The sequence below is a fragment of the Arachis hypogaea genome, chromosome 4 (assembly GCF_003086295.3).
Source record: "Arachis hypogaea cultivar Tifrunner chromosome 4, arahy.Tifrunner.gnm2.J5K5, whole genome shotgun sequence".
Lineage (NCBI taxonomy): Eukaryota > Viridiplantae > Streptophyta > Magnoliopsida > Fabales > Fabaceae > Arachis > Arachis hypogaea.
The window spans coordinates 109,219,501-109,291,589 of record NC_092039.1 but is presented as its reverse complement, the minus strand read 5'-3'; the positions used below and the strand labels follow the sequence as shown (position 1 = coordinate 109,291,589).

The following is a 72,089-nucleotide window of genomic DNA, read 5'->3' as shown; positions in this document are numbered from 1 at the left end:
GTTCGACTCTGGTAGTGCTTATGACCAAGGGTTCAACGCCTTAGCCTTCTGTGAAGAGCGCATCCTTCCTTATAGCTTCATAAGTATGAATGATGTCTCCATAAAAAAGTATTTACAAGCTCTGAGCTGAGGTCGTATTTGGACAACTAGGGTGTGCTCAGCTTTGCTCAAAGAACTCGAAGAGGCTCCTATCGGTGCTACCTAGCGGGAGTTGGCCAATCTTTGAGACGAGGTGGCTTCTTTGTGGGAGGCTAAGAAGGAGTTCTCTTGGTCGATGTTTCAAAGCTTCGGGAGAAGGTGAAACAGTCCAAAGCAGCTTGTATCATGGTGGAGGGTTTGAAGAAGAAGGCTAAAGAGAGTTACACTCGTGTATTTGTGGAGAAATTGGACCTGAATGAGGAGTCTGCTAAGTTGAACAGGATGTCTGCCGAGGCCCCTTGATCTACCAGAGTTCTATAGAGATTTGTATTGGTATGTATCATTCTGATCACAACAGGGTCATCATGTCCAGGTAATACCCCTTGGGCGTCTTCTTTTGTGAAGGTGATGATAGGGAGGTTGGACGTCTCAGCATCCTCACCGACCTGGTAGACTTCTTTTAAGTGTCTCTTACGGAAGGATTTTGTTATTCCTTCTCCTGCGAATCCTCCAGCAATCATATGGATGTGCCTCTCAGAAATTCGTGGTAGTTCGTCCTGGTGAGCCCCGTCTTCTTCATCTCTTTTCCTTTTACCATGATCCTCCGTTCTGTTTGCTAGATACCTACCTAATTGATCTTCCCTAGCCATTTTATCAATCACATTTTTAAGTTATAGCAATCATTGGTGGAATCTCTGTAGATTTTGTGGTATTCACAGTATTCGAACCGACTTCCTCCTTTTTTATTTTTGTTCAGCGTGGGGGTGTAATCTTCTCTGTGTGGCAAATATCCCCATAGACATCATCAAGGGACACTCGTAACGAGGTGTAGTTGTGATATCTTCGAGTTTTGTATAAGTTGTATCCTTCTTTTTTATTTGATTTCTTCTCTTTGTCTCGAGTTGGATATTGATTGTGTTATCTCAGAGAAGGGTCTCTCAACTCAGCAGAATGCACTTTTCGGCTCGCTCTTGTACCTTGTATAAAGAGGTCGGGTGCCTCCTTGATATGGATTGGAAAAACGGTCCTTCACTAAGGCCGTTGACTAATCCCATGATGACTACTTCGGTAGGTAGGTTCTAAATCTCCAAACATGCTTTGTTGAATTTTTTCATATAAACCTGTAGAGATTTTCTGACTTCTTGTTTCACTCCTAAGAGACTTGGTGCATGCTTGACCTTATCCTTTTGGATAAAAAATTGGGTAAGGAATCTTCTTGCCAAATCGTCGAAGCACCTGACCGATCTAGGTGATAAACTATCAAACCATTTCATGGCCGCTTAGTTAACGTAGTCGGGAAGGCTTTGCAATGGGTTGCATCTGATGCGTCTGCCAAGTAGATGCGGTTTTTAAAATTTCTCAAATGATGCCTTGGATCGGTGGTTCTATCATAAAGATCCATGTCCGGCTCTTAAAGTTTTTAGGAACTTTAGCTCGTATGATTTCTTCTATGAATGGATCTTCGCTTGTCAGAGGTGTTTCTTCTCGGTCAATTCGGGTTCTCCTACCCTTAAAGTTGGACTCTAGTTTCAAGAGCTTTACTTCTAGTTCCCTTTGTCGTCGAACTTTCCTTCTCAAGACTCTTTCATATTTTTACTATCGCTCTAGCTCCTGCTTGAGTTGTTCCAGCCAACCTCAATGCCCGTGGACAAGTCCCGTGATCTCTGTGGAATCTCTTGACTCGGATGTTTCAGATCAGTGTATTTTCGAGTTGTTCCTGTGTCCTTTTGGGTTTGATGTGTGGGTAGATTTGGTCGTACCTCACCCCCTATCGGCTTGGTGAGGTATGGCTAACGCTTGTTCGTCATTGTGTTGTTCTTCCTCTCGGGCTTCTGAATCGAAAGCTGTGTGTCTATCTTTTGGGATGTCGTCTGCCATCGCATGGTCTTGATTTCCAGATCTCTGGCAACGGCATTAATGTTTCAAGGGTTATCTGAAATAGATGGATTGGGCCTAAACGTGAGGTTCAAAAGCCTTCTAGTGAAAGGTTCGACGTCTTCACCTATAGGGATGAAGCCTTCCAAATTTCTCGTGAGGAGGTGGGGGATGGTACCTATAAGATTGCGTTTGTTATACTAGCTAGTTTAAGGTCAATCCTCGCATGCTACTCATTTTTCCATTTTGAACACGTCAATTATTAAGTTATGCAAGTAAAAAATGTCTAAAAAATAAGATGTCTACATATATACCTGATGAATACTCCAATCGTAGAAAAAAAATGTTTCTAATGAAAATAATTTTTAAAAAAAAATTAGAGCGCTAAATATAATTATTTTTAATCTTAATTGTCATCGAATAATCTTGAAATATAACTCTAATTATATGCACACTTGCACACCATTAATTACTTCATACTTTGTATCTTATGTTACATTATTATATTGATACATTGTTTATGGCTAAGTTGGAGACTTTACTAACAAAATCAAACTCATGCAACAAACAAACCAATCCCAATGAAGCTAAGAACACTGTGACAGGACCAAGCATCCACAGCATCAAAGGAACACTAACACAAAAAAATCTACTCCCAATTAGAGCGAATGTGAACCCTCTTTCTAGAATTGTTTGTGTGTAATTCCAAGACAAAAATTCTCCATGAGTGTTCATAAGAAAATTTGCATCAATTAAGAACCCTATGGCCATTGAGCTGAATAAGAAGCTAAGAACAAGGCATAGTGATGCTGAGCCATATTTTAGTGTTATGATATTGTCTGATTTTGAACCAAAGAATTTGCTGGTGAAGACTGAGTGCCTTGCACTATAGGCATTGTTGCTTAGAGCTGCCAAAGCCATGTTTATTAGAATGGTTATGGAAGCTATGAATATGGCTTCCATCAGAGTGTTTCTCATGCTTTGCACTGTTAGCATGTTCTTCTTATCATCACCCTGTACCAATTAATAACATCACAATTATTATCCCAATCTAATAATCAAAATTTTATTATTATTAGGAATTCAACTCAACTAACTATGTTTATTTCTTCTAACAAGAAATTTATTTATCTCTAATATTCAAATTTAAAGGTATTAAATGTAAAGACACAAGTAATTTCTCTAAAAATAACTAATGATCAAGTAATTAGTTCTTTTGTTCACTTAAACAAATGTTAAAAATTCAAATTTCATCTTATTCATGTGCAGCTATTCATTAGCTCGTGACAAATTCTAAATTGAACTAAGATTCGCAACAAATTAGTCCTTAACTTGTTGGATTGGAGGTTATCGTGAATAAAAAAATTTATCCAAAAAATTTTACTAAAAAAAAAAACTTTTCCAAAATATTATTCGGACATTTAGTCCTTAAAAAAATATCAACCACTAGTTTTGAAATAGACATGAATTAAGTCATTCAATTCAATGTTTATTTGACCAATTAATTTAGTTTTAATCATGGATGGTTATTTTATATTAGGAAAAACCAAATTAATGCGAGAAAAATTTGTGATCAACTAAAATGATGTTCATTCTATATCTACTAATTAAAATCCAAATTAAATTAAGTATGGATTCATTTCTATATATATCTCTAACCAAATATACTCTACACATACATCCAATAATAATAATTATTGACTCACAAATTAATAATAATACCTGGTTTAAGTTGAGACCCCAAGAAGTCCTCCTCAGCTTATTGAGTCCAAAAGTTGTACGAGAAGGTTTGTTCTTGATGCTATGGCAGAGATAGGCATGGTACCCTATTGTTATGAAGAGGCTCAAAGGAACCAATATGGTGTCCAAATAAACACCTATTCTCATCATCTTTCACTCTCATGAACCATGAAATTCAAAATGCATTCTTATAATAATGGGGATTTAGTGGGAATATCAATATCCCAACAATGCACCACACTTCCGTAAATAATGCCATAAATGAAAAAGCATGATCAATATATATAATGGGAGTAAATATCATAATGTGTGATCATTGTTCTATTTAACTATTGTTAGTGCTATTTAAGTATTTATTGTTCATAACACTAGTGGAAATAGTAGTAATGGACACCAAACTTGACATGGAGGGTGAGTCACACTTTCTTTTATATATACGTAGTCAAGATATAAAATATTAGTATTAGAGTCTTATCCACTAACTAAGTCGGTTCGATCAATGAAAAATTTATGTCAGTAATAATTTTCTAATTTTTAAATAAGTATAAAAATGATTTTTAATTAATTAATATTAACTAAGTTTTTATTATAAAAATATTTTTGATTAACACTTATCATTTTTAAATATTTAGGATTCAAAAATTTAAAATAAAAATAAGTTTAAAAAAATAATTACCTAATTTTTTTATATTTTAAAGATCTCTAATTAGATTAAAGTATCTATACCACAATCAATTTATCATTCGTCACAAGTATATATGTCACACTTGATTGGTAACTGAATGGATGTATGATATATATTATATAATACAGCACAAAGTCTAATCTTCTTTTTTTTTTGGTTTGTGCTGATTTGAATAAATAATTTAATTAAATTCTTTTGAAAAAAAATTAAAATATAAAAACGTATATTAAAAATATATTTTTTAAAATTATAAATTAATTTTAAAAATTATGCTAAATATTAATGTTATAACTTTTTATAATTTAAAAATAAAAAAAATATTTATAGACCATTAAAAGCTCATGGAATTAGCCATCTAATTAATAAATATTGCTCACTCCAGCAGTGGCTTCATTAATATAAAAGCAATTAATTAGAAGAAATGATAAGTGGAATTACGTGGAGGATCAGATGCGCCAACTGAAGAAGGGGAACAGATTATATAAGCAGGACAAAAAATGTTAACAAAATAAAATAAAAATCAATTTAAAATAGTTTAAAATTATTTTATTTTATATGCTTTAATTACTGTTAGAATAATTGAATAATATTACATTTAATAAATATATAATTTTAGATGCATAAAATTATAAAAAATAAATTAAATAAAATAATTTTAAATTATAGTCTCTCTATATTATCCAATCAGAATAAAGATTTTAATTTTTTGGTAATTTTTCATAACACTATATATGTATCCACTATCCTGCATCCACACGCACAGTCTATTATTAGTTAGGTCAAGACTTCGCACAGTCTATATATATATATATGGTTCGGTTTGTTTTGCGAACAGTAATTAAATAAATAAAAATTAAGAAAAAAATGAAGAAATACAGTAATAACTAAATAAATAAAAATTTAGCTAATTTAAATTTTAAAGACCATAAAATTATAAATAAAAAATTATTAAAAATAAAAAATAAATCTAAGTTTTAATATATTTGTTTATAGGACAATTCACCTAAATAAATTGTTTCACCTTTAAAATTACGCAAATGCATTGTTTTCAAAACGAAGACATAAATGCATTGTTTCACATATCTATGTAGGTGGATGTTACAATACTCCCTTGATGTTTAGAGTTTTAAAATTCCATATATTTTTAACAAAAAAAACACTATTAAAATTTAAAATTTAATTTACTTTGCGTTGATTTAGATTAACATTTAATGCATACTGATGAAATCAATAAACAATTAATACTTTTTTGAAAAACTACAAACATATTAATTACAACTTATAAAATATATTTTTAATAAATGATAATTATAATTATTATAAGAAATTTAATATGCTTTATTAGTATATAAGTTATTTAATTAGTTAATAAAATCTAATTAATTAATAATTTTATATTTTATTTATTTTAATTATTTATTTAAAATGATAATTTATTTCATAAAGTTTAGTTAATATATTATCTTCTTTTGTTCATTGAAAATAATGAATTTGTTCATCGACAAATTTATTCCTATTTCTGTACAATTTGAATCGTATTCGTATATTTTTATTTTTTTATTAATCTAATTTTATTCACATATTTGAATTTTAAATTTTTAAAATTTTTTATTTAAAATTTAGATAGATATAATTTAAATTAATAATTTAATTTAATAAAAATAAACGTATTCGTATTATTTTTATTATCCTAAGCAAAAAATATCTCTAACTATATTTTCTAGGTAAGATTTATTAATCTTTTCAGATATTATGTACTTATATATACACTCTAATATTATTAATTTGAAAGATTACATATATCTATCTTTTTTGTTGAGATATTTAAAAACCATGTTTAACCGCTTTAAAAAAATAATACGAGAACATTTATTTAAAATAAGATGAATATATTTATTTAAAATTTAAAAATTTTAAATAAATTTATTCGTATTAATTTTAAAATAATATGAATATGTTTGTTTAAATAAAAAAATTTTAAAATAATAAGAGTATTATATCTTTTTAATTCTTTTTAATTTTTATTTTTATCATAATTTTATAATAATTTAATATCAATTTAAAAATGAAATAAATTTAAATTAAAACAAAAAATTTAATCCAAATAGAATTTAATGTTAATTCTTTTCTCTTTCCTTAATAATTAAATGATGATTATTCTCTCTCTTCTTAATTAAGGAGTACTAAAACTCCAAATACGTTAACTTTTGTTTAACTCTTTAAAAAGAGTTTTAATACTCCAAACCTTCCAGGAGTATTGAATCAGGCGCCATCTATGTAAACCGCTACTAAGTTTTAATATATTTGTTTATAGGACAATTTACCTAAATAAATTGTTTCACCTTTAAAATTAAGCAAATGCATTATTTTCAAAACGAAAACGTAAATGAATTATTTCACATATCTATGGAAACCGCTACTGGCAGTGGCGGTAGCATAAAAACCGCTGTTGCCTGCCGCAGTTTCTGCGTGATTATGATTGGTCATAAACCGCTGCTACCAGTAGCGGTTTATGTATCGCTAGAAGCAGTAACGATTTACGTTGAGTATAAAAACAAATAATAAAACTAATCTTTATTTAACAAATAATTACAAAACAAATAATTAATGGTATATACTATTTAAATAATACCATAAATAAAAAAATTTAATTTATCATTTCACAATATAATTTAAAAAATATAAATATACATGTAATAAATTTTTTATTTGTATTTATTATTAAAAGTGAGACTAAATTACAAAAAATACAATACTAAATAGAGTGAGTATTAACAGAGTACTAAAATATATAAACTAAGACTAATTTTTTTTATATATTCATCCCTTCTAAAACTCATGAATGATAAAATAATTTATTTTTAGTAAAAATTAGTAAATTTTTTCACAAAAATAGCAAATCAAATAAAAAAATTCACTATTTTTAATTAAAAAAAAAATATTTTATCATTTATGAATTTTAGAAGGGATGAAGATAAAAAAAATTAGTCTTAGTTTATAATATTATATATTTTAGTACTCTGTGAATACTCCCTCTTTGATTTGCTATTTAGTCTCATTTTAATAATAAATACAAATAAAAAATTATTACATGCATATTTATATTTTTTATTTTATTCATCGAAATTATGATGCTATCACTATTATTTATCCAATCAATCAACTATAAAATACAAATAGTTTTTATTTTTTGGCATAAAACAACAAAGTTGCACAAATAAAAAAAATCGTTTAGCTAGAACCTCAAATGCAAATCAGCAGCAAAGAACACAACCCATGTTCCAAACTCTCCGAATTTTTTTGTATGGTTGATATAAATAAAAGATATGGTTGATATAAATAAAAGAGAATGAAGTGATTTTTAAAGAGAAAAATATATGATTTAGTGAACTTTTGGCTAAAAATAAATTATTTTATTATTTATAAATTTTAAAAGAGATGAGAATAAAAAATAGTCTTGATTTATATAATTTAATACTTTGAGTATTGTATTTTTTTATTTGTAATTTAGTCTCACTTTTAATAACAAATACAAATAAAAAATTTATTACATGCATATTTATATTTTTTAAATTATATTGTGAAATGATAAATTAATTTTTTTTATTTATGATATTATTTAAATAGTATATATCATTAATTATTTGTTTTGTAATTATTTTTTAGATAAAGATTAGTTTTACTATTTGTTTTCGTACTCAACGTAAACCGCTACATACGTAAACCAATGCACATAAACCGCTAAACCCTAAACACAATCATAATGATGGAGAAACTGCGGCAACAGCGGTTTCCATGCTACCACAACTCAACGTAATCCACGACTGATAGCAGTGGATTCTGTGTTTGTGTAAACCGCCAGTAGCGATTTTTATAGATATGTGAAACAATGTATTTGTGTCTTTATTTTGGAAACAATACATTTACATAATTTTAAATGTGAAATAATTTATTTAAGTGAATTGTCCTTGTTTATATTTATTAAAAAATATTTAAATTTTTTATTAACAGTAGTTTTATCATATGCGTTAAGCAGATGTATTAGCTAAATTCAATAAATAATAAAGGGATTATTTTTGGTCATTGAGTTATAATTTAAATCAGTGACGGATCTAAAAAAATTTGACAGTGGAAGAAAAATATATATAATATAATAATAATTTTTATAATAAAAATATTATATATACATAAAAATCAACTATCAAAATATTTATTAATTATTATATATTCGTATATAAATATATATTATTTAATTTATTTTTAATGTGTATTTTTTATTTCAATATATATATATATATATATATATATATATATATATAGGTGATTATTTTTTATGTACATATAATATGATTAATCTTTAAAATATCTAATTTACAAATTAAAATACTAAAATAATAATTTAAATTATAACATATAATTTAGAATTTTATTATTTAGGTTTTTTATTTTAAAAAAATTGAGTAATCTTTTTCTTAACAATATAATCAAAATATCTCTCTTTTTATATAGAATAATACTACGTATTCTAGTTTTTTTTGTTAACTAAGTCCAACCAAATTAATCTAAGATAACAAAAATCAATTATAACTAGCATTATTCTAAATCTTATTGTTTAACTTGGTTTGACATAATTTATAAAAAGACTTGAATGTGTAGTATATATATATATATATATATATATATATATATATATATATATATATATATATATATATATATATATATATATATATGTATATGTATATATAAGTAAATGCTTATTTAAAAATTTACTTCTTATACAATAAAAAATAATACTCTTTTAAGTCGATTTTTAAAAAACATAAATTTCATTTAAATTAATAATTGATCATTCTAATGACATCTAATATGAAATTTTTAAATTGATTATGAAGTATCAAAAATTGAATAAAAAATTATTATAGGGTCAAATTTAATAATTTAGTGGGGGCAAATAAATATTATTATCATATACTACTAAAAAAAACTTCAAATTGTAATGGGGCGGTTGCCCCCACAACTAAATACATAGATCCGTTCCTGATTCAAATGACATAATCTTTCTATATTCATTTAGAGGTTGCGGGTTTGACTACTTATCTCTGGCCAATAAGTTATAACTCAAATGAGATAGTATTTTCATACTCATCTAAAATATTACGAATTCAATTTTTTTTTATTTTTAGTAAAAAAAAAAGGGATTGTTTCTGTGAAGAGACGGCGAAAAATAAGTTAAAATCTTCAAATGATTGATGCTTAATTTTAGGGGTGTGCATGGGTCGGGTGAAACCGGGTTTGATGTGACTTAGACCCGACCCGAAATATGCACCGGGCCCATTTTTGAGACCCGAATCCGATCTTAGACCCGATGAAATCTATACCCTTTCGGGCCACAACTATACCGGGTGAAAATCGGGCCGTTAATAATATATTACCTTGATACCTTCTTCTAAGTTAGCATGTAAAAATATCCAAATTTCCAAGGCTCCAACCATTATTTGACATTGTAAAATTTACTTAGAAAAATATAACAAGAACCAACTCTTCTCTAAAATTAAAGCATAACCATAATCAATACTAATATTACCTAATAACACTAAATATTTAAATCAATACAAATAACACAATATTATGCATTAGTCTAAAGTCTTATGCATTTTAAATATAAAACATTAACTTATAGTCTTATATATAATGACTAATAACACAAAATATTAAGGTTTACAATACTTAAATTCCACATAATAATAGCCATCATCCATCACTACTAATACAAAATATTTATTGTGTATGGTGACCGGGCCACCGGACCGATTTCGGATGACCCGAGCTATGGCCCGGATTCGACCCGAAATAATGACCGGACCTATTTTTGAGACCCTTATCCGACTCTAAACCCGATGAAATCACACCAAATTAGCCTCTAAAATGTTCGAGACCGAACCGAATCTTCAGACTGGACCGAGCCATACTCCCCTTACTTAATTTGAAGTATATATTATGTAGGGGTAGAAAAGAAGTATAATGTGCACAAATAATAAAACAGCGTTTGCGGGATTTAGTGTGCATGGATGATGTTGTACTTTACTCACTAGCAGATTTTTGAATCATAAGAATAGAATTGATATTTTGATAATACCTCTCTTTTTTTTATAAATTTATGCAAATATATATATAAAATGTGACTTGGAGAAAGGATTTGTTGTTGAAAAAAGTGCAGATAGAAGAGAATCGCCGCTTGTTTGAAAAAAGCGCAGATGGAACTGCCGCTATTTGAAGGAAGTGCAGACGGAACTGTAAAAAAAATCCGGACGGAACTGTCACAAGAAAACACAGACGAAACGCAGACATAACTGTCACGAAAAAACGCAGACGGAACTGTCACGAGAGAACACAAATGGAACTACTAGAGAACGCAGACGAAACTGTCATGAGAGAACGCAGACGAAACTGCTACAAGAGAATGTAGACGAAACTGCCACGAGAGAACGCAAACGGAATTACCGAAAGAGAGCGAAAACTATATGATTTTTTCATAAGAATAGGTAAACAGCGGATGACAATGGTATTTGATCATTCGACTCGAAAAAAAACACAAGACAGAGAAAATATACTAGTCTGTGAGGTGAAAAAGCATCAAAGGAGTGACAAAAGAAAAAGAAGAATAGCATAGAAAAAAAATGCAAAAACTACGTTGATTTCACCACAAAGAAAACAACCTATCATCTTCAAGGAGGATACCATGGCTCTGATGCCATATTAGAAACAAGAAATTAAACTGGATAAAGAATTTGTTATTGAGTATGTTCAAGTTGTCTGTTCAAGTTGTCTGGAATTATACAATATAAAAAGGTATTTATATGTACTAAGAGAATCGTAGTAATAAAGACGTAATCTCCTATAATAAATATTCAGATATGCTAAATAATACTAATTGATACTAATTGATCCTAATTATATTCTAACAGTGATCTATTCTATTATATAAAAATCGGATGTCTGCACTTAATGATAGAGCTGACGTGGCATGCTCTGGAGAGTGTTTCCCGATTTAATTATTTTAACTCATTCAATACAATTTATTACCATAACTTAATTATATCAGCTAATTGATTTGATTAGATATTTAAATATTAATATAATTTATTATAATATATATTACTTAATTAATTTTACTACATTAATTATAATTTGTTATATTAGTTAATTAATTTATTCATTTATAAAGTCTGAATAAAATAAATAATTTACTGTTTATTCTAATTGAATTCATTAAATTTAATTATACATTATATATGAATTAATAATAATTTATAAATCACTTTACATTATATATGTATTAACAAAATATTATATATGTCTTAATGTGTTAATTAAATATTATATACGCATAGAAAAATAAATACAAAGATGATTTATATAATATTAATAATATTATATTAGCACGGTAATTTTTTTTGTGTTGATATCATATAGTATTAATAATGATAATATTATTATATAGTATTATATAAATTTTCTAATATTAGTATAGAAAATTGGAAAATTATTCTTTATGGCAATCATTCTTAGTAGAATAGTGTGTCCTTTATATAATATTGATAATTGTTGCTTAATTTAAAGTAATTGTATGTTAGTATCTTAAATTTATTTTCAATAATGACCTAAATAGATAAATCTAATTGAATTGAATGATTATATAAAATATTTTATATTATTAATATACTAAAATTAAATTCATTTTTTGGTATAGAATTTTATAGGTAAATTTTATACAAGATTAAGTAATTTTTTATTTGTTTTATCTATGTTACTTTATTTAATTTTAAGTAGCATCATATTTACAATTACTGCCAGTATGATATTTTATAAAATATGAAAATCAATTTTTTTATAATTTAAATATCAATGTTTGAAAAGAAAAACTTAACAGACTCACAATGAGAGAGAGAGGGAAATTTACCTAGAGAAAAGAAAATCGGCATGAGAATGGTGGCGACGGGCTCAACAACGACGGTAACGGAATGAGCAGCGATGATGACATAAGCTGTGAACAGTAACAAACCCAGAAAAATTTAGTAAAGGGGACAAAAATATAATAAAATATAGGTATAGATATTTTTTTTTGCTTCCCACGATATTCAACAAGTTAAGGACTAATCTGTCATAAATTTGAATTCTATTTAAGAATCTACAATTGGCCGGCAACGAGTTGCTATACATACAAGACAGAATTTGGACCCTCAATATTTATTTAAGCGGACGACTAAGTTGATCACTTGATCAGTCTAAATTAGTTTAGATATATTCAAAATTTAAAATTAGAACTATCTAATACATATTGATAAGAACTAGAAATATACACAATCATTATTATAATATTTAAAATAATAAAATATAATTTCATACACATAGTATAATATTTAAAATAACAAAAAAATATTTATAAGGGCTTTTTTTATTTTTAACATGATTAAATATTATTTTTTATATATTTTTAAATAATTATTTTACTTAATTGTCAAATCTACTTATTATAATTTTTATAGCATAAATAAATTTTTTAACCAAAATAATTATAGTATATTAATACATAGATAATATATTTTTTATCTTAAACAATTTTAAAAAAACACTAATAATTTAAGTTGTATTTAATTAGAAAACTAAGTTTTAATTTAATTATTAATTAATTAACTAATATAATATAATTAATTATCACTAATTTTTTAGTGTATTTATTTATTTTTAATACTAAATTAAATTTAGAAATATAATTATTATTATGTTTTAAGTTTAACAAAATATTTTTTTAACATAAAATACAAAAGAACTATTTATATTTTATTTTGAGACAAATTTATTTATCTATTCTATTATATAAAAATTATATATATGCACTTAAATTTATTTTCAATAATGACCTAAAGAGATAAATCTAATTGAATTGAATGATTATATAAAATATTTTATATTATTAATATACTAAAATTAAATTCATTTTTTGGTATAGAATTTTATAGGTAAATTTTATACAAGATTAAGTAATTTTTTATTTTTTTATTTGTTTTATCTATGTTACTTTATTTAATTTTAAGTAGCGTCATATTTACAATTATCGCCAGTATGATATTTTATAAAATATGACAATCAATTTTTTTATAATTTAAATATCAATGTTTGAATAGAAGAACTTAACAGACTCACAATGAGAGAGAGAGAGGAAAATTTACCTAGAGAAAAGAAACTCGGCATGAGAATGGTGGCGACGGACTCAACAACGACGGTAACGGAATGAGCAGCGATAATGACATAAGCTGTGAACAGTGACGGACCCAGAAAAATTTAGTAATGGGGACAAAAATATAATAAAATTTAGGTATAGATTTTTTTTGCTTCCCACGATATTCAACAAGTTAAGGACTAATCCGTCATGAATTTACCATGATCCTCCGTTCTGTTTGCTAGATACCTACCTAATTGATCTTCCCTAGCCATTTTATCAATCACATTTTTAAGTTATAGCAATCATTGGTGGAATCTCTGTAGATTTTGTGGTATTCACAGTATTCGAACCGACTTCCTCCTTTTTTATTTTTGTTCAGCCTGGGGGTGTAATCTTCTCTGTGTGGCAAATATCCCCATAGACATCATCAAGGGACACTCGTAACGAGGTGTAGTTGTGATATCTTCGAGTTTTGTATAAGTTGTATCCTTCTTTTTTATTTGATTTCTTCTCTTTGTCTCGAGTTGGATATTGATTGTGTTATCTCAGAGAAGGGTCTCTCAACTCAGCAGAATGCACTTTTCGGCTCGCTCTTGTACCTTGTATAAAGAGGTCGGGTGCCTCCTTGATATGGATTGGAAAAACGGTCCTTCACTAAGGCCGTTGACTAATCCCATGATGACTACTTCGGTAGGTAGGTTCTAAATCTCCAAACATGCTTTGTTGAATTTTTTCATATAAACCTGTAGAGATTTTCTGACTTCTTGTTTCACTCCTAAGAGACTTGGTGCATGCTTGACCTTATCCTTTTGGATAAAAAATTGGGTAAGGAATCTTCTTGCCAAATCGTCGAAGCACCTGACCGATCTAGGTGATAAACTATCAAACCATTTCATGGCCGCTTAGTTAACGTAGTCGGGAAGGCTTTGCAATGGGTTGCATCTGATGCGTCTGCCAAGTAGATGCGGTTTTTAAAATTTCTCAAATGATGCCTTGGATCGGTGGTTCTATCATAAAGATCCATGTCCGGCTCTTAAAGTTTTTAGGAACTTTAGCTCGTATGATTTCTTCTATGAATGGATCTTCGCTTGTCAGAGATGTTTCTTCTCGGTCAATTCGGGTTCTCCTACCCTTAAAGTTGGACTCTAGTTTCAAGAGCTTTACTTCTAGTTCCCTTTGTCGTCGAACTTTCCTTCTCAAGACTCTTTCATATTTTTACTATCGCTCTAGCTCCTGCTTGAGTTGTTCCAGCCAACCTCAATGCCCGTGGACAAGTCCCGTGATCTCTGTGGAATCTCTTGACTCGGATGTTTCAGATCAGTGTATTTTCGAGTTGTTCCTGTGTCCTTTTGGGTTTGATGTGTGGGTAGATTTGGTCGTACCTCACCCCCTATCGGCTTGGTGAGGTATGGCTAACGCTTGTTCGTCATTGTGTTGTTCTTCCTCTCGGGCTTCTGAATCGAAAGCTGTGTGTCTATCTTTTGGGATGTCGTCTGCCATCGCATGGTCTTGATTTCCAGATCTCTGGCAACGGCATTAATGTTTCAAGGGTTATCTGAAATAGATGGATTGGGCCTAAACGTGAGGTTCAAAAGCCTTCTAGTGAAAGGTTCGACGTCTTCACCTATAGGGATGAAGCCTTCCAAATTTCTCGTGAGGAGGTGGGGGATGGTACCTATAAGATTGCGTTTGTTATACTAGCTAGTTTAAGGTCAATCCTCGCATGCTACTCATTTTTCCATTTTGAACACGTCAATTATTAAGTTATGCAAGTAAAAAATGTCTAAAAAATAAGATGTCTACATATATACCTGATGAATACTCCAATCGTAGAAAAAAAATGTTTCTAATGAAAATAATTTTTAAAAAAAAATTAGAGCGCTAAATATAATTATTTTTAATCTTAATTGTCATCGAATAATCTTGAAATATAACTCTAATTATATGCACACTTGCACACCATTAATTACTTCATACTTTGTATCTTATGTTACATTATTATATTGATACATTGTTTATGGCTAAGTTGGAGACTTTACTAACAAAATCAAACTCATGCAACAAACAAACCAATCCCAATGAAGCTAAGAACACTGTGACAGGACCAAGCATCCACAGCATCAAAGGAACACTAACACAAAAAAATCTACTCCCAATTAGAGCGAATGTGAACCCTCTTTCTAGAATTGTTTGTGTGTAATTCCAAGACAAAAATTCTCCATGAGTGTTCATAAGAAAATTTGCATCAATTAAGAACCCTATGGCCATTGAGCTGAATAAGAAGCTAAGAACAAGGCATAGTGATGCTGAGCCATATTTTAGTGTTATGATATTGTCTGATTTTGAACCAAAGAATTTGCTGGTGAAGACTGAGTGCCTTGCACTATAGGCATTGTTGCTTAGAGCTGCCAAAGCCATGTTTATTAGAATGGTTATGGAAGCTATGAATATGGCTTCCATCAGAGTGTTTCTCATGCTTTGCACTGTTAGCATGTTCTTCTTATCATCACCCTGTACCAATTAATAACATCACAATTATTATCCCAATCTAATAATCAAAATTTTATTATTATTAGGAATTCAACTCAACTAACTATGTTTATTTCTTCTAACAAGAAATTTATTTATCTCTAATATTCAAATTTAAAGGTATTAAATGTAAAGACACAAGTAATTTCTCTAAAAATAACTAATGATCAAGTAATTAGTTCTTTTGTTCACTTAAACAAATGTTAAAAATTCAAATTTCATCTTATTCATGTGCAGCTATTCATTAGCTCGTGACAAATTCTAAATTGAACTAAGATTCGCAACAAATTAGTCCTTAACTTGTTGGATTGGAGGTTATCGTGAATAAAAAAATTTATCCAAAAAATTTTACTAAAAAAAAAAACTTTTCCAAAATATTATTCGGACATTTAGTCCTTAAAAAAATATCAACCACTAGTTTTGAAATAGACATGAATTAAGTCATTCAATTCAATGTTTATTTGACCAATTAATTTAGTTTTAATCATGGATGGTTATTTTATATTAGGAAAAACCAAATTAATGCGAGAAAAATTTGTGATCAACTAAAATGATGTTCATTCTATATCTACTAATTAAAATCCAAATTAAATTAAGTATGGATTCATTTCTATATATATCTCTAACCAAATATACTCTACACATACATCCAATAATAATAATTATTGACTCACAAATTAATAATAATACCTGGTTTAAGTTGAGACCCCAAGAAGTCCTCCTCAGCTTATTGAGTCCAAAAGTTGTACGAGAAGGTTTGTTCTTGATGCTATGGCAGAGATAGGCATGGTACCCTATTGTTATGAAGAGGCTCAAAGGAACCAATATGGTGTCCAAATAAACACCTATTCTCATCATCTTTCACTCTCATGAACCATGAAATTCAAAATGCATTCTTATAATAATGGGGATTTAGTGGGAATATCAATATCCCAACAATGCACCACACTTCCGTAAATAATGCCATAAATGAAAAAGCATGATCAATATATATAATGGGAGTAAATATCATAATGTGTGATCATTGTTCTATTTAACTATTGTTAGTGCTATTTAAGTATTTATTGTTCATAACACTAGTGGAAATAGTAGTAATGGACACCAAACTTGACATGGAGGGTGAGTCACACTTTCTTTTATATATACGTAGTCAAGATATAAAATATTAGTATTAGAGTCTTATCCACTAACTAAGTCGGTTCGATCAATGAAAAATTTATGTCAGTAATAATTTTCTAATTTTTAAATAAGTATAAAAATGATTTTTAATTAATTAATATTAACTAAGTTTTTATTATAAAAATATTTTTGATTAACACTTATCATTTTTAAATATTTAGGATTCAAAAATTTAAAATAAAAATAAGTTTAAAAAAATAATTACCTAATTTTTTTATATTTTAAAGATCTCTAATTAGATTAAAGTATCTATACCACAATCAATTTATCATTCGTCACAAGTATATATGTCACACTTGATTGGTAACTGAATGGATGTATGATATATATTATATAATACAGCACAAAGTCTAATCTTCTTTTTTTTTTTGGTTTGTGCTGATTTGAATAAATAATTTAATTAAATTCTTTTGAAAAAAAATTAAAATATAAAAACGTATATTAAAAATATATTTTTTAAAATTATAAATTAATTTTAAAAATTATGCTAAATATTAATGTTATAACTTTTTATAATTTAAAAATAAAAAAAATATTTATAGACCATTAAAAGCTCATGGAATTAGCCATCTAATTAATAAATATTGCTCACTCCAGCAGTGGCTTCATTAATATAAAAGCAATTAATTAGAAGAAATGATAAGTGGAATTACGTGGAGGATCAGATGCGCCAACTGAAGAAGGGGAACAGATTATATAAGCAGGACAAAAAATGTTAACAAAATAAAATAAAAATCAATTTAAAATAGTTTAAAATTATTTTATTTTATATGCTTTAATTACTGTTAGAATAATTGAATAATATTACATTTAATAAATATATAATTTTAGATGCATAAAATTATAAAAAATAAATTAAATAAAATAATTTTAAATTATAGTCTCTCTATATTATCCAATCAGAATAAAGATTTTAATTTTTTGGTAATTTTTCATAACACTATATATGTATCCACTATCCTGCATCCACACGCACAGTCTATTATTAGTTAGGTCAAGACTTCGCACAGTCTATATATATATATATGGTTCGGTTTGTTTTGCGAACAGTAATTAAATAAATAAAAATTAAGAAAAAAATGAAGAAATACAGTAATAACTAAATAAATAAAAATTTAGCTAATTTAAATTTTAAAGACCATAAAATTATAAATAAAAAATTATTAAAAATAAAAAATAAATCTAAGTTTTAATATATTTGTTTATAGGACAATTCACCTAAATAAATTGTTTCACCTTTAAAATTACGCAAATGCATTGTTTTCAAAACGAAGACATAAATGCATTGTTTCACATATCTATGTAGGTGGATGTTACAATACTCCCTTGATGTTTAGAGTTTTAAAATTCCATATATTTTTAACAAAAAAAACACTATTAAAATTTAAAATTTAATTTACTTTGCGTTGATTTAGATTAACATTTAATGCATACTGATGAAATCAATAAACAATTAATACTTTTTTGAAAAACTACAAACATATTAATTACAACTTATAAAATATATTTTTAATAAATGATAATTATAATTATTATAAGAAATTTAATATGCTTTATTAGTATATAAGTTATTTAATTAGTTAATAAAATCTAATTAATTAATAATTTTATATTTTATTTATTTTAATTATTTATTTAAAATGATAATTTATTTCATAAAGTTTAGTTAATATATTATCTTCTTTTGTTCATTGAAAATAATGAATTTGTTCATCGACAAATTTATTCCTATTTCTGTACAATTTGAATCGTATTCGTATATTTTTATTTTTTTATTAATCTAATTTTATTCACATATTTGAATTTTAAATTTTTAAAATTTTTTATTTAAAATTTAGATAGATATAATTTAAATTAATAATTTAATTTAATAAAAATAAACGTATTCGTATTATTTTTATTATCCTAAGCAAAAAATATCTCTAACTATATTTTCTAGGTAAGATTTATTAATCTTTTCAGATATTATGTACTTATATATACACTCTAATATTATTAATTTGAAAGATTACATATATCTATCTTTTTTGTTGAGATATTTAAAAACCATGTTTAACCGCTTTAAAAAAATAATACGAGAACATTTATTTAAAATAAGATGAATATATTTATTTAAAATTTAAAAATTTTAAATAAATTTATTCGTATTAATTTTAAAATAATATGAATATGTTTGTTTAAATAAAAAAATTTTAAAATAATAAGAGTATTATATCTTTTTAATTCTTTTTAATTTTTATTTTTATCATAATTTTATAATAATTTAATATCAATTTAAAAATGAAATAAATTTAAATTAAAACAAAAAATTTAATCCAAATAGAATTTAATGTTAATTCTTTTCTCTTTCCTTAATAATTAAATGATGATTATTCTCTCTCTTCTTAATTAAGGAGTACTAAAACTCCAAATACGTTAACTTTTGTTTAACTCTTTAAAAAGAGTTTTAATACTCCAAACCTTCCAGGAGTATTGAATCAGGCGCCATCTATGTAAACCGCTACTAAGTTTTAATATATTTGTTTATAGGACAATTTACCTAAATAAATTGTTTCACCTTTAAAATTAAGCAAATGCATTATTTTCAAAACGAAAACGTAAATGAATTATTTCACATATCTATGGAAACCGCTACTGGCAGTGGCGGTAGCATAAAAACCGCTGTTGCCTGCCGCAGTTTCTGCGTGATTATGATTGGTCATAAACCGCTGCTACCAGTAGCGGTTTATGTATCGCTAGAAGCAGTAACGATTTACGTTGAGTATAAAAACAAATAATAAAACTAATCTTTATTTAACAAATAATTACAAAACAAATAATTAATGGTATATACTATTTAAATAATACCATAAATAAAAAAATTTAATTTATCATTTCACAATATAATTTAAAAAATATAAATATACATGTAATAAATTTTTTATTTGTATTTATTATTAAAAGTGAGACTAAATTACAAAAAATACAATACTAAATAGAGTGAGTATTAACAGAGTACTAAAATATATAAACTAAGACTAATTTTTTTTATATATTCATCCCTTCTAAAACTCATGAATGATAAAATAATTTATTTTTAGTAAAAATTAGTAAATTTTTTCACAAAAATAGCAAATCAAATAAAAAAATTCACTATTTTTAATTAAAAAAAAAATATTTTATCATTTATGAATTTTAGAAGGGATGAAGATAAAAAAAATTAGTCTTAGTTTATAATATTATATATTTTAGTACTCTGTGAATACTCCCTCTTTGATTTGCTATTTAGTCTCATTTTAATAATAAATACAAATAAAAAATTATTACATGCATATTTATATTTTTTATTTTATTCATCGAAATTATGATGCTATCACTATTATTTATCCAATCAATCAACTATAAAATACAAATAGTTTTTATTTTTTGGCATAAAACAACAAAGTTGCACAAATAAAAAAAATCGTTTAGCTAGAACCTCAAATGCAAATCAGCAGCAAAGAACACAACCCATGTTCCAAACTCTCCGAATTTTTTTGTATGGTTGATATAAATAAAAGATATGGTTGATATAAATAAAAGAGAATGAAGTGATTTTTAAAGAGAAAAATATATGATTTAGTGAACTTTTGGCTAAAAATAAATTATTTTATTATTTATAAATTTTAAAAGAGATGAGAATAAAAAAATAGTCTTGATTTATATAATTTAATACTTTGAGTATTGTATTTTTTTTATTTGTAATTTAGTCTCACTTTTAATAACAAATACAAATAAAAAATTTATTACATGCATATTTATATTTTTTAAATTATATTGTGAAATGATAAATTAATTTTTTTTATTTATGATATTATTTAAATAGTATATATCATTAATTATTTGTTTTGTAATTATTTTTTAGATAAAGATTAGTTTTACTATTTGTTTTCGTACTCAACGTAAACCGCTACATACGTAAACCAATGCACATAAACCGCTAAACCCTAAACACAATCATAATGATGGAGAAACTGCGGCAACAGCGGTTTCCATGCTACCACAACTCAACGTAATCCACGACTGATAGCAGTGGATTCTGTGTTTGTGTAAACCGCCAGTAGCGATTTTTATAGATATGTGAAACAATGTATTTGTGTCTTTATTTTGGAAACAATACATTTACATAATTTTAAATGTGAAATAATTTATTTAAGTGAATTGTCCTTGTTTATATTTATTAAAAAATATTTAAATTTTTTATTAACAGTAGTTTTATCATATGCGTTAAGCAGATGTATTAGCTAAATTCAATAAATAATAAAGGGATTATTTTTGGTCATTGAGTTATAATTTAAATCAAAATTTGACAGTGGAAGAAAAATATATATAATATAATAATAATTTTTATAATAAAAATATTATATATACATAAAAATCAACTATCAAAATATTTATTAATTATTATATATTCGTATATAAATATATATTATTTAATTTATTTTTAATGTGTATTTTTTATTTCAATATATATATATATATATAGGTGATTATTTTTTATGTACATATAATATGATTAATCTTTAAAATATCTAATTTACAAATTAAAATACTAAAATAATAATTTAAATTATAACATATAATTTAGAATTTTATTATTTAGGTTTTTTATTTTAAAAAAATTGAGTAATCTTTTTCTTAACAATATAATCAAAATATCTCTCTTTTTATATAGAATAATACTACGTATTCTAGTTTTTTTTGTTAACTAAGTCCAACCAAATTAATCTAAGATAACAAAAATCAATTATAACTAGCATTATTCTAAATCTTATTGTTTAACTTGGTTTGACATAATTTATAAAAAGACTTGAATGTGTAGTATATATATATATATATATATATATATATATATATATATATATATATATATATATATATATATAAGTAAATGCTTATTTAAAAATTTACTTCTTATACAATAAAAAATAATACTCTTTTAAGTCGATTTTTAAAAAACATAAATTTCATTTAAATTAATAATTGATCATTCTAATGACATCTAATATGAAATTTTTAAATTGATTATGAAGTATCAAAAATTGAATAAAAAATTATTATAGGGTCAAATTTAATAATTTAGTGGGGGCAAATAAATATTATTATCATATACTACTAAAAAAAACTTCAAATTGTAATGGGGCGGTTGCCCCCACAACTAAATACATAGATCCGTTCCTGATTCAAATGACATAATCTTTCTATATTCATTTAGAGGTTGCGGGTTTGACTACTTATCTCTGGCCAATAAGTTATAACTCAAATGAGATAGTATTTTCATACTCATCTAAAATATTACGAATTCAATTTTTTTTTATTTTTAGTAAAAAAAAAGGGATTGTTTCTGTGAAGAGACGGCGAAAAATAAGTTAAAATCTTCAAATGATTGATGCTTAATTTTAGGGGTGTGCATGGGTCGGGTGAAACCGGGTTTGATGTGACTTAGACCCGACCCGAAATATGCACCGGGCCCATTTTTGAGACCCGAATCCGATCTTAGACCCGATGAAATCTATACCTTTTCGGGCCACAACTATACCGGGTGAAAATCGGGCCGTTAATAATATATTACCTTGATACCTTCTTGTAAGTTAGCATGTAAAAATATCCAAATTTCCAAGGCTCCAACCATTATTTGACATTGTAAAATTTACTTAGAAAAATATAACAAGAACCAACTCTTCTCTAAAATTAAAGCATAACCATAATCAATACTAATATTACCTAATAACACTAAATATTTAAATCAATACAAATAACACAATATTATGCATTAGTCTAAAGTCTTATGCATTTTAAATATAAAACATTAACTTATAGTCTTATATATAATGACTAATAACACAAAATATTAAGGTTTACAATACTTAAATTCCACATAATAATAGCCATCATCCATCACTACTAATACAAAATATTTATTGTGTATGGTGACCGGGCCACCGGACCGATTTCGGATGACCCGAGCTATGGCCCGGATTCGACCCGAAATAATGACCGGACCTATTTTTGAGACCCTTATCCGACTCTAAACCCGATGAAATCACACCAAATTAGCCTCTAAAATGTTCGAGACCGAACCGAATCTTCAGACTGGACCGAGCCATACTCCCCTTACTTAATTTGAAGTATATATTATGTAGGGGTAGAAAAGAAGTATAATGTGCACAAATAATAAAACAGCGTTTGCGGGATTTAGTGTGCATGGATGATGTTGTACTTTACTCACTAGCAGATTTTTGAATCATAAGAATAGAATTGATATTTTGATAATACCTCTCTTTTTTTTATAAATTTATGCAAATATATATATAAAATGTGACTTGGAGAAAGGATTTGTTGTTGAAAAAAGTGCAGATAGAAGAGAATCGCCGCTTGTTTGAAAAAAGCGCAGATGGAACTGCCGCTATTTGAAGGAAGTGCAGACGGAACTGTAAAAAAAATCCGGACGGAACTGTCACAAGAAAACACAGACGAAACGCAGACATAACTGTCACGAAAAAACGCAGACGGAACTGTCACGAGAGAACACAAATGGAACTACTAGAGAACGCAGACGAAACTGTCATGAGAGAACGCAGACGAAACTGCTACAAGAGAATGTAGACGAAACTGCCACGAGAGAACGCAAACGGAATTACCGAAAGAGAGCGAAAACTATATGATTTTTTCAAAGAATAGGTAAACAGCGGATGACAATGGTATTTGATCATTCGACTCGAAAAAAAACACAAGACAGAGAAAATATACTAGTCTGTGAGGTGAAAAAGCATCAAAGGAGTGACAAAAGAAAAAGAAGAATAGCATAGAAAAAAAATGCAAAAACTACGTTGATTTCACCACAAAGAAAACAACCTATCATCTTCAAGGAGGATACCATGGCTCTGATGCCATATTAGAAACAAGAAATTAAACTGGATAAAGAATTTGTTATTGAGTATGTTCAAGTTGTCTGTTCAAGTTGTCTGGAATTATACAATATAAAAAGGTATTTATATGTACTAAGAGAATCGTAGTAATAAAGACGTAATCTCCTATAATAAATATTCAGATATGCTAAATAATACTAATTGATACTAATTGATCCTAATTATATTCTAACAGTGATCTATTCTATTATATAAAAATCGGATGTCTGCACTTAATGATAGAGCTGACGTGGCATGCTCTGGAGAGTGTTTCCCGATTTAATTATTTTAACTCATTCAATACAATTTATTACCATAACTTAATTATATCAGCTAATTGATTTGATTAGATATTTAAATATTAATATAATTTATTATAATATATATTACTTAATTAATTTTACTACATTAATTATAATTTGTTATATTAGTTAATTAATTTATTCATTTATAAAGTCTGAATAAAATAAATAATTTACTGTTTATTCTAATTGAATTCATTAAATTTAATTATACATTATATATGAATTAATAATAATTTATAAATCACTTTACATTATATATGTATTAACAAAATATTATATATGTCTTAATGTGTTAATTAAATATTATATACGCATAGAAAAATAAATACAAAGATGATTTATATAATATTAATAATATTATATTAGCACGGTAATTTTTTTTGTGTTGATATCATATAGTATTAATAATGATAATATTATTATATAGTATTATATAAATTTTCTAATATTAGTATAGAAAATTGGAAAATTATTCTTTATGGCAATCATTCTTAGTAGAATAGTGTGTCCTTTATATAATATTGATAATTGTTGCTTAATTTAAAGTAATTGTATGTTAGTATCTTAAATTTATTTTCAATAATGACCTAAATAGATAAATCTAATTGAATTGAATGATTATATAAAATATTTTATATTATTAATATACTAAAATTAAATTCATTTTTTGGTATAGAATTTTATAGGTAAATTTTATACAAGATTAAGTAATTTTTTATTTGTTTTATCTATGTTACTTTATTTAATTTTAAGTAGCATCATATTTACAATTACTGCCAGTATGATATTTTATAAAATATGAAAATCAATTTTTTTATAATTTAAATATCAATGTTTGAAAAGAAAAACTTAACAGACTCACAATGAGAGAGAGAGGGAAATTTACCTAGAGAAAAGAAAATCGGCATGAGAATGGTGGCGACGGGCTCAACAACGACGGTAACGGAATGAGCAGCGATGATGACATAAGCTGTGAACAGTAACGAACCCAGAAAAATTTAGTAAAGGGGACAAAAATATAATAAAATATAGGTATAGATATTTTTTTTTGCTTCCCACGATATTCAACAAGTTAAGGACTAATCTGTCATAAATTTGAATTCTATTTAAGAATCTACAATTGGCCGGCAACGAGTTGCTATACATACAAGACAGAATTTGGACCCTCAATATTTATTTAAGCGGACGACTAAGTTGATCACTTGATCAGTCTAAATTAGTTTAGATATATTCAAAATTTAAAATTAGAACTATCTAATACATATTGATAAGAACTAGAAATATACACAATCATTATTATAATATTTAAAATAATAAAATATAATTTCATACACATAGTATAATATTTAAAATAACAAAAAAATATTTATAAGGGCTTTTTTTATTTTTAACATGATTAAATATTATTTTTTATATATTTTTAAATAATTATTTTACTTAATTGTCAAATCTACTTATTATAATTTTTATAGCATAAATAAATTTTTTAACCAAAATAATTATAGTATATTAATACATAGATAATATATTTTTTATCTTAAACAATTTTAAAAAAACACTAATAATTTAAGTTGTATTTAATTAGAAAACTAAGTTTTAATTTAATTATTAATTAATTAACTAATATAATATAATTAATTATCACTAATTTTTTAGTGTATTTATTTATTTTTAATACTAAATTAAATTTAGAAATATAATTATTATTATGTTTTAAGTTTAACAAAATATTTTTTTAACATAAAATACAAAAGAACTATTTATATTTTATTTTGAGACAAATTTATTTATCTATTCTATTATATAAAAATTATATATATGCACTTAAATTTATTTTCAATAATGACCTAAAGAGATAAATCTAATTGAATTGAATGATTATATAAAATATTTTATATTATTAATATACTAAAATTAAATTCATTTTTTGGTACAGAATTTTATAGGTAAATTTTATACAAGATTAAGTAATTTTTTATTTTTTTATTTGTTTTATCTATGTTACTTTATTTAATTTTAAGTAGCGTCATATTTACAATTATCGCCAGTATGATATTTTATAAAATATGACAATCAATTTTTTTATAATTTAAATATCAATGTTTGAATAGAAGAACTTAACAGACTCACAATGAGAGAGAGAGAGGAAAATTTACCTAGAGAAAAGAAACTCGGCATGAGAATGGTGGCGACGGACTCAACAACGACGGTAACGGAATGAGCAGCGATAATGACATAAGCTGTGAACAGTGACGGACCCAGAAAAATTTAGTAATGGGGACAAAAATATAATAAAATTTAGGTATAGATTTTTTTTGCTTCCCACGATATTCAACAAGTTAAGGACTAATCCGTCATGAATTTACCATGATCCTCCGTTCTGTTTGCTAGATACCTACCTAATTGATCTTCCCTAGCCATTTTATCAATCACATTTTTAAGTTATAGCAATCATTGGTGGAATCTCTGTAGATTTTGTGGTATTCACAGTATTCGAACCGACTTCCTCCTTTTTTATTTTTGTTCAGCCTGGGGGTGTAATCTTCTCTGTGTGGCAAATATCCCCATAGACATCATCAAGGGACACTCGTAACGAGGTGTAGTTGTGATATCTTCGAGTTTTGTATAAGTTGTATCCTTCTTTTTTATTTGATTTCTTCTCTTTGTCTCGAGTTGGATATTGATTGTGTTATCTCAGAGAAGGGTCTCTCAACTCAGCAGAATGCACTTTTCGGCTCGCTCTTGTACCTTGTATAAAGAGGTCGGGTGCCTCCTTGATATGGATTGGAAAAACGGTCCTTCACTAAGGCCGTTGACTAATCCCATGATGACTACTTCGGTAGGTAGGTTCTAAATCTCCAAACATGCTTTGTTGAATTTTTTCATATAAACCTGTAGAGATTTTCTGACTTCTTGTTTCACTCCTAAGAGACTTGGTGCATGCTTGACCTTATCCTTTTGGATAAAAAATTGGGTAAGGAATCTTCTTGCCAAATCGTCGAAGCACCTGACCGATCTAGGTGATAAACTATCAAACCATTTCATGGCCGCTTAGTTAACGTAGTCGGGAAGGCTTTGCAATGGGTTGCATCTGATGCGTCTGCCAAGTAGATGCGGTTTTTAAAATTTCTCAAATGATGCCTTGGATCGGTGGTTCTATCATAAAGATCCATGTCCGGCTCTTAAAGTTTTTAGGAACTTTAGCTCGTATGATTTCTTCTATGAATGGATCTTCGCTTGTCAGAGATGTTTCTTCTCGGTCAATTCGAGTTCTCCTACCCTTAAAGTTGGACTCTAGTTTCAAGAGCTTTACTTCTAGTTCCCTTTGTCGTCGAACTTTCCTTCTCAAGACTCTTTCATATTTTTACTATCGCTCTAGCTCCTGCTTGAGTTGTTCCAGCCAACCTCAATGCCCGTGGACAAGTCCCGTGATCTCTGTGGAATCTCTTGACTCGGATGTTTCAGATCAGTGTATTTTCGAGTTGTTCCTGTGTCCTTTTGGGTTTGATGTGTGGGTAGATTTGGTCGTACCTCACCCCCTATCGGCTTGGTGAGGTATGGCTAACGCTTGTTCGTCATTGTGTTGTTCTTCCTCTCGGGCTTCTGAATCGAAAGCTGTGTGTCTATCTTTTGGGATGTCGTCTGCCATCGCATGGTCTTGATTTCCAGATCTCTGGCAACGGCATTAATGTTTCAAGGGTTATCTGAAATAGATGGATTGGGCCTAAACGTGAGGTTCAAAAGCCTTCTAGTGAAAGGTTCGACGTCTTCACCTATAGGGATGAAGCCTTCCAAATTTCTCGTGAGGAGGTGGGGGATGGTACCTATAAGATTGCGTTTGTTATACTAGCTAGTTTAAGGTCAATCCTCGCATGCTACTCATTTTTCCATTTTGAACACGTCAATTATTAAGTTATGCAAGTAAAAAATGTCTAAAAAATAAGATGTCTACATATATACCTGATGAATACTCCAATCGTAGAAAAAAAATGTTTCTAATGAAAATAATTTTTAAAAAAAAATTAGAGCGCTAAATATAATTATTTTTAATCTTAATTGTCATCGAATAATCTTGAAATATAACTCTAATTATATGCACACTTGCACACCATTAATTACTTCATACTTTGTATCTTATGTTACATTATTATATTGATACATTGTTTATGGCTAAGTTGGAGACTTTACTAACAAAATCAAACTCATGCAACAAACAAACCAATCCCAATGAAGCTAAGAACACTGTGACAGGACCAAGCATCCACAGCATCAAAGGAACACTAACACAAAAAAATCTACTCCCAATTAGAGCGAATGTGAACCCTCTTTCTAGAATTGTTTGTGTGTAATTCCAAGACAAAAATTCTCCATGAGTGTTCATAAGAAAATTTGCATCAATTAAGAACCCTATGGCCATTGAGCTGAATAAGAAGCTAAGAACAAGGCATAGTGATGCTGAGCCATATTTTAGTGTTATGATATTGTCTGATTTTGAACCAAAGAATTTGCTGGTGAAGACTGAGTGCCTTGCACTATAGGCATTGTTGCTTAGAGCTGCCAAAGCCATGTTTATTAGAATGGTTATGGAAGCTATGAATATGGCTTCCATCAGAGTGTTTCTCATGCTTTGCACTGTTAGCATGTTCTTCTTATCATCACCCTGTACCAATTAATAACATCACAATTATTATCCCAATCTAATAATCAAAATTTTATTATTATTAGGAATTCAACTCAACTAACTATGTTTATTTCTTCTAACAAGAAATTTATTTATCTCTAATATTCAAATTTAAAGGTATTAAATGTAAAGACACAAGTAATTTCTCTAAAAATAACTAATGATCAAGTAATTAGTTCTTTTGTTCACTTAAACAAATGTTAAAAATTCAAATTTCATCTTATTCATGTGCAGCTATTCATTAGCTCGTGACAAATTCTAAATTGAACTAAGATTCGCAACAAATTAGTCCTTAACTTGTTGGATTGGAGGTTATCGTGAATAAAAAAATTTATCCAAAAAATTTTACTAAAAAAAAAACTTTTCCAAAATATTATTCGGACATTTAGTCCTTAAAAAAATATCAACCACTAGTTTTGAAATAGACATGAATTAAGTCATTCAATTCAATGTTTATTTGACCAATTAATTTAGTTTTAATCATGGATGGTTATTTTATATTAGGAAAAACCAAATTAATGCGAGAAAAATTTGTGATCAACTAAAATGATGTTCATTCTATATCTACTAATTAAAATCCAAATTAAATTAAGTATGGATTCATTTCTATATATATCTCTAACCAAATATACTCTACACATACATCCAATAATAATAATTATTGACTCACAAATTAATAATAATACCTGGTTTAAGTTGAGACCCCAAGAAGTCCTCCTCAGCTTATTGAGTCCAAAAGTTGTACGAGAAGGTTTGTTCTTGATGCTATGGCAGAGATAGGCATGGTACCCTATTGTTATGAAGAGGCTCAAAGGAACCAATATGGTGTCCAAATAAACACCTATTCTCATCATCTTTCACTCTCATGAACCATGAAATTGAAAATGCATTCTTATATTAATGGGGTATGGGGATTTAGTGGGAATATCCCAACAATGCACCACATTTCCGTAAATAATGCCATAAATGAAAAGCATGATCAATATATATAAATGGGAGTAAATATCGTAATGTGATCATTGTTCTATTTAACTATTGTTAGTGCTATTTAAGTATTTATTGTTCATAATACTAGTGGAAATAGTAGTAATGGACACCAAACTTGACATGGAGGGTGAGTCACACTTTTTTTTATATGTAGTCAAGATATAAAATATTAGTATTCCAGTCTTATCCACTAATTAAGTCGGCTCGATTAATGGAAACTTTATGTCAGTAATAATTTTCTAATTTTTTATTATAAAAATATTTTTTATTAACGCTTATTCTAGTTAACTATTTAGATTTAAAATAAAAATAAGGGATAAGTATTGTTTTGGTCCCTCACGTCGAAGGTCAAAATCGAATTCGTCCCTGATGTATATTTTGATTTAAAATGATCCTTAAAGTCGTATTTGAATTTAAAATCGTCCTTTCTAATAAATTTTTTAATTTATTCCTAAACTATTCCTATAATAAAAAATTTATAAAATTTAAAAAAAAATAAAAGAAAACGTATTTGGTGGGGGGAGAAAAGGGTATACGAAGGGGGAGGGAAATGAAATGGAGAGGGGGGAAGGAGGGACGGCGCTGGCGGCGAAGAGAGGGAGGAGAAGTGGAAGAAGCCGGAGAAGAAGAGGAAGAAAATGAAGGGAACGCGGGTTTGGGGTGGGGGAAGGGGAAAGGGGGAAAGGGGACAGCAACGGCGAAGGGGGAAGGGGGAAAGGATGCGTGGTGGGGTGGGGGGAAGGGGAGAGGGGGAGGGGGACGGCGGTGGCGAAGCTTGGAGCCGCCGTCGCCGTGGTGGTCCCGTCGCCGTTGGAGATCGTCGTTGGAGATCGCGTGGTGGTCCCATCGCCGCCTCTGCCTCTGCCTCGCTGCCTCTGCCTCGCCGCCTCGCCGTCTCTGCCTCGTCGCCTTTGCCTCACCTCTGCTTTCTTGATTCTGCTTTGTTGTTTTTGTTTTTTGTTTGGTGTTGTTTCCTGCTTTCTTGCTTTCTGTTACTATTTGGTGTTGTTGCTGTTTGTTGGTTGGTTGGTTGGTGGTGGTGGTGGTGGTGGTGGTGGTTGTGGTTGTAGTGGTGGTGGTGGTGTTGGTGTGGTGGTGGTGGTGTTGGTATGGTGTTGGTGGTAGTGGTGGTGAAGGAGATAATTGTACTGATAGTAGTAAAGGTATTTTGTCTAAAAAAAATTAAAAGGACGATTTTAAATTCAAATACGACTTTAAAGATGATTTTATATTAAAATATACATCAGGGACGAATTTGATTCTGACCCTCAACGTGAGGGACCAAAACAATACTTATCCATAAAAATAGTTTTAAAAAATTTAATTGATATTAACCGAAAAATTAATTACCTAAATTTTTTATATTAATTTAAAGATCTCTAATTAGATTAAATCATTAAAGTATCTATACCACAATCAATTTATCATTCGTCACAAGTACATATATGTCACACTTGATTGGTAACTGAATGGACGTATGATAGACATTAGATAATACAGCACAAAGTCTAATCTTCCATTTTTTTTTTGGTTTGTGTTGATTTGAATAAATAATTTAATTAAACACTTTTAAAAAAATTAAAATATAAAGACATATATTTTGTATTTAGTTTTTTTAATTTTAAAAATATTTATTTAAAAAAATTATAAAAACAAATTTTATTATAAATTTTTTTAATAAATATTTCAATAACTTTTTTAAAAAAAATTATAAATTAAATTTAAAAATTATATCAAATATTAATATTATAATTTTTTATAAATTAAAAATAAAAAAATTACTTATAGACCATTAAAAGCTCATAGAGTTAGCCATCTAATTAATAAATATGGTCCACTCCAGCAGTGGCTGCATTAATATAGAAGCAATTAATTAGAAGAAATGATAAGTGGAATTACGTCGAGGATTAGATGCGCCAACTAAAGGGAAAATTATTTTACATGATTATATGAGCAGTTTGGTAAACAATTTAATTAAGTTCTTTTTTAAAAAATAGCTTAAATAATAAATGATTATATTAAAAGTAGCTTATAAATAAGTTATTTTGTATTTGAATTTTTAGTTTTAAAAATGCTTATTTTATAAAAATGTGGTGAAAAATAATAGTCTTATGAGAGAAGTTATTTTTTTTAACTTTTCTATAAGTTTCTAAATAGTTTTTTAGAAAGCCGTAATTTGATTTTGAAAATTGCACCAGACATTGATAATATCGCTTTTTATAAGTCAAAAACTCAAAAAAGTTACTTTTAAAACTTCTCAAACGGGTCCTATATCCTCCTCCGAATGGAGCACCACGACAGCTCTTCTGGATCCTACATAAGTGATTGATTTTGTCCAACGAAACACTAAAAAAAAGTCAAGGACCGAGATGTCAATTTTAACCAGTCAGAAGACGCAATGAAAATCTGTACTGACAATGCTAAGAAAATGGTGATGAAGCCTAAGATATCATATAAAGAATCTCTCCTGGTTGCACCCGGATCGATGGGTGATGAAAATAATGTTTTGAACAAGAGCATCATGGAGGATGAACCTAATCTGAAAGATCGATGGTACAGAGAAGACGAGGACTTATTGAATAAGGATAAAGCTTTTGATCTTTGTCCGGAAATTAAAGTTTCAAAAGAGGAATTTGATGAATGGTGCAAGCTCTAGCATGCTGCTCTCATTGTCAAAATCCTCGGAAAAAAAATTCATTTAGGAATCATGGAGCAGTGTCTGAACAGAGATTGGGCAAATAAAGATAAGATTAATGTTATTGATATGGATTGTGATTATTTTTTGGTTCATTTTGCAAATGAAGAAGATTATTCTCACGCCCTTCTTGGAGGACCTTGAATGGTGGCGTGACACTATTTGATAGTTCAGAGATTGAGACCTTTCTTCTTGTCCTCAAAACAGCAAGTGAAAAAAGTTGCAGCGTGAATTCATATTCCTAATTTGCCTATTGGACTATATAATCATCATTTCTTATGGAGGGTAGGGTCGACCATTGGAACTATGTTGAAGGTTAATAAAGCTACATCGATTCATTCGAGAGAACACTTCACAAGGATATGTGTAGAAATTGACTTATCAAGAAAATTGATCCCAAAAATATCTGTTTTGGAAAATACTCTAAACATTGAGTATGAGGACCTTCACCTGATTTGTTTCAACTGCGGGATTTATAGCCACCACTTTGAGTCATGTGGAGAGGCACCTGTTATCAGGGAGGATCACTGGGGGGAGGTGACGAAAGAAAAACAGGTGGTTTTCGATGGTGACGCAATTGTTGATGGCCAAGAAAGGCAAGAAGAGATCTCGGGTGATCGGCTGAGTGACAAAAATTCTGGCATTAATTAAAATTTTCTGGATTTTAGACTTTGGATGATGGTCCGGAAATTTCGAAAATGGAAATTAGAGAAGCCACAACACGCTAGAAGACAAACCAATCAATCCAAGGACCTCAAAGGAAATAAGGAAGGTTCTTATAATAATGGTAATCACATCATAGAAAAGGGATCAAGGTTTAATGTGCTATTTGATGATAAAGAAGAGGAAATCTCATATGAATTAAATGCAGCCACTATTGAGCAAATCGATAACGTGCATAATGGGCCAGGTGAACAAAATATGGCTTTAGATAAACAAATGAAGGATTATAGGCAAGCCAATTTGGACGATGGAAAAACCGGTTTCCACTAAAGCTAATGGGCTTATTGTTCAAGTTCAGAAGAGAGCTTTTGCCGGCAAAAATCCTCAAACACAAAAGAAAGGCCACTCCTTCAACCTTGCATAACTGCGTCGACAAATTCCTCATTTATGAGTAGGGATCCAAGTGCAGAAAATGCATTGGCGATTTTCTTTAGCTTAGTGATGTATTCAATCACTGATTTTTAAAGCTTTACTATCTTGATCTGTGATTTCAGCTGCTTTATCTTCGATTTTAGGCGTTTGGCAAAGTATTCCTCTAATTTGTTCCAAATCTCACATGCAAACTCACAGTTGGTTAGTTGACTTGTGAAAAAGGGGTCAATTGAGGCAAAGAACCAAGAAACTAACTAACCATCTTGTTCCCAAGCAAGGAAGATTTGTGATTCAATTTCAGTAATTCTATCCTCTTCTAACACGTACCTCTGTAGAATTTTCTTTGGATTCAGGTGATTTTTCATACCATTGGATTTAATGAATGCGAGCACTTGTCTCTTCCAAGGAACGAAGTTATTTTCATCAAGTTTGAGTGTTACAGTATTGATGGAGGTTCGTGCATTTGAGGTCACAGTGCTTGTTGCATAAGGATTGTGACAATAGGATCGTCCATGGATCAAAACCTGATACACTGATACCATGAAAGGTATCAAAGACCGGTGTGGAGGTGTGAAGCAAAGTGATCAATATATAGAAAGAGCCATAAAGAGAGTACCAAAGAATACTGAGAAGAAAAAGTAATGATGGATTATTAGAAGTGGTGAATCATTACAATAATATGAGGTGAGAGTGGTTACTGACCCAAATCCTAATTTGGTCTCTAACATTTCAAACGTGCTATTTCTGACCCAAAAATTTTAAATAGGTTCAACGTGATCCTATCGTTAAATGTGACACTAATAGCTAACGGAATGAGTGATATGGACGTTAATATCGTTACTAGTTAAGTCATATTTTCTTTTATGTGTTGAAAAAGTAAAATTAAAACCTTCTTGTAACACTTCTCTTTAATTTTCTTATTGTACAAAACTTCAAATCCTAACAATCAATCATCAATGCTTCAAAATTAAAGGAAATAATTTTATATTAGTGATTGTCAATGGATTAACTTTATTAAAATACTGAAATCGAATACTATTTACTCTTCAATATGTGAATTATTTGTGTTAAATTTAATAGTGTGACAATATTAAACCCACTTAAACTTTTTTGGAATATAAATAAGACATTTGAAAATTTTTAAGACTGAAAAATTGAACATTTAAAAAGTTAGGACCAAATTAGGACTTAACCCAAATATTTTTATCAAAATAATTCTTTACTGTATAATCATTTCAACACAAAGTTCAATTGCAGTTATTTTTAACAATTTCCAACAATCATAGCAAAGAGTAACAAACTTTTTCAAAGATTAACAAGAATTATCAAAACTTCAGCACAATTTTTATATAATTTTTTTCACACAGCACGAAACAAAGCAATAAAATAGAGTACAGTACAACAGAATTAATCATTCAACAATTCAATCTGAGTAGCACTAACATAAATGATGCCAAACTATTACACAGTGTGCCTGTTGCAACATTTACCAAGCATTTTGTATTGTATTTTATTAAAGAGTCCAAATTGTTATGAAGTTAAGTATATTAGAAAAAAAAAATCAACTTTGACAGGCCAATAACAAAATCATGAAATTTGAACAAAATCAAATATTCATACCAAAACTATAATAAGCAAAATCAATGCTCAATATTACTAAATATTCATACCAACAAGGGTGGAGCTACTTATAAAAAAAGAGGCGATCGTCCCCCTAATTTTAATTTTTTACATGTAAATTATATGTAAATTTCAGTTTAATTTTTCCTTAAAATTTTATTTTAATCTTATTTATTATGTAAATATTTTTTGTCTTCCTCTAATATTTTATCTAGCTCTGCCCCTGCATACCAAAACCATAATCATAAAAATCAATGTATAGTCTTATTATTTATAAACACATTCAAAATAGACAGACACTCATAAATTTAGCATCATTTTAAAGTAGTACAAGAGTGAGGGCAAATGAGATCGGTGGCAGCATGATGGAAAGCCACGACAGAGGCAGAAGCTCTGGCGGCCCTCTTCGAGCTCAAACACGGCGACAGCAGCGACTTCATCCTTCGTGTTGCCTCCTCCCGCGACTTCCACCCTTTCTTTTCCCTTTGCAGTGCATTTTCTCTCTTTCTCTCTCTCGTCACTTAACAAATACGACGACGGACGGTGGCAAGAGTGCGACGAAAAGTAGACAAAGACCAGGACTGACGCCAAACTCGAGGAATAGGCTGCAATTGTTGAATGAGGAAGAAGCGCAGACGACAAGACGAAGACAAGCGCGAGAGGCGACGGCACTCCTTGTGGCAATGGTGGAGAAGCTAGGGTTTCTTTCAGTTTCCTTTTAATTTGGGGGAGAAGCTTTGTTCAGTTCACTAAACCTTAAGGCTTGAACTGAAGGGTGAAGAGAGGCACGCATGATTCTTTAAATTTCAAAATGGCATCATTTTTATTAAACCGGCCAGGTCCTAGTTCAGCAGTCCACATGCAGTTTTTGTAATTGCGATTTTTCAATTAGACCGAACTATAGACATCCATTTCTCGGTTAAATAGTTCGGTTTTCAAAACCATCATACAAAAAAGTGATGTTGTTGACCAATAAAATATCCATTAAATGAAGGGGAATTGAATAAAATATCCACTAACACACAATATGAGTTTACAGTTTACTAGTCCTTGAGAAGAAAAATTGAATCAAGGTTGTTTCATATTTTTTTTACATTTTTGTTATAAGTGTAGTAGAATAGGCTTATATAGGTGATTTTTCATTTTCTCATTCCAGTTTGGACAGAACACACAAAGGAAAAAAACAAACTACTATATATCTTGATTCAATCTGAGTATAATGAGACTTATATCTAATCTTCATTATAAACTATGGCAGAATTTTTATTATGATCAAATCGATTATAGTCACCAATACTAATGAATTACATACCTAATTTATCTAGTACTCTGAAAGTTGCACCAAGCTCAAAATCACTAAGCTTATACAAGTCTAGCCAAATTCTGAGTGATAATCCAAAAAAAAGAAAAGGAAAAATACCTAGATCCTACTACTAAAGATCAAGTATTAACATTTAGTTTCTAGGGGCTTGCTTAAATGGAAGCAATGGTCATACCAATTGCCAAGAGAAAACAATGAAATACTACTTCGCCACAACCAGAAAACTAACTTTGTTTAAAGCTTTATTTGAATTTGATTAATGTTGGATAACCTTTTAAATTCCCTGATCAATTCCCAATTCTACTACTACATCAAGAGTACAACAGAAGGAGGATAAAAACTATCCTGCTGAGACCAAATAACTCTCAAAAGAAATAAATAATAACTGTAGAAGGTAGAGACCAAATAATTTCTCCTATATTTCGGTAAGTTACCCTAATGTGTCAAAAATTGTTTTCTAATACTCAAACTTATAATCACAAGATCATGGACACAATAAATTGGAGAACAAATATATTAGGAAGTTACAATTCAACTATCCAAGTATCCACATTGGCTATTTTCAAATGTAGGACATACTCCAAAATTCCAAAAATTTGATAGAGGCATGTTAGGACATACTCCAGTAATCCTGAATTCAGTAACGATGCAATTCAATGCCCTTTTCCTCATTCATCATTCAACGGGTTCATCTACCTCAAAAACCTTCCTCAGTTTGTCTTCATCTGATTCAAAGACTTTCCTTGCCTGTTTCAGCTCTTCATTCATGGACAACAATTCTGTACATCGATTAAGTTTTGGCAAATCCTGTAGCAGTATAAGAAATTGGGATTAATCCTGAACAAAAATGTTCAATCATGAATTCGATCAATGTTTATGGATACTTGAAAGTTGCAAAGTTGCAACAAATTCTGAAGTATTAGCCTCTTGACAGTACAGCTCTTTATATCATGCCTCAAAGCAATTGAAGACAAAATGGTGTTAAAGGCAAATCATAAGTGCATTTTCTTGGTAGTAAAAGACGTGGATTTGGTATTGGGACCGTTACATGATTTGACATGTTTAACTAGATTGTTATCTAACTACTCTCAATTATCAACTCCAGATTAAGACAACTCCATGTGAAATTCTTTTATGAACAAAGAAGTACCTTGCGAATCAAATAAAGGAAATCCTCAACAGATAGCTTCCCTCTCTGTGATCCAATATCTTGAGCTTTATGTACCTTCCAAAGGAAAAAATTTCAAAGCACAAAAATAAAAGGTCCAAATTAATCCACAACACTGTAATTCAGTTGAACAAGAACAATGAAAAAGTTAGGTTTAAAAAATAAATAAATTAGGTTACCAATTCCGTGACATATTCCACAACAATATCCTCCATAAGCGCCACACTTTCAGGAAGAGGCTAATTGTGCGAAGCATAAAAGAGATCAAAGTTTAGTATCCATTAACATTCACATCCCAAAAAGTAATTAAGAGATGTAATAAAAGGTTAGGGCACTTACATTTGGATCATCTCCAAAGCCGTACATCATGTGCTGCACTGTTTTAGCAAGCATAAGGAAAATTATTAGTGACAGTTACATGCATAAAAGAAACGTTTTTCTTTTTCATCTTAAAAAGAAAAAGGGAAACAGAAAATTGCAACGAAAAAAAAAAAACAGGAGGTTGGATAGGAGTGGTTACTAACGTTCTTTTTGGAAGACTCCTCTTTTGCGCTTTGAAGAAGTTTCGGAAGGTTGAAAAGAAGCACTTCTTGGTTTCGACGAGCTTCCACCACCGGAACTGCTCATTCTTCCGCACAAGAAGAAGAAGGAATGAACGACGATGAGTTCGGATTTCTTCTTCAGATTCTCGTTTGGTGTGGATAGTTTTGGAGTAACTTCGCTGAAGATCCTGCACTCTTGAGAATTCAGATTCTTCCTTTCCAATTCACAAGCTGTTTTCTATGATAATCGGTAACAAATTCAGGTCGGATAATTTTTAGCAACAAGAAAACTTAACTAATTGATTATTCAGCAAGACAGCAACAAATGATGATAATCATTAACAAATTCATCTCACTGATGATTTTCAGCAATAAAAAAACTAGCTAATATTTTCAGCGACAAATTATTCAAGGTTCGGTGATGATAACCAGTAACAAATCATGTCAGTGATGATTTTCAGCCCAAAAAAAAAAACTAGTTCCGTGATATTTTCAGCAACAAATTCAACTGTCATCAACAAAACTGAAAAAGATAGATCATAGGAATGTGTTGGAACTCACCAATCGGGGACCAGCTTGTGGTTGCGCGAAAGAAGCTGACGGCGGCGGGGAGGAAGCTGACGGCGAGACTCGAAGCAAGAAGACCAGCCCGGAGACCTGCTGGTTCTGCCGCCGCCGACGATGAGCGCAAGGAAAGCGCGCGACTGAGTGTGAGACGATGATGAGACAGAGAGCGATGATGACGACCAGTCCCGGGACCTGCTGGTTCTGCCGCCGGCGACGACGAGCCCAGGGAAGGCGAGCGAGCGCGACTGAGTGCGAGACTGGAGACAGTGAGAGAGAGCGGAGACGAGAGTGGGAGAGAGCTTGAGTGCGAGAGCCAGTGAGCCACAGTGAGTGAGTGAGAAAGCTCTAGCTTCAGTGAGCGAGTGACGAGAGGAAGGAGACGTTCAGGGATGAAGAGAAACGACGTCGTATGCTCGTATCGAGTGGCGTGGAAACTGGAAAGGGGAAATCTTGGTGGGATTATGGGTATCCATGGAGAGAAGGGTGCGATTGCGTTGATGATGATAATGATCTGAGTTGGGCTTTTCTTTCTAGTCAAGTTCTATGACCAAAATTATAAAGCAAACATTCTCTTCACATTTTTAGATTTTTACATATCACATGCCAGGCCTTAGTCCAATGTTATTATTATGTGTGAGTGGGTCTGTGTGTGTTTGTATGACAAAAATAAAAACTTAAGGCTTAGCTAGATGAAAAAGTGGATAAAATCCTTAAACATTATAGATATAAATGTGGTGCAGATTAATTTATCATGTTTAGAATTGAAGAGTGTTTATTTCATTTAATAAAAAAAATTACAGATCCTCCAATATAAAGAAAACAAAAGCTTTTACATATCCTCATTCACCACATTTTGAAGGCAAAAGAAAAAGAATAATTGGTTCAAAAGACTTTTAAAAACGAAAGAACAACAATAAGGAACTACACAATTACAATCTTTCAAAAAAAAAAAAAAAGAATGGACCCTTCTTTTCAACATATGAGAAAAGAGAAAAAAAAATGCTTGCTCTACTTCTAGATGCATCTTATAGAGCAAAGCTTATCTAGTCAAGCATGAAACACCCACACGTGATTTTCCATTTGTATGCCTGTTTGACAAATCAAAATCCTCATGTCTTAATCTATCTCCCTTTTTCTTCCACTACGAACTCTCTTCAATTTTTCTTGGGCAAGTGAAAGGAAGAAAAGGCCATCAAATCTGTGAGTTCCTTTTTACTTTTTTCAAATTTCAACAACTTTTGTAATTTGAATACTGATTGTTGCTACATAAGCTCTTTTATTGATTTCACCAAACATATGTGGCTATCTGCAGAGATTACAAAGAATGGGGCATGATAACTATGATGTAGGAGAGAACCCCTATGATGATCCTTTTTTGAAGGGATGTTGCTGCTGCCATTGTTTTTGGGGCATCTCTTCCATTTTCAGTTGCATTCAGAGATGGTTCCATTTGATTTGTGACCCTTTCTTCAAGTGTTTTGGCAACAATAATAATATTCAATCTGAATACCATCACATCCAACGCTGAGTTCTTGTTATGCATACAAGTTGTGTCACTTAAATAGTGTTTATTATTCTCTTTTAAGAAATTACATCAAAATTCAGTGATAATAAAGTAGGTAACAAATGTTGAAAAAACATTTATCTGTGTACAAAGATATAATAGAACATTTAAGCAAGGGCTAGCATAAGCTTTTGGGTTTTTTAAGCGTTATGCAGCAGGTTGTATGTTTTTTTTTCTTCTATTTTTGTTTGGTGACTCGGTAGGTTGTATGTTTGTGCTTAATATTATAAAGGGTAAAGTACTATAAATTAGTACTAATATTTGGACGTAATTCTGTTTTAATCCAAAAAAATTTTATTTAGCATCAATTTAGTCTCATAGTAAGGTCAAACTTAAATAATTAATGAAATGTCCTACATAACAACAGTACAAGAACAAAATTGATAATTTGGAGAACAAATTCAAACTTCAGAGATACAAAATCAACCGTTAATATATTAATATATTTATTTATTATTTTTCTTATAATATAAATAAAATATTTTCTATAGAACTAAAGAGAATGATAAATAAACGTATTGATGCATCAACGGTTGATTTTGTACCTCTGGAGCTTGTACTTGTTCTCCAGATTATCGATTTTGTTTCTGTTGTTATGTAGGATATTCTGTTAATTATTTAACTTTGACCTCACTGTAGGACTAAATTGATATTAAATGAAACTTTTTTAGATTCAAATAGGACACTTTAAACCTTAAGAATTAAAACAGAATTACGCCCAAATATAGGAGACCAATTTAGTATCTTATCCTATTATAAATATATGAGAATTTACGCATATTTTTTATATAATATTTTAATTCCAATACATTAATGGTGTTTTATATTTTATACAATGATTTAATTATATTTATTTTTTTAAATAATTATTTATACAATCAAAATAAAAAATAATTATTTTATTAATATAATATTATGTAATTAAATATTCGTATAAATTATTTTATATTAAAAATATATCAAAATTAAATTCTAAAAAATATAATAAAAAAATCATTGTTGTAGATTACATTTTTAGACATTCTGTTCATATTTCAAATGAATGTTTTTATTCAGTTTCATCAGGAATGGCTAATTAGTTCCAAATATTGCTAGCTACAAATATGGTCATATGAATGTGATTTCTAGTGGAATATTTCTGTTAGGTTAATACTTAAATTTGTCTTTGAAAGATTATTATTTTTTAAATTAGTTTTAGAAAGATTAAATTAGTTATATTAGTCTTTCAAAAAAAGAATGTAAGTTAAAATGATCTTTTAATAATTAGATGATAATATATCATGTTAAGTATTATATGTCATAAAATGATTAGTTGATGCGTCATGTTAGTGATACGTGACATATTAAGTGTTATCTGACATGTTATAACTTTATTTAGAATTAAATTAGTTTTTGAATATATTTATGTAAATTATTTTTATTTTTAAAATTTTAAAAATTGATCAAATTATTCTTAGTATAAATTTTTCTTATTTTTTTCATAATATTAAATTTTTAATATTTTTTAATCATACTAATTTTAATCCCACTTTTTATACCTTAATAAATAAAATTTTTTCACATAAAATAGTAAACATAATCAAATTTTTTTAAAAAATATTTTCTTATTTTAATTTTTAGATTTTATATTTTCAAATTTTAGTTATGTATAGAATTTTTTTAAAATTAATTTTTAGAAAGAAAAAGAAAAAATATGACCATTGAAAGAAAATGAAGAGAAATAGTACTAAGTAGTAATAATATTAAAAAAAAAGCTACATTAGGATATTAAGGTTCAATGAGTAATTTTTCTGTAAATTGATTTTTGAATCATTGGGTTCTATCACATAAATTAAAAAATAACAAACTTAAAAAATTGAAAAAAATTAAATAACTACTATATTTATTAATGATATCTAAAAAGTTAAAATTTTTATTATATAATTAATAATAGTTTGATAAAATCATTTAAGTAAAATATTTCACTAAAAAACTAAAATTTGAAAATATAAAATTAAAAAATACAATAAAAAATAACTTTGTAGTAATTTAATTATTTTTATTATTTTATGTGAAGAGAATTTTATTTACTAAGATAAAACTAATAAGATTAAAAATATTAAAAATATAATATTATGAAAAAATAAGAGAGGTTTATATAAGGACTATTTTGATTAATCTTTTTAAAATTTTAAGAATGAAAATAATTTATATTTGTACTTTTAAGGATTAATTTGAGTCTAAATAAATTTATACTATGTGAGTTAATACGGAATATATAAGGTGTCATCGACATAACACGTCAATTAATCATCTTGTAACACGTAATGTTAATATACTATGTCATTACATTTAATGCGTCACATCATCATCTAATTAACAGAAATATCAATTTAATTTATTTTTTATTTTTTAAAGACTAATATAACTAATTTAATTTTTTTAGAGATCAATTTAAGGAACTAGGAATATTTCCGTCTTTCCGAGACGGATTTAATTAACCAGATATCTTCTCTATATTTTTCTCTAGAGTAAACACCCAATTCGTTTTTTGCAAGGTTCGAAAAATTGGACCGGTCATCAAACCACTCTAGTTACTGGTTTATTGGTTTACTGGTCCAACCGGTCTAACCAGTGGTTCAATCGAAAAAACTGTTTTAAAATAAAATAATAAATAAATTATAAATAAACATCCTAAAATATAATTATAATATAATATAAATATTAAAATAGTTTTTAAATTTAAAAAACTACATTAAATGTCATCAATCAAATTCATATAATCTTATTAATATACAAAATCAAGTTAAATAGTATAAAGAAATATCAAATATTAAATGTCAACATAAAGATTTATCAATCATCAAAACCTCAAGATGTTCTTGTGAGTTTTTTTTTTTGATAATTATTTAAACATATTATGTAATTATGGTTGTGATTTCAACTATTGTGCTAAAAAAACCTTCAAGTAACAAGGATATGTTGATGGTGGTGGTGTCTTATGAGGCATCAATGTATCCTCATCCAACAGCGTCTTCAGCTAAAGCCATAACAAAAGGAATGGTATGAGAAAATGAGGTAGTTAATGGATCATCAAATGAGAAGCTTTTTATTATTGCAAAGTGAAGATGAACATGCCAATGCACAAGTTTGAATGTAGCAACTTAACAGAACTTAACAGAGCCAGAAAAAAAAGCAACAACAAAAGTTAAATACTAGCAACAAATAATTACTCAAACCCTGAAATTAATAACTATTTCAACAAAAATTCAGAATCATCATACTTAAAAATTAAAAAACGGCAGCAGCAGCATAACAAATCTATTTTAATCAACAATTTCAACAACACAAAATCAATGATTTAATTAATTTCAGATTCAGAAATCACAAATTAGAGTATCAGACATTCAAAATACTGAAACAGACTCAACAGTGATAACACTAAATTAAACAGAGCATTAGCAAGAAAGAAGAAGAAGAACATTAGCAACATTATTTGAACAAAAAATTCAGAAATTAAAAGTAAGAAGAAGAACCGAACAATCATAAACTAAATAGAGCTATCAGTAACCAGAGCAAAATTAAAAGGACCATCAGAGTAACAAAACTTCAAACATTCACAGCCACAAGCCCACAACACAATGAATATTAACAATGAAAATTAACAGCATGAAAATTAACCACATTCTTAACCTAAAGCAGGAGCCAAACACAATGAAAATTAACAGCATGTTGTTAACCACAACACAAGACCATATCAGCAATTCTGTCTACAGCATTCAGCCATTTAACAATATTACAAAACAGAGTAAGTTTCTACTTTTCAGTTTTCAGCATTAAGAAAACAGAGGAACAAATTAACAATTAAAAAGTAACAAATTAAAACAGAGTAACAAATTAACAATTACAAAGCAGCAAAAGTGCAAAACACTAAAACAGCAATAAATTGAACAAAAATCGCGTAACAAGTAAACTAAGAACGTCTTCATGTTTCTGTATCAAACTATCAACTGAGGAAAAAAAATTCCTAGGGTGAATTTGGAATACAATAAAATAGAAATTGGAATTAATTTAATTTTAAGATTATTTTTTTCTTATACTAAACAACAAACAGAAATTGAAGACCGAAGAAGACCGAAGAGGCGAAGAACGAAGAACGCAGACCCAAGACCCAAGACCCAAGATGAATTGAAGAATTAATATTATGGAACAAAAATTGAAGAAGAAGTTCAAAGAAGATGAAGACGACGAGTCACTCACCTGGGTTCGAGAGGCTAGCGAAGACGATGGAGGGCTACTGGGTTGGGAACCAGGCGACGATGGAGGGCTACTGATTCTGAGGACCAGGCGACGGCAGTGGCGCTGACGACCTGAGAACCGCGGCGACGACGGATGGAGGGCTACTGGGCTGGGAATGCTTCAGACTTCAGAGGGTTAGGGTTCACTGTGAGACTGAGATGAATGAATGGGGGTCGGGGGAAGAAGGGGGGTTTTCACGAGTGGGTCGGGTCGGGTAATCGGGTTTCATTTTCTTAAAACAAATAAAAAATGGCATCGTTTAGAGGAACCGGCCGGTCACTGGTCCGACCCAACCGGTCAGTTTTCGACCGGTTCACCGATTTTTCAGCGGTTCTCTCTCTAGCAGTTATTAAAGGAGGATCGGATCGCTTGCATCGCCGATTCACAGTTAAACCAGTTGAACCGACCAGTCCGGTCCGATTTTGAGAACCTTGGTTTTTTGTCCATTTTAAAATAGGACAAGAGGATCTTTGTCGAAAAATAAACCTTTCTCGTTCCCTGTCCTTGTCTGCTGTGAGTCACGACGGCTCTTCCATCATCTCTCCTCATCAAACTTAACAGGAAAAACCTATGTGCCACTTAACATTTATGTGGATGCTGAGTCACCGTTAAGTGCCATATTGGTGAATGGATAATGGTCAGGGGTTGATTTGCCCCTTTATGGATAATGGTTAGATGTCAATTTGTCCTCCTTTATCCTCGAAGAACGATGCTATTTCGCATGCTCCATTGAACCAAATTTATGTTATTTGGAGATGATTCATCTCAATTGAGACCTTTCACTCCTCTTCCAAATCAAATAGCTTAAGCCTCATGACTCACCAAACTCATTGAATAACGAATGAACAAACAATTGTTACAACAAATTCAACAATTAGAGATGGTGTAATATCAGCAGAGACAATAGTTATTGCAAGTTCAGGGACTCTCATCAAAATTTTTCTAATTTGTGTCCACTTGAAATTTAAAACCTCCAAGATTTTTGCCACGTAAGAAGAATTGATATTGGATAACTTAAATTTGTTAGTGTAGATATTAATTATAGGACTTAAGGTCATATATTTTGTTGTTTTGGCTTTTTATTTTGCTTATTTAAAACCTCTCAACAATATAATGCTTTTGATTTAAGGATAAATATTTTGATTTTTTTTTTCTTAGGACCATGTTATTACCCATATTATATTATCATTAGGTGTTAATTTGTCAAAGATGGATTTTTTTTATTATCCTTATTAATATAATATATATAAACATCTATGCTTTTTTTGAAGCTGGCAAAATATGTTACAGATATATTAATAATGTGCTGCTTTGTTGTTTTACACAAATGGTTATTTTATTTTATGGAAGAAATTTTAAACATTGATCATAATAATCTATTTTTATTTATCTTTAAAAGTGTTAAAAACTCAATGTCATCCTATAACAAAAACAACTCCCAAATACTATAAATCAGTCATCAATTTTTTACACAGATACTCTAAACAAGTTTGCAATTATAATTCTAAAAAAAAATGCAAAAACACAACATTCAAAATTAAGGCAACTATTTTTACTGATTTTGAATTTACACTTCTTCTACTTATTCTTTAATCTAGTTAGCCTTTTTTCTAACTCTTTCACTTTATTATCCACCACATGACCATGGCTCTCAAGATTTAAATGTCGGTTAAATTCGTCAGTATTAATTAATTTAATTATTAATAAATAATATTATCTTTACATTTATCCGAAGATAAATTTGACAGTAAAGAACGCGCGAAAAATAAATTTATAGGACTAAAGTTATTGTTGAAAAGATGATAACGACCTCCAAAAATTTGTTAACCAGAGGTTTAAATTCATCGCTAAATCCACCAATAATTAGCGGCAAACTAAAAAATCCGCCGGTGAGGATTTTATCATTCGAATTTATCCACTGCTAAATCTGACGGTAATAAATTTACCGGCATATATTTTTAGTAATTTCGCTGGTAAATCTGACGATTTTCAATCATTTTCTTGTAGTGTCATACAATTCGTATTTGATTTGAGAGAGAAGTGAGAGGTTTTAACTGAGGTGAATAATCACTCCAAATAACATAAATTTTGATTCAGTGTAGTACATAAAACGACGACGTTTTTTATGGATAAACAGGGACAAATCGACCCTTGATCATTGCCCATAAAAGGACAAATCAACTATTGACCATTCCTCATTCGCCAACATGTCGCTTAATGATGACTTAGCATCCACATCAACAACATTAAGTGCCACATAGGTCTTTTCCGTTAAGTTTAGTAAGTAGAGATGATGGAGGGACCGCCATATCTTACGGAAGACATGGACAGAAATTGGAATGGTCTATTTTTTCGATAGAAATCTCCTTATCCTATTTTAGAATGAACAATGACTGAATTGGGTGTTTACTCTTTTTCCTAAAACAAAGGATAATGCATAAAAAGGTCTACTTACTATATGATATTGTTTGGAAGAGAGACTAAAATTGAGAGATAGAAACTGAGGGACAGATACTGAAAGACAGAGACTTAATTAAGTCTCAGTATTGTATTTGGTGTAAGATGTACATGACTGAATTATGTTTCAGTATTTTGTTTGGTTCAAAATAAATACAGAAACTAAAATGAATAAGTACTAAAGGAACTAAAATTTTGAGTCCTTGGATTGAAATTTTAATTCTAATCTTAATCCAATAAATATGATACTGAATCTTAGTTTTTCACTCTCTGTATCAGATCAGTACCTCAAAACAAATACTACTTAAGGCTGCGTTTGTTTACAGAAATGGGACACTGAGACACAAGATCGTATTTTGTAGATGAGACATAGACATAAACATTGTATTTAGAGACATTGAATTAGTGTACTTTGTATCCATTCTGATAAGAAAGATACAAAGATACTAACAAGAGACATAACTTATTTTTTATTTTTTTTATTATTCTTGTTAATTTTCTATAATTATATCTTTTATTATTATATTTTTTCTTACCAAATTTTTTGAATGAAAAAAATGAGAATAAATTGGACTTTCATAATTTGTTTTAATTTATCATCAAATAAAATATAAAAGCACTAATTTTTGTGTCTTTATCTTTTATGTCTTGTTCTCAATCACTTATCGAAAATAGATCTTCTCAAATTTTTTTTAATTGAGAGAATAAAGTGTAATCGCTAACTTTTCAATATTTTTTTTAATCCCACCAATAAAATGTATAGTAAAAAAAATCATACTTTACCTCCTCAAATAAAAAAATAGATTCAATTCCTGTCGTATCTTTTTTGTTTATGTATGGGTTGAGACAGAGACATAAAAACATAGACATTAATAACATAGATACAATGAGACACAAAATTTTCACTTTCTTTAATAATTATGTACTAAACAAAACAATAAATTACAAATGTCAATATTATCCCTATAAAAAAAACCACCATTGCCTCTTTTTCTCTATAACCACCATTAATTCTCTATAATCATTTAACTAATTAAAAAATTCAATCAAACAAGACAATATAGTATCTAACAGGCTCTTTAAAGTATAATTGATCAATCTAATAAACATTAATCAAAATTCATATATATATTTTTGTTTGACTTCAGTGAATCTTTTTGCATAAACTAAAAAAGAAAATCCAATTTTCATTATCCAAAAAATTGAACATATAAGAAATCATACTTTTCACTGAAAAATTTTAATAAACTTGTCCAAAAGCTGAATCAAATAATAGAAGACAGTAAAAAAAAATATGCGAGTATCAATGACTTTGTATACAACTTGGTAGGTACCTTCACCAAGGATTTCACGCTTTAAATACCTATCTGACAATTTTTTAGGAGGAATTCAGGTCTATTATTTTTATTGTTAATGCTAACTTCAGCCCAAAAGTTGAGAATTTACAAATGGGTCATCTAGATAGCAAATTAGGATTTTATCAAAAAATAAAAATCGGTGAATCCATGAAGCATTAAAAATATCACAATGGACAGTATCTGATATCTAAAAAAACAGCATACAAATGTTCCAAAATTTTTTCACAAATAGTGTCATCTTTACAAATAATATAATGTATGAGATGGTGGTGGATAAAAGAAGGGAAAAGAAAAAGAAAAAGGGAAGAAAGTATCCTGGAAGAAATTTGATCTAAGAAAGAGGACAATGGAAGGATAAAGGATAAAAGAAAAATTTAAAATTAAAGAAAATAAAGGGATAAAATTGAAAAAAAATTATCTTATAAATTGTCTTAGAATTTTAAATTAAAAAAATTAAAAATATATATTTTATGTGCTTTTATATATCACCGTATTTAGTAAAATTTGTGACTAACGAACTAAATAATGAATATATACCACTGTATCTATTTATTAATGGACATGTATTGAAAAACAAACGCTGCCTAATGTCACAGTAAATTTTAGAAGGTTAGATTTAATAGTGTTTGTATAGTTTTTTGGAGTGTTTAAGAATGTTCTAGATAGTTTTGGAACGTTCTAAAATGTCCTAGAAGGTCTTAGAATAGTATTATGAAATAATATAGAAATATTTAGAAAATTGTGGTAGGATTGTAGTGAATGTTCTAGATGATCAATCTAGACTATCGATTAGATTTGATCCTAATAATCCATTAAGGAGGTGAATGGCTATAAATAAGGGTGTGAGTCATTTGTAACAAACACTTGAGTTATAAAGTGTTCTTTCCACCAAACTTCCTTTCTCATGTGTTCTTAACTTTCTTATTAAATATTGAGGATTAGGCTAACTTGGTCTTAACTCAAGAGGTTGAGTAAGTCCGAGTGTCAGCACGGTAGCATTGGAGTGTGTCCAAGGCCATGGTAATTTGGCATCAGAGTAAGTTTTGAGAAGAAGCACAAGTGATTTGTGGATGTGACTTATAGTGTAACTATGGAGCATGTTGAATCTCAAAGGGGGAAGGGATATTATTCCTTCTCAATGAAAAGGCAAGAAGGCCCGTTCTTCAAATGAGTCTAGAGGTAAGGACTCTAACTTCTTAGAAGAGAGAGTTTTTATATTGGAGAATATTCTACCCTCTATGGATGAGTTCTTCCAAAGGATAGAACATGACAAAGAGACCCTCGAAACTTGCGTGTTAAGAGAATTAGATGCTTTCAAAAAAACATGCTCTAAATCAAAGAGAAGTTTGAGATTTTCTTGAAGTTATTTGAGAAAGTTCGAGTATGGATCGAGGAGGAAAATTTTTGACCAACCATTACAAGGGAGACGACAAAGATTGATCTCCCAAAGCCAAAGAAGTTCAAGGACATGAGGAACGCTTGAGAGGTGGAGAAATTCCCATGACAAATGGAGAGGTACTTTGAAAGTTAAGGAGTAGTTGAAGAAGCAATAAAGATACGCACTGCAACTCTCTACCTTTCTGATAATGTTACTTTGTGCTGGAGGAGAAAATGCGTAGATATAAAGAAGGATACTTGCAACATAGTCACATAAAAAGATTTCAAAAGGAGTTGAAAAGACAACTGTTCCTTGAGAATGTGATTTATGAAGTAAAGAAGAAATTGAGGGAATTGAAGTACAAGAGTATGATTAGCGACTACGTAAAAGAGTTCACTACTCTCACGCTTTAAATCCCCAACTTAGCATTAGGGGATGCATTGTTCTTCTTCATTGATGGACTCCAACCTTGGACAAAGCAAGAACTACAAAGAAATGATGTTAAGGATGTCGATGAAGCCATCGTGGTGGCCGAATCACTCACTGAGTATCATAGGGGAGACTCTAAACTCAAGTCTTCTTCCAAACCTAGTTCTGCTAAAAATGGAGAAGACAAGGGGAAGAGTTTCTCAACTAAAAAGGAAATGAAATACTCTTAAAAAAAAGAGTACGAGAAAAAGAAGAAGGTTTTCGTGCCTAAAGGAGGATGTTTCGTGTTCAAGAGACCACACCAAATGAAGGACCGTCCCAAGTTAGGGACTCTAGCATCTATCGCCGAGAAACGAGAGGTTCAATCTCAAGTAACTGAGTGTGTTGGATTATCCAACTTATGATTGCTGTGAAGGGCAAAGAGACAAGCACTGCAGAAAAAAAAATGTTTGATCTATATCAAAGCCTTTTTTATCAATGAAAAATTCGTCATGACTATGATCGACACTAGTGCTATACACAACTTCATCACGCCTGATGAAGCAAAGAGACTTGGATTGAAAATCACCGAAAAGAATGGCTGGTTCAAACCCGTGAATACTAAGGGTGAACCTCTTAAGGGAATAGCAAAAGGGATTGAGATTACTCATGATAAATTTTTTAATGTTAAATTTATCAGTGTTTGTATAATTTTTTGGAGTGTTTGAGAATGTTTTAGATAATTTCGAAATGTTCTAGAATATTCTAGAAAACTGTGAAAGGTCACAGAATAATCTAAAAGAGTGTGGGTGTATATAAAAGTATGAATAATAATATAAAATAATTTAAAAATATTTAAAAAAATGTAATAAGATAAATATTTATAATAAATATTGTAGGTGATTAATATAGATTTTTGATTAGATTAAATTCTAACCGTTTATTAAAAAAGTAAATGATTATAAATAAAAATATAAATTATTTATAATAAATATTTGAATAATAAAATATTCTTTTTACTAAATTTTTTTTATATTTTTAATTTTTTTGTTAAATACTAAAAATTAGATTAATTTAATTTTACTTTAAAAAATAGAGTAAATACAAATGCTTACATGATAGGATTGGGACACTAAAATCACAAATATGAGAATCTTATTATCTTAGAACTAGAAATAAACAAACAAAGGAGTTGCAACGTGTGCGTTGGGAAGCTCAACAACATCGTCTCATGTACAGTCAGCATCCCCCACGTGCTTCACGTTTGGCGTTCGTTCATCACTCGATGCATCGTGGATTGCAACAAGCCTTCCGTAGTTTTATACTTTTATTATAAGCCTGTGCTCTCAGTTTTTTTTAATAATTAAAAAAATAAAGTGTAATTTTTTATTATTAATTTTATAAATAAATCTAAAAATAAATATAAAAAATAATAAAAAATAAAAAATTATATTTTATATTTTTAATTTTTTTAACAATTAAAAAAATTTATTTTCTTTTTTTATTTATTTATATTTATTTTTTATTATTTTATTATTTTTTATTGGTTATATTTTTCATTTTTTTATAGTTTTTCATCGTTTCCTTATTTCAATACCAACTTCTAACCAAGATGATAATAATAATAATCATATTTTATTTAACAAAAAATTATATGATAGTTTAATGTATGAAATAAAAATAAATATATAATCTATAATAAAATATTATTTATCTGTCACATCAAGTCTCATATAATTATATTAAATATATATTAAAATCAAATATAAATATAAAATATATATATTAAAAATAAATTAAATAATATATTTATACATAAATATATAATAATTAATTTTAATAAAAGATTTTAATATATAAATAATATTTTTATAACTAAGACAGATGATAATGATTATATACGACAATAACGATGTCAATGTCAAATGTTAATTAATTTCCTTCGATATATTTTAGGCACAACATCTAGGAAGGGCCCTCAAATATAAACCGTTGAACTTAGTCTATCACAGTCTTTATTCTATTTTCAACTATGTCACGTAAATAAATAAAAATTAGCTACCAATTTACAATTAAATTTTATAAATAATATAATAAAATTAAATTTATATTTATAATAAAAATGAACAAAAATATGAGAATAAACTAATAGTTAATTTTTTATTTTACATATCTATTGCTATAAAATTTGGCATTATATGTATATTTTAAAATTTTATACCCTGTCGTGGTATCCATGTACTGCACTGTGCACTACACTGGATGGCAATCACACAATGCAAATTGCAAACGTTACACACAAAACACGTGCATGCACGTCTTTCTCCAATTCACGAAAGAATCCGTAATATTTATCTCTAATTGTTTAACCATATCCTAATTTAATGCCCACAAATTAAGCAGCCTATTATGTTATTATTAAACCCAAACAATGGGGCAAAACCGCAAAAGCTCCAATTAAGCAGCTTGCTTCTATTGATGACTTGATCTTTTTTGTGTCTGATGACTTGATCTAACCTAATTGAATTTCTTATAAAAGATATATAAAATTTAAGTTTTTAATAATTTTTTATGTATTTATTAATATAAAACATTTTAAAAATTCTATTAATAATAATAATAATCAGAATAAGGCAATAGTTATGGTGAATTACGTTGCTAGATTGTTTTGCTCCAAAATATAATGTGAAAATTAATTCATATTGTTGATAGTTATGTTGGAAATAACATAAAAATTGTTTTTTTTTCTGTATTTATAAACTCTATCTGGTTTCTTTTTTAAAAAAAAATAATAATCTTGATATATATACTTTAAGTACATGTTAACTATATAAATAGTATACATAGATAATAGGTGGAAACTCAGGTGAAATTAATAGTTAAAAATTAAATAAAAATTTAGTCAAATTATTTAACGATTCTCAGTTATCAATAGGGGTGGCAACAGAGTGGGTAGAGGCGGGTTTTTGTTCTATCCAATCCCGCTCCACCGTACAACAACCCGCATAGAACCCACTCCGCTTCTATTCGCGGGTAGTAAAACGTTGAACCCTAACCCGCCCCTGCGAGTACTCGTCCCGCCCCTATAATTATTAAAATCCAATGAATAAAATTAAATTTCAAAATTTATATAACCATTATCACATACATAACATAAATTAAAGTAAAAATTTAAATATGATACAATATTATTAATTATTTACTAATTATTTTACATATATTATATATTAAAATTATATATATTATAAATATAGCGGGGCGGATAGGGGTGGGTAGGGGCGGGTATTAATTAAACCCGACCCCGACCCGCCCCTCCCAAGAACCTGCTCTGGTGCGGGACGGGTAAAGTGGGTAGGGACGAGATGGGTACCCGCGGGTTCGGATGGTATTGCCTTCCAATGACGGATCTAGAAATTTTAGGTCGTGGGGGCAAATATATAGCACATAAAAATAACAAAAAAAATTGTATAAACATATCAAAACATATAAAAATAAATAATATGAAAATATTAAATAATTTTTTATTTATTAATTACCAATATTGATATATTAATAACTAATAACATAGTTATTAATTTAATTTTTTATAAATTAACTACATAATAATAATAATAATAATAATAATAATAATAATAATAATAATAATAATAATAATAAATTTGAGTAAAAAAATTCAAGGATATAAATTTTAATTAAATAAATTCTTAATTTATAATGCTATAGTTAGTAATGTTTTATTTTTATTAAATTGATCTAATGAATATTTTTATTTTATACTTTTAGATAAAAATTAGAGTTTAATTTTGATGTACTAACGACATAAAATATTTTATATGGTTGTTTAATTACATATGTTCTTTTAGATGATCATTTACACGATTAATGTAAAAAATAGTTTTTTTATTACATGACATTACGTAATTGGATACACGTATAAATTTATTTTATACTAATAATATATCAAAATTTAATTATAAAAATTATATATATATATATATATATATATATATATATATATATATATATATATATATATAGAGAGAGAGAGAGAGAGAAAAAGAAAGAAAGAGTTAGCTAATTTGTATTCTCAGAGAATATGTTTAGAGTATAATAATAAAAAATTTTTAAATTTTTAATATAATTAATATATTGAAATTAAAAAAATTAATAATTTTTTTGTCAAATATTTTTTTATGGTATTTTTAAAATTGGCTTTTATGGCATAGGTTAACAAAATTCTTAAAATATTTAAACACAAAATTTAATAGGTAATTTTTTTAATGTGGGGGCAAGTATAATTTTTTTTTATGGGGCATATATATTTATACATATACTTTGGTATACTTTTTCAAAATGTTAGTGGGGTACTTGCCCCCACAACTTATATAGTGCATTCGTCCCTCTTGCCATCTTAGTTATCAACTTCACATGAAATTAACTGTACCTGAGTTTTCATCTAGATAATATGCATTAAATAATTATTGAATTAAATTTTAACAAATACTATATGAAGGGAAAAAAAATTTCTAAAGTGACAAGCTAGTAAAGTAGTAAAGTGATATTTTAATTATTTTTAAATTTATAATATTTATTATTTGTGAGTCTCAGTATCTTAATTCAAGAATGATTATTGATGTATTTTTTTTTAAAGTAACAATATAATTTTAGAAGAGCCAAATTCCATATGAAGCCAAAAATATTTACACAATAAAATAAGACTAAAATAAAATTTTAAGAGAAGATTAAACTGAAATTTATATATAATTTATATGTAAAAAATTTAAATCAGGGACATTGCCCTTTTCTATAATGTAGCTTCGCCCTTAATAATAGTGTTTGTTTTTTTAATTTCAAACAATTCAAATTAGATTAGTCAAATTTTTGTTACATAACTCCAATATTTGATTATCCAATTATCCATAGAGGAAAAAGAAGACGAGAAAAGGAAAAAAAGATTGTATGATAAGATAATAGTTAAACTGCTGTTATTATTAGTAATTAAAATCTAATATTTTTTAGGGTGGTTAGAATCTACGTATCAGTCTATATTCTACAATTAAAACGATGGTGACTTTCAACATTTTTGAAAGACGAAATAATCTTTGTATAAATTGTTCATTGACTCTTTAAACACAGAACTTGTCTAATCTCTACGGCGACGCTTACAGATACAGTTGCTGTTCAATCGTAACTAACACGTCTAAACCTCTTCTTCCTCTTAACGTTTCTTCTCATTCTTTTCCTCTCTCTTCCGATGCTTCAACCTTAAAAAGCAACTCTTTTTCCTTTCAATTTTTTCATTTTCCTGATCTGGGTTCCCTTCAAAATTTCCTCTTTGGAACATTCTTCAATGACTCTTCTCCTTCCACTCACTGCACTTTGATAAAAGAAATCGTTTTTTTTTTTCCATCTGGGTTCTTCTTCTTTTGGATCATTCTGTTTTGGAACTGAAGATGGTGAAGATGGGTACCAAAAAGTTGAGTTTTTTGCTGTGTGTTTGGGTTTTGGTATTTGGGTTTTGTTATGGTAGGTTTGTGGTGGAGAAGAACAGCTTGAAGGTGACTTATCCGAAATCGTTGAAGGGTAGTTATGAGTGTGCAATTGGGAATTTTGGAGTTCCAAAATATGGAGGAGTAATGGTTGGTTCTGTGGTGTACCCAAAGGCGAATCAGAAGGGTTGCAAGAGCTTCAGTGATGTTGATATTTCGTTTCAAACCAAGCCTGGAAGCTACCCCACCTTTGTTCTTGTTGATCGTGGTGGTAAGAGATTCTTATAAATTTTGAGTACCTCTTTCTAACTATATTGAATTTTCTTACTAGTCCAAAAGGGGAAAAAAAAATCTAATTTGCTAGTTTAGTCATCTATATGTACTATTATATCAGGTGTGGAATTTGCAGTGGATTTGAGTCTATAAAGGAAAGATTAGTGGAAGTTTTGTAAAAAAATATCTTGGGTTTTGTTTTATTGGCTGCTTGCGTAAGATGGGTTACATGCTGTCTTAGGATTTATGGTAGTTATTACTTTTTAGTGTGTAGTGAGGTGGTGTTGTTTTATTTTGCTCTTATTATGCTTTTCATTATGTAGCATGGAAAATGGAAAGTTGGGGGTAACTTATTAATTAATTGGTTTTCCATTTTAATACCAACTTTGGATCAAAAGAAAAATTGCATTTAGTGTTCAGATCAAGGATGCTGAGTTTATTTGGTTTCTTAAAAAATGCGCTTTAGTAATAGAACCATGATAAACAGAATGAAATTTATCTATTTATTTATTTATTTATTTTTCTGTGCCTTTTTTACTATTTTATCTCTCGGATTATGTTGTGTCAAATTGATGATATCCACGCATTGGTTACTTACATATTCAACACAAGAATGGCTCTGGTCAATGATTTTTATTGTGGTAAATTTTGTAGATTGCTTCTTCACTTTGAAGGCATGGAATGCGCAGAATGCTGGAGCCGCAGCTATTCTTGTAGCTGATGACAGGTCGGAAACATTGATCACAATGGACACACCTGAAGAAATGAATGCTGGAAAAGGCGATTATGTCGAGAAGATTACTATTCCGTCTGCCCTCATCAGCAGATCACTTGCAGATAAAATCAAGGACGCTCTCTCAAATGGTGAGATGGTTAACATTAATCTTGATTGGACTGAGGCTCTTCCACATCCTGACGAGAGAGTCGAGTATGAGTTGTGGACAAATAGTAATGACGAGTGTGGGCCGAAATGTGACAATCTAATCGAGTTTCTGAAGGACTTTAAAGGTGCAGCACAGCTACTTGAGAGGAAAGGGTTTACTCAGTTCACCCCTCGCTATATAACTTGGTATTGTCCCGAAGCATTTCTTTTAACCAAGCAGTGCAAGTCACAGTGCATAAACCATGGAAGGTACTGTGCTCCGGATCCCGAGCAAGATTTCAGTAAAGGGTATGATGGCAAAGATGTTGTTATTCAAAATTTACGACAGGCTTGCTTCTATAAAGTGGCAAATGCAAGTGGAAACCCTTGGCAATGGTGGGACTATGTGACTGACTTTGCAATCCGTTGCCCGATGAAAGACAAGAAGTTCACTGAAGAGTGTTCAGATCAAGTTATAACATCTCTTGGTAGGTTTGACATTCCATGTTTCTTCACATACATTTTGCGGCATGCTTGTGGTTTTGCTTTGGTGTTTGATGTCCTGTTTGTGATTAATTTTCCCAAGTCAGCAAAAAGAGGATCAATGTGTTTTTCATTTCTCATAGCATTAATATAATTTCTTAGTTTCGGTTCTCTCTAAATGATTTTGTATCCAGGAATTTTGTTTTTCTTTAAATGCCCGAAGTATTGATGTATATGCTGAGACCAAATTTATATCATTTTGCCATTTTCTGAGACCAAAGAATTGTGTACCTTTGTCCTTTGCCATACTGTTAATCGTTTTCACTGTTTTTGGTTTAGTTTTTGACTTTTCTTTAGTGATATCAAATTATTTGGGCGACATGGTTTATGGCATCATTCTAGAAGAAAATTGCTTCATTTATTTATTTACTTTGTCTGCCATTTACTTTACAGGTGCTAATCTGAAGAAGATTAAGGAGTGTGTTGGTGATCCTCATGCTGATGTTGAAAACCCTGTTCTCAAGGCTGAACAGGATGCACAGGTTGGTACTCTAAACTCAAAACTCTTTAAATGTTCTTATGTGCTTGTTTTTATCAATTAATACATTCTTTCATTCATGCTTATATTGCATTTTGTTCTGACTTTGGTTTCAGATCGGAAAAGGCTCTCGTGGTGATGTCACTATACTGCCTACTCTTGTTATAAATGACAGACAGTATCGAGGTATGAGGCAGCTCTATTAACATCTTGACGGCTATTTGACCATGTTCGATTTTATAATTCTTTCTTTTACGGTTTTACTCGATTTTAGGTAAGCTGTCAAGAGCAGCAGTTCTCAAGGCAATCTGTGCTGGTTTCCAAGAGACTACTGAACCGTCAATATGCTTAACTCAAGGTCTTTTCTTTCGCTCCTTTATAATTTCTCTGTTTATTAAATTTGCACATTAAAGTCATCTGTGAAAAATGTTCTTGATTATTCTTTGCAGACATGGAAACAAATGAATGTTTGGAAAATAATGGTGGTTGCTGGCAAGACAAATCTGCTAACATTACTGCATGCCGGGTATTTGGTTAACTGAACCTTGTCAGGCACATTGTTAATTATCGTTTTTTATGTTATTGCTTAATATGGAGTTTTTATTGCCTAACTATCTGCATATCTTACAGGACACTTTCCGAGGAAGAGTATGTGAATGCCCTATTGTACAAAATGTGAAATTTGTTGGTGATGGATATACACACTGTGAAGGTAAGTTGGCTTCTGAATGTAGATAAATTCTCCATTTGGTGCATTGCAAAATCCATTGACACCAAAAAGAATACAAACAGAAAATAAATGCGTTTCCAAAGATTAATGAGCTTTTCATTGTTTTAGTCTTTAAAAAGCAATCATCATCTCGTTACTTTGATCCATGTTATAAAGACTCTGCAAAACCTTTTATTGGGAGTCGATGGGCTAATACAATTCTTAGAGATGGTGGTTGAATCTTGATTGGGTTGTTTGAATCCTCCAATTAGAACAAGGCTTTAGTAGTAATAGTTGTTAACTGTCATATTACCTAATTTCTTTTCCATCCATGACTTCAAACTTCTTTAACAGCTTCAGGAGCCTTGAGGTGCGCAATCAACAATGGAGGTTGCTGGAAGGGAACCCAAGAGGGCAAGGTTTACTCAGCTTGCATTGTAAGTTATCATGTGCAGCTTTTTGTGAATTTTCTTGGTTAGGAGTTGTCCCAAAAGGCCATTATGCTAGAGATATTAACTGTCATCGGTTTTCGGGATTGATCACGCAGGATGACCACACGAAAGGTTGCAAGTGTCCACCTGGGTTCAAAGGCGACGGTATCAACAAATGTGAAGGTACTTACTGTTGTAAATTCAGTGAATTATTCTAGCATCCGGTTAATAACTACGCATTTTTGTAGGAGTTACTAGTCTAGTCAAATTCTGATAAGGTATGTTGTATCTTTTTGTGTTGTTGATTATGTTGCAGATATTGATGAGTGTGAAGAAAAATTGAAGTGCCAATGCCCACAATGCAAATGCAAGAACACTTGGGGAAGTTATGAGTGTAAATGTGGTAGCGGTTTGTTCTACTCACAAGAGAATGATGTTTGCATGGGTAAGATTTCTTTATTATTTCAATCTACTTTTGAGAATTTCTTTTTCTATCTGGGAAGTGTCAAGTTTTTCTCTAGGAAGAAATTGATCAGATCCAAACTTGCATTCAAGAATAATTTATTTATTATTCATTATTTTGTTTTTCAATGAATTATTTTTCATTATTTTCTTATCTATCAATGCAGGTAAGTACACTGCTTCAATGTCTGGTGGGAACTTTCTCGGAATGATCATCCTCGTTGCGGCTGTTGCTGGTGTTGCTGGATATGCATTTTACAAGATTAGAATCCAGGTATGGTTCTTGCAGGCTTGATCTTTAGTCCTTTAAAAATGTGTTAATGCCAGATTGAGACAGCAGACTACTTTCTCCATTTTGATATAACTGTCAAAAACAGATGATCATTTAAATCACGAACAAGGTTTTGAAAGTTAGAGGTTTAAATGTTTTAAGGTTCAACTGAGATTCAATCCGGATATAATACAATACTACATTTTTATATAAATATATCTATATTTTCCAAAAAAATGACTTAAAAAAATTAACCGATTTTTTCATTAAAAAACCCTCATCGATTCAACTGATTCACCGGCTTTTGACCACCTTTACTTGTTTTTTTACCCATTTTTTGCAGCCGTTTTTTTTTTTTTGCCTAAACCGAACTGTTGAGGTGACCGGTTCTCGGTTGAACTAGCCTGTTTGGTCTGATTTTCAGAACCATGATCACGAATAAATTGAGGTTGCTACGGAAAAGAAAAAACTAATTAATGTTATCTTGACTAGTGTATTAATAGTCACGTCTGTGCCTATTAATAGTGTGTATTTATTATTTAATAATAGCTCTTCTATAAATTAAATATTTTTAATAATAAATATAAGGTTGGTCAAGGTTATAAGTATTTTAGATTACATCTAAGAGGTTTTGCGTTCCAAGTCTTATAATTAATATCTTAAGGAAAAAAAATTATGCCCCAAATATCTCATATCCCCATTATAACAGTAGAAGTACATATAAAAAATTGACAGTTATTTAGAATGAAACTAGAGTTTTATCAACACATGTAAGATATATTAGATCAGGAGGAGTAATTAAGAACCTTAGTTGAAGTGGCTCTACTATTGTCTTCTAAAAGAGTCTTGTTATAACCAAAGATGTCTAATATATTAAAAATGTTGGTTGCATTTGATTTGATTTTGTATTATATTATGATTTTGTGCAGAGATATATGGATTCTGAGATAAGGCAAATCATGGCTCAATACATGCCCTTGGACAATCAACCTGAGGTCCCCAGTCAACTCCATCATGATATCTAGAACATCTTGGTGTCCTCCATTTATGGAGTTGATTAAAATGAATCGTTGGAAAACACTAGAGCTGTTTACTAAGGAAGATGATTAAGCTCATGCTATATTTGAGGCTCTTAGTAGCATGCTCAGGAGTTTAGTATGATCATCCTTTCGGTCATTTTCCCCTTGTATTTAAAACCTCTCTCTCTCACTCTTTCTCTAAGTGGATGGTGTCCGCTTTTTGTTATGAGTATTGTAAATTTTGAATACTAAATGGTTGACATTATGCATTCTTCTCTTTCTAGTGTAGTTAGTATCTTAATGTCATTCTCATGGTCTCCTTTATGTGAGTATTTTTACTAATAACATGGTAGTAAATGTATTTTAAGTAAAATTTGCAGGTCTATTTTTGTTGAGTTACAAATTAAACTTGTCTTTATGAGTTAATATAAGCCATTTTGATAAAACTAGTCTATTCAAAGGTTACCAGTATAGGGACATATTTATATCATATGTTCCAAAAGTTCAAATGCATTAATTCTTTTGAAAAATGTTTCATTCATCAAAAGCAAGTTTTTGTAAAACTCTGAATCATATCAAGTTTGCTAAGAAAAAATGGTTCTTATTTTTGGTAACGATACAATTCAAAGGATACATCGTCGTTAACAAGGGAATTTCAGCCAAAGATCTGAATCATTCCCAAGGCTATGCCTTAGGGTTTGAATAATTGGATTTAATTCAAAAGATAATTATAAAGGAGATGCACAGCTAGGGTAGTAGGCTACAATAACATTGCATCAAATTATTGGCATTTATACAATCTTTGCATATTTTGTTGAAAGAAATCAATCATGATCATTATAATTATTATCTGTTTGGGAAGACAAAGCTCTAAACAACATAATTTTTTAAACAGTGAGATGAAAGGTATATTCCCTCAGACTTGTATTGTAGAAAAAACTGTAACCAAGCAGACCAAGGTTGCTCTCCCCATGCTACCATATATGCAAGGTTACAACTTACAAGGGATTAAATACCAAAAAATAACAGTAGCTTCATGATATCCCACCTCAGAGGAGAGGTTGTATACCACAACGTGAAATATTACTAAATTTGATTTCCCTGAAACATCACCACAGTTACAAAAGCAAGTAAACCTGAAACTACATCTAGATTTCTCCAAGCTCAATTTCCATGCATGAACCCATAGCAATCAGCAGCAGTGAATCTGACCATCCAGCCTGTAGCTGTAAATCACTATATCAAACACAATAAATAATCATACAAAAAGTTTCCAGTTTCTGACCATGCCCCATGTAGAATTGCAGATATTAAAATTATGCAACTTAGTAATATATATGATCTTTTAATAGGCTAACCTTATCACGAATCTAGCTTTCTGCTTCACTTCCCAAGTTGGAGTCCTTTTGTTGATTACCATCCAGAATCCACCTATAGACGAAAAATGCTGCTGCCACACCACTGCATAAATGCAGATGTTAAACATCATTGTCACACAAAATATGATGTATTTTGGAAGATGGAAAAAGGTTTAGAAGTCATGTATAAAGTCAAAATTTACATTATTTTCTTATATTCAGTAATGTCAAACTATCACTGCTCACAACTTTCTAAGTCTCAGAGAAGTGAATATCTAGAGGTTAACCTATTTCCTATCAGTGTGTGTGTGTGTGTTCTCTGACCGTTCATATCCAACACTGCTTATGTATAATATCATCATTTGTAGCAGTAATAAAGTTTTGTTTATTAATTCACCACTGCTTATGTTTCTCCTAGAAACCATTTCATGGTTAAAAATCACAAGGGGAAAGGCAAGGATTGGAAAACAGCAAAAGCTATCATAACAATAACTCCATAAAGAAGCTAAGTATGTTCACATGTAAATTAAACATTAAAGTTTTACTAACCTGATCAAGGCAGTGAAAAACGTTGATCCCTAAAGAAAAGAAAGAGAGGAACAAATACTATAAGAACTTTCTTTAAGTTATTAAGATGTATAAAAGTTATAATGGTGCTGATAAATTGACTATTTAAAATATCGAGTGTCTTACTCTGCCTATTGTGCGTATCTCTCTGAGAAACAATATAACTGCGATTGCTGCAAGTCCAACAGGTAATTTAGAATAAGAGGCAAAATCGAGAACAACTCATCACACATAATTGAGAAAGGACTTTTTTTACAGGAAAAAAATTATAAAAAGGATGAAAAAATTATAAAAAGGATGACACTGTCATAAACATTATGGATTGAAACATCATAGCTTAATTTCAAAAGGTATGTCCTATGATTGTTGATGAAAATTGTATATCCTCCTTATCAAAACATAACAAGGATGAATATCTAACACTCATATTTTTATAGCCCACTTAGTTTTGCAATTGTTTTTTATGCAGCATTTTCGTTCTATATAATGCACAAAATTTTACCTGCTTGGCCTTTCAAAGCTAGAGGAGAAAGGTGTCCTCTTTTATATGCTCTAAGACTTGAAATGCTAAAAGCCAAGAGCACACCACCTAGAATCACCCCAAACCTTATGGCTGCAAGGCTTCCGGTGAACATAAAGTTAAGGAAGCCACCAAGAGACAGTAATAAACCTGCAAAGATTACGAAAATAATAAAAATATTAAACTAGGAAAATGGGAAGGGAAAATAGTGCAATAAAATCTTGTCAGGCAGCATAATAGGAGTCATATCATTGCAATATGCAATTTCACTTTGGACATCTCTTTCAAACCATGTAATGACACGATGCCTGTTTCGCATAGACATTTATCTAAAAGCATTTAATGACGTACCCAAATGAGTCACTGTACAAGTGGATAATTCTCATCAATACCAATCCTCATCACCATGCAAGTCCTACAAAGGCTAATAATCTCTATCATGTATCAATCCTAATCTTCATCAGGTGCAAATAACTCTGTACAAGGGGAGGATGACCAACTCATCTCTCCTCCTCAATCTATAATAATCTATACCACCAGATCAACTCTTCTCAAGTTAGCCACATACTACCTAGACAATCAGGATCATTGTCCTATTTTTGCATGTCCCTTACCTAAAGACTCCACTGGCTACGAGAACAACATATACAACAGGGAAAAAGGGATCATCATCTAACATTTAAATGCCTCTTATCATAGGTTCAACATTATCTTAGTCTTAGGAAGTAGACTCTCCAGAACAATCATAAAATTCCAGAAATTATTTTACCATTTAAATTCCACCACACAATATATTACATACCATAAGGTACACCAACGTAGAAATCTCTAACTCCAGATATTCTGCTGAGATCATCACTTGGGGAGGTAAATGTTTCCACAATCTCCTTCACCTCGGGCGAATTCTCAGTGGCAGTGGAGATGTACTCTTTGCCTTCCTCAGTGATTTCCTTCGCTGCCACACTCAAGTCATGCCTTGCCTTATCAGCCTGTATCTTCAGCTGTTCTGCAGTATCTTTCAGAACGACAATCGCCTTCTTAGAATACAGTTCATATGCCTCTTGTGAAATTCCTTGAAATTTCAAGGCTTGTTCTTTGAAGGTATCCACAGCCTGCTTCCATGCTTCCTGTGATTCCTCAGAACCAACCTTGGGTAACTCACCATCTTCCTCCTCCACTTCAATCTTGCGATGCTCCTACACATTTTCTCAATCCATATTAGCACATAGAATACTCACGCTAAATTCACCAATTTGGAAACTAAGTGTACCTTTTATTTTAGCTTATTTTAAATTCGAAATAGGTTATAATTAAAAGCCTTCGTAGATAAAATTTGTTCAAAAAAACATCTGCAACTAACTTCCATATGCAGAATGCAAATTGCTATTTGCAACCGCAACAGCAGCTGCAACATTGCTATCTATGGAGTTCTATGCAAATTTCTATTGCAGCCACACTTTACTGCGATTTCCCTCAAATTCTGCAATGTAATTGCAACATAACAACAACAACAATAAATTCTAAACTGTATATTTGAAATACGCATTGACCAATGGCATTTGAGCTACAACACCCCACTTTCACAAAACTAATAAAGCTCGTTCTTTTGTCAACTCACCGATTCCTCATGAGGAGCTGCGAAAACAACAGTTAAAGGGCCCCGAACGTTCCGTCCATTCAGGGTAAGAAATCCAGCTCCAACGTGTTGAGGAACAGCGAGTGAGACTCTGCAAGCGCGAGTTCTGAGCAAAGGGTCGAAGCTTAAGCAATGGGGAAGCTTGTGGAACGGAACGGAGACATGAGTAGTGGCGAGTTTAAGGTTTAAGACCGAAACGGAATCCATGGTGAAACTCATCATTGAAAACGAGCCTCTTTGTAAAACAGAACAGAGAGAGAGAGAGAGACAAAGAGAATAAAAGATTGGGGATTGAAGAGTGGCGAAGAATACGAGGGTTGAAGAAAGGAATGGAGTGAGAAAGAGGGTAGGGGATTTTTGTATATTAAAGGAAGAGAAGAATGGGAAGTGAAAGGGAAGGGACCAAAGGTGTTTGTGAAAAGTCCCAAACCAGAGAGAAAGAAAGAAGAGAGAAAGAGTGTGCTTGTATTGCTATCTGTGCGTTTTGGTGGTAGTTGTTGCGTTTCTTCGGCTTTGTTTGGGAGAAAATGAGAGCGAAGAACAAGTCCTAGGACCGTGACACCTCATCAATATTCATAGGACACATTTTTTGTGCTTTCGTAGAAAAAAAGGGGAAAATATATTATTATTATTATTATTATTATTATTATTATTATTATTATTATTATTATTATTATTATTATTATTATTATTCATGATTCATGATTCATGATTCATTATATGATTCTGATTTGATGTGAATTATTGTTTAATCTATCTTTGATTGCTTTAGTAGTATAGTATATTTGACATCAATAATGTTTCACATTTATGTAATTTTTTTAACCAAGTCCTTTTTCGATTATGCGTCCCTTTTTTATTAACGTAAGGCTTCTTCTTTAACCTAGATTTTCTCTTTCTTAACGTATACCTTCTCTTCGTTCTTCTATCTCAACGTAGAGTTTTTCTTCTTCAACGTAAAGCTCTCGTGTTCTTTTCTGCTTCGTATTCTTCTTCGTTTTCTTTTTTGTTTTCTGCTTCGATCTGCATTGCATTTATCTTCTTCCTATTCTTCTTCGCTTTCTTCTTCGATCTGCATTGCATTTATCTTCTTCGTTTTTAGATTTCAGATTACTTCTTCACTTTTAGATTTCAATAGCGTATCAAAATAATGAATGATTCAACTTCAAATCAGTTGAATGTGAGCGATTTAGATTATTCTTCTGAATCGAATCAAGTGGATGGGATTTGGATTAGTCAATTTTGAATTGAATTAAAAGGAATACAATCACTAAATTCAATTGTTTATGAATACAATTTTCTGTTCATTTGGAATTGTACATTGGTTTGTTTTGATGGTATTTCTCGATTCATTCTAGACGCAGGTGTTTTGAATTTGAATTTATATAATGGACAATATTTGATTCATTTAGTATTATGCAGTGGTTTCGCTTTGATAATATTTTCGGTTCATTCTAAACGCAGGTGTTTCTGAGTTCAAATTTATATAATGGACAAATGTTTGGTTCATTTGACATTATATAATGGTTTCACTTTAATAATATTTTCAGTTCATTTTACAGTCCAGGTGTGTTGTGGATGAACAATTTGTCCCAAAGGTTAGGATGACTTTCAAGACACTGGAAGAAGTTAGAAAGTTCTACAAAGATTATTCCAAACTTGCCAGTTTTTCTACCAAAATAAAGAATACGACTCGGAAGGGAGATAAGATTAAGAATCAACTAATTACATGTAGTAGAGAGGAGAAATGGAAATCCAAGATATCTCCAACTCTGAAGACGAACCCCTCAGCTCCAATAAACTGTCCAGCCAGGATTTATGTACATTTATTGAAGGACATTGGTCTTTGGATAATTTTCAAAGTTGTTCTGAATGATTCACACTCTTGTTGTCTAGATCGAGCAGAGATGCTCAAACAACACAAGGAGCTAAGCATGTTTGTGTGTCGCACTATTGATACAATGAGAAAGTCGGGATCAGACCAAGTAAAACATATCAGTCATTCGTAGCAGCAGCAGGCTGTCATCGCGAACTAAGTTTTATAAAAAAAGGCGTGAGGAATTACATTATAAGGGAAGTACGAAATGTTTCCGGACAAGACGATGCCAAAAAATTTGGCAAGTACTTATTAAGAATAAAAGAGAAGAATCAAAATTTCTTTTTCGAACTTAACTTTGAAGGTGATCACTCCATCAAAAATGCATTTTAAGCTGATGTAAGAAGCAGAACTACATATGAGTATTTTGGAGATGTTTGATTTGATACCACTTACAATACAAACAGGCATTTAGTTCACTGTGATATAGTTTTCGGTTCACAAAGCCTACAAATTTTGGTTTCTAAATGTTCTGAGTGTCCATTTTTGTAGGTACAATCTGGTTTTTGGTTCTTTTGTGGGCGTGAATCACCACGGTCAGTTGACACTTCTCAAATGCGCTTTGATGAAAAATGAGGACATCCAATCATTCAAATGGCTATTCGAATGTTGGCTTCATTGCATGGGAGGGAAGGCACCAAAAGGGATTCTTATCGATCAATGCGCATCGATGCAAAAGGATATTGAGATGTGTATGCCAACAACAATTCACAGGTGGTGCATTTGGCATATCATGAAGAAGGTCTCAAGAAAATTAAACAGCTATAAGCAACACGAAAAAATCAAATAAGAGATGAGCCATGTTGTTTAGAACTCGTTTACAAAAGATGCATTCGATAGAAATTAGAATGATTTTGTCACAAAGTACGGTGTTAGCGGCAATAAGTGGCTTTCAAGTACTTAATTCTAATTATTTGATGCTGTTACTTTTTCAGTGAAAACGAGTATAACGTTCGGTTCATTCTTGCGTCTGTTTTTTGTTCATTTTGTAGAGCTATTTGAAGATCGTCATTTATGAATTCCAATTTATCTGGATCACCATTTTTGGGCCGCGATGAGAAGCACTAGAACACAAAGGAGTGAGAGCATTATGCATTTTTTAACAAGTTTATCACATGAAATAGCTCCTTGATTCAATTTGTGAACCAATACAATAATCGCCTAGCAAGCAGAGAGCAAAGAGAGAGATAATTTGATACTGCAGATTTTCACACCGTGATACCGTGTGCAACAAAATCAGCTATAGAGGCTCAATTTCAACATGTATATACTCACGAGAAGTTCAGAAAAGTTCAAGCACAATTCAGAGGAAAGGTGAATTGCATCACAGGATCAATGCATTTCACTCTAGGTTTTATGACATACGAAGTTGTAGAGCAGGTTTCTAAGTCCACATTCAATAAGTTTTTTGTTACTTACGACGCAGTATCACGAGAAGTAAAGTGCCAGTGCTTGTTGTTTGAGTCAAGAGGTATACTATGTCGTCATTCTCTGAGTGTCTTAAGCTTTGAACGAGTAGATAAACTGGCACCAAAATATATATTGGAATGCTCGAGTAAGAATATAAAGAGGAGGCACACACATATTAAGAGCAGCCAAGACGAGCCTCTATTAGAGCCGAGAAGTAAGAGATTTGACGATTTGATATTTCGATCACATAATATTTGCGAATTTGCGTCAAAATCCAAGGAGCTGACTGGAATTCTGCACTGAGATTTTGATAATGTCATAGTGGAGATGCAAGAATATCAAGCAAAAAGTAAAGGTAAAAGTTCGTTATCTCACGAAGACGCGACATTGAGTGATGTTAACGACCTTCAAAGCCCCCACATTTTAGAATAAGAGGTCATCCCAAGAACGGATTGGAATCAAATATGGAAAAAAGATCTCAAATGCAACAAAGAAAAGGAAAAAAAAAACCAGCTCTAAGCGAGGCAACATTGATTTGCTTTTGATTAGAAAAGATTTGTTTGTGCATTTTGCTAATATATAACTTATTTTTTTATTTTTTATTTTTGCAGTTGAACCTTTTAGATGGTGGATCAATGATTTAGTCAAGTTCCAGCCTTTATGATGCACACTATATGAATTATTCCGGAGAGAATTATAGAAGTTTTAGTTTTTATTAATATAAATTTTGATTTATGTATGAACAAATTTCGGTTCATTTGAATTCTAGGGAGTTAATTTTCATTCATGGTATGTTTTTACTGAATAGTCACTTTTTTGTTTTTTAAATTAGCTTTCTGCAATTGTGTTATTCAAACAGTTTAAGTGTTTCTGAAATTGAATAGTGATATATACCTTTTTCGGTTCATTTAGTGCATTAATTTTAGTTCATTAGTGTTTTTAGGGTTCTTGATGTTTTATAAATACATTGAATTTATCCATTGTGAACATAGATTTATTCAAAACAGTAGCCCAGACAGTTTCAATAAATATATACATTAACAGTAACATTTAACATTAATATTTACATTAACATTAACATATATACATTAAAGAAGAAGTGTATTTTTTTTACAAGAAGTTAAATAAAGTAGTGTTAATTACAATTCTTTATGCTAAGTCAAAGAAACTATAATTTGTTTACTTTCTATATCCCCACATGTGAATTTACAAAAAGGGCTTAAAAGGGCAGCAGATGGTTTTGGAAGTCTTATCGCTTCAGATGTCTGAATGACTTTATTTCTCAATTTATTTATCTTGTGCAAGAGAATGGTTGGAGTGTTGGACCACATTTTCATCTGAAAGCATCTATTTCTTCCTACAATACAAGTGAAAGAAATTGCTTAATTTGAACTCAAATAAAATAAGAAATGAACCGAAATAAATTATTTTAGAAATTACTTACATGTTTCCAGTTTTTACATTTATACTTTCCTTTTTTAATATTTTCAGGATCAATTATTTCTAGCCACTTCATCACATATATCTCGCAATCATAACTAAGAAAAAAATAAGAAAGTAAAATATGATTAATAGAATACACAATAAAACACATTAATAAAAGCTCCATAGCAAAGAAAGATTTTACTTTGTTCGTTGACTACTGATCGTGATACATGGTGCTTCAATGCCCTCTCCGTCCTCCATCAAAGGTTCTGTCCCAGCATAAACTCTCATCGATACTATTAAGCCCTGAAAAGGATACAAAAAGTTATTGATAATGGCTAGAAATAAGAGATCATTTACAACATAAATATGTATTATGTAAATAACTTACAACAAATTTGTTTAAAGTTATTCTTGATTGAGGTATTTTATCTTTCTTTTTTTTGACAGGATCAAGCATATAAAAGGCCTTCTTCTTAGCATCGGCAATCCACAACCACCAATGTCCTCTATGACAAACTGGTACAAACAGCTGAAGTTTTGAAAAATGATAGAATATTCCAGTCTAAATGATGGCAAGCGGCATAATTATTAAAGAAGTTTTAAAAATCACAACTTACAAATGGATGCGATGCCAATTTTCTTTTGTAAAAAAAGGAAGGTAGTCCTTATATTGAGTGATCCGTTAAGCCTTCTTAGTGTTTGGATCAATGTATTTCTTGTTATAGAGTCCCAACATTATATTCTGCAAAATGAACCTCAATTAAATCGCAAATGAATCAAATTAAACTAAATGATGAACTGAATTTCTTAAGGAATAATATATTTGGTGAATACTTAGTATTAGTGTCAAGTGAACCTAACTCAATTCCCAAATGAACCGAATTTAACTCAGATTTGAACAAAAATTCATTAACATTCAATCAGTAAGAAAAACACATTTTTAATTTATTTCTTCATGCAAATGAATTTAACAAACTAACAGATAAACTGAATTATTTATCAAAACCAATAAATTACTTAAGGATAAAAACTTTGGCTTACAACAATATCTGTCAGCACACAATATATTTCTTCCTAAAATCGACGACATTTTATGTCGTTGAGAAGCATACATATTGCATTAACCACCTATAGAAAGAAAATTTATTAGATATATGGGTATAAAAGTTTTTAAAAAAATCATTAATGTTAATGTAATAGGCAAAAAATTTACCATATTTTCTACATCTTATCCGGGTGTTAGAGACATGAAGTGCAATCTAGCCCCCTCCAAATGCACTTCATGATCCAACATGAATATCGTGTCATATTCATTGGTTGTATCTTTGTAAACTTTAATTGTGTCATTCATTGATAACATTTCTCCGTTAACTCCTCTGTTATTTCTCTTTTTTCTCCAAAGTCTTATACCTTTCACGGGTGCTCAAAATCGGCTTCGCACTGGTTCCTTCAGCAAAGAGTAATGCTACTGTCACCCCAACATCTATCACCGCATCTGGCAACATTTCAAATTGTGTTACTCTTGGTTGAGAGATCAGGGACTTATTTGGGAGGTTGGGAGACTTATGCCATGGCTGAAGGAAGGTGTATCATCTTCCCAATGCCAAGGACGGGGGAGAACTGCAAGACGACAGAGAAAAGTTTTAATTAATAACCAAAAAACATTATGATATAACATCAAAACTAATGAAAAGGATATTAATTAAAACTTATACATTCTGTGGAGGCTCTTGATCCGTTTGCCTTGCGAAAGGTTCTTCGCAAACCTGGTGTTGGGCTTCCGGAGGACAGTTGTAATAAACAGAGAAAAGAGTCTAATAATGAACCAAATTTACTTCATATTTGAATTAGCAATAAAAAAAAGTTCAATCATCAAGAAGAACACATCAAATTCATTTCTGGATTCAAATGGACCTCAAATAAATGAAGTAATAAACCGTTACTCCAGATTTGAACAAGTAGTAATTTAGACTCAATCATAAAAAAAAAACACAGCAAAATTATATCTCGATTCAAATGAATCTCAAATAAACTA

The 72,089-nt window shown here is 30.0% G+C and overlaps 6 protein-coding genes and 2 long non-coding RNA genes across 12 annotated transcripts; 2 read left to right on the top strand and 6 right to left on the bottom strand.

Moving 5' to 3' along the window:
• Window positions 1-2,447: 2,447 nt before the first annotated feature.
• LOC112797209 (uncharacterized) lies at window positions 2,448-4,010 on the bottom strand. The gene is made up of 2 exons (XM_025840028.2): window positions 3,736-4,010; window positions 2,448-3,027 (listed from the first exon to the last, which is right to left on the bottom strand). Exons 1-2 carry the CDS (start codon window positions 3,901-3,903, stop codon window positions 2,515-2,517), a joined length of 681 nt encoding a protein of 226 aa, XP_025695813.1. The 5' UTR covers window positions 3,904-4,010; the 3' UTR covers window positions 2,448-2,514.
• An 11,585-nt stretch (window positions 4,011-15,595) lies between these two features.
• Window positions 15,596-17,162, bottom strand: LOC112797208 (uncharacterized). The gene is made up of 2 exons (XM_025840027.2): window positions 16,884-17,162; window positions 15,596-16,175 (listed from the first exon to the last, which is right to left on the bottom strand). Exons 1-2 carry the CDS (start codon window positions 17,049-17,051, stop codon window positions 15,663-15,665), a joined length of 681 nt encoding a protein of 226 aa, XP_025695812.1. The 5' UTR covers window positions 17,052-17,162; the 3' UTR covers window positions 15,596-15,662.
• Window positions 17,163-28,683: 11,521 nt separating this feature from the next.
• LOC112797207 (uncharacterized) lies at window positions 28,684-30,239 on the bottom strand. Its single transcript, XM_025840026.2, has 2 exons — window positions 29,971-30,239; window positions 28,684-29,263 (listed from the first exon to the last, which is right to left on the bottom strand). Exons 1-2 carry the CDS (start codon window positions 30,136-30,138, stop codon window positions 28,751-28,753), a joined length of 681 nt encoding a protein of 226 aa, XP_025695811.1. The 5' UTR covers window positions 30,139-30,239; the 3' UTR covers window positions 28,684-28,750.
• Window positions 30,240-37,388: 7,149 nt separating this feature from the next.
• On the bottom strand, window positions 37,389-39,888 carry LOC112797205 (transcription initiation factor TFIID subunit 13). 3 transcript variants are annotated; one of them, XM_025840024.3, is made up of 6 exons: window positions 39,274-39,888; window positions 38,695-38,950; window positions 38,510-38,547; window positions 38,350-38,409; window positions 38,153-38,227; window positions 37,389-37,809 (listed from the first exon to the last, which is right to left on the bottom strand). In XM_025840024.3, the coding sequence occupies exons 2-6, from the start codon at window positions 38,795-38,797 to the stop codon at window positions 37,678-37,680; spliced, it is 408 nt and encodes a 135-aa protein (XP_025695809.1). In that variant the 5' UTR covers window positions 38,798-38,950; window positions 39,274-39,888; the 3' UTR covers window positions 37,389-37,677. The 3 variants fall into 3 exon arrangements, with proteins under 3 accessions (XP_025695809.1, XP_025695810.1, XP_025695808.1); XM_025840025.3 differs by having other exon boundaries at window positions 38,695-38,900; window positions 39,274-39,881; XM_025840023.3 differs by having other exon boundaries at window positions 38,695-38,943; window positions 39,274-39,871.
• A 392-nt stretch (window positions 39,889-40,280) lies between these two features.
• LOC112797206 (uncharacterized) lies at window positions 40,281-41,114 on the top strand. Its single transcript, XR_003199678.3, has 2 exons — window positions 40,281-40,479; window positions 40,592-41,114. It is a non-coding gene; the product is annotated as an uncharacterized lncRNA (long non-coding RNA).
• A 2,462-nt stretch (window positions 41,115-43,576) lies between these two features.
• LOC140184345 (uncharacterized) lies at window positions 43,577-45,304 on the bottom strand. The gene is made up of 2 exons (XR_011880800.1): window positions 45,083-45,304; window positions 43,577-43,862 (listed from the first exon to the last, which is right to left on the bottom strand). It is a non-coding gene; the product is annotated as an uncharacterized lncRNA (long non-coding RNA).
• Window positions 45,305-55,739: 10,435 nt separating this feature from the next.
• LOC112797202 (vacuolar-sorting receptor 1) lies at window positions 55,740-61,632 on the top strand. The gene is made up of 12 exons (XM_025840018.3): window positions 55,740-56,482; window positions 57,139-57,834; window positions 58,283-58,371; window positions 58,484-58,553; window positions 58,642-58,725; window positions 58,817-58,893; window positions 58,998-59,079; window positions 59,431-59,513; window positions 59,624-59,690; window positions 59,824-59,952; window positions 60,137-60,243; window positions 61,170-61,632. The coding sequence occupies exons 1-12, from the start codon at window positions 56,176-56,178 to the stop codon at window positions 61,263-61,265; spliced, it is 1,887 nt and encodes a 628-aa protein (XP_025695803.1). The 5' UTR covers window positions 55,740-56,175; the 3' UTR covers window positions 61,266-61,632.
• A 436-nt stretch (window positions 61,633-62,068) lies between these two features.
• On the bottom strand, window positions 62,069-65,930 carry LOC112797204 (protein FATTY ACID EXPORT 3, chloroplastic). Of its 3 annotated transcripts, none has more exons than XM_025840021.3 (7): window positions 65,323-65,930; window positions 64,507-64,900; window positions 63,687-63,854; window positions 63,311-63,357; window positions 63,167-63,195; window positions 62,618-62,720; window positions 62,069-62,485 (listed from the first exon to the last, which is right to left on the bottom strand). In XM_025840021.3, exons 1-6 carry the CDS (start codon window positions 65,560-65,562, stop codon window positions 62,630-62,632), a joined length of 969 nt encoding a protein of 322 aa, XP_025695806.1. In that variant the 5' UTR covers window positions 65,563-65,930; the 3' UTR covers window positions 62,069-62,485; window positions 62,618-62,629. The 3 variants fall into 3 exon arrangements, with proteins under 3 accessions (XP_025695806.1, XP_025695805.1, XP_025695804.1); XM_025840020.3 differs by having other exon boundaries at window positions 62,069-62,495; window positions 65,323-65,911; XM_025840019.3 differs by having other exon boundaries at window positions 62,069-62,479; window positions 65,323-65,911.
• Window positions 65,931-72,089: the final 6,159 nt, after the last annotated feature.

Coding starts and splice junctions, on each gene's coding strand:
- LOC112797209 (XM_025840028.2), bottom strand. CDS start 3,903: ATGATGAGAATAGGTGTTTATTTGGACACCATATTGGTTCCTTTGAGC. Junction 3,028..3,735: donor GGGGTCTCAACTTAAACCAG/GTATTATTATTA, acceptor TAATTGGTACAG/GGTGATGATAAGAAGAACAT.
- LOC112797208 (XM_025840027.2), bottom strand. CDS start 17,051: ATGATGAGAATAGGTGTTTATTTGGACACCATATTGGTTCCTTTGAGC. Junction 16,176..16,883: donor GGGGTCTCAACTTAAACCAG/GTATTATTATTA, acceptor TAATTGGTACAG/GGTGATGATAAGAAGAACAT.
- LOC112797207 (XM_025840026.2), bottom strand. CDS start 30,138: ATGATGAGAATAGGTGTTTATTTGGACACCATATTGGTTCCTTTGAGC. Junction 29,264..29,970: donor GGGGTCTCAACTTAAACCAG/GTATTATTATTA, acceptor TAATTGGTACAG/GGTGATGATAAGAAGAACAT.
- LOC112797205 (XM_025840024.3), bottom strand. CDS start 38,797: ATGAGCAGTTCCGGTGGTGGAAGCTCGTCGAAACCAAGAAGTGCTTCT. Junction 38,548..38,694: donor AGGAGTCTTCCAAAAAGAAC/GTTAGTAACCAC, acceptor TTGCTAAAACAG/TGCAGCACATGATGTACGGC. Junction 38,228..38,349: donor TGGAATATGTCACGGAATTG/GTAACCTAATTT, acceptor TTCCTTTGGAAG/GTACATAAAGCTCAAGATAT.
- LOC112797202 (XM_025840018.3), top strand. CDS start 56,176: ATGGTGAAGATGGGTACCAAAAAGTTGAGTTTTTTGCTGTGTGTTTGG. Junction 56,483..57,138: donor TGTTCTTGTTGATCGTGGTG/GTAAGAGATTCT, acceptor TAAATTTTGTAG/ATTGCTTCTTCACTTTGAAG. Junction 58,894..58,997: donor CTAACATTACTGCATGCCGG/GTATTTGGTTAA, acceptor CATATCTTACAG/GACACTTTCCGAGGAAGAGT.
- LOC112797204 (XM_025840021.3), bottom strand. CDS start 65,562: ATGATGAGTTTCACCATGGATTCCGTTTCGGTCTTAAACCTTAAACTC. Junction 64,901..65,322: donor CAGCTCCTCATGAGGAATCG/GTGAGTTGACAA, acceptor GAAAATGTGTAG/GAGCATCGCAAGATTGAAGT. Junction 63,855..64,506: donor CTACGTTGGTGTACCTTATG/GTATGTAATATA, acceptor TAATCTTTGCAG/GTTTATTACTGTCTCTTGGT.